This window comes from Azolla caroliniana, unplaced genomic scaffold, assembly GCF_043228905.1.
Source record: "Azolla caroliniana isolate FFs.n. ecotype wild unplaced genomic scaffold, voAzoCaro1.0.p SCAF_18, whole genome shotgun sequence".
In the NCBI taxonomy this organism is placed as follows: Eukaryota; Viridiplantae; Streptophyta; class Polypodiopsida; order Salviniales; family Salviniaceae; genus Azolla; species Azolla caroliniana.
Window position 1 is genome coordinate 4,898,412 of NW_028230453.1, and position 60,948 is coordinate 4,959,359.

A 60,948-nucleotide genomic window follows, 5' to 3' on the forward strand; every position below is an offset into this window, starting at 1 on the left:
CACCTTGACTGTCGCTGTAGACAACTGGAGCCGAGTCATGTTCGACTTGTCGAAACGTGTGCGCCAGCCGACCGAGCCACAAAGCTTCTTTTGCTGCGTCGGACGCAGCTACATATTCTGCTTCGGTCGTTGAGGTCGCTGTGCACTCCTGAAGTTTCGACTTCCACGAGATTGCTCCATTGCCGAATTTGAAGCAGTATCCGGTTGTTGATTTCCGACTGTCTATACAGCCGGCGAAGTCCGAGTCGGTGTAACCGACTACGCCTGAGGTTCGGTTCGGTCCGAAAAGAATGCCATGGTCTTTTGTGCCAGCCAGATATCTGAACACATGCTTGACTGCGTTCCAATGCGATCGGCCAGGATTGTGCATAAATCTGCTAACGACTCCTACGGCATGAGAGATGTCAGGCCGTGTCGCGACCATCAGGTACATAAGGGAGCCGACTGCCGGTGCATACGGTACCGACTTCATATCTTCCCCCTCCGAACCGGATGTCGGGCAGTCTCGCTGAGAGAGCCGAAGATTCATAGGGAGTGGGGTTGAAGCAGATTTGGCTGATTGCATGTTGAAGCGTTCCAAGACACGTCCGATATAGTCGGTCTGAGACAAAAAAAGATGTCGTTTATTGCGATGCCGACTAATCTTCATGCCAAGGATGTGTCGTGCCGGACCGAGGTCCTTCATGGCAAACTTCAACCGCAGTTGCCGAACGAGATCGGCAAGTTCGCCCGCGTGGCGTCCAGAAATTAGCATGTCGTCCACGTAAATGATGAGGAAGATGGGTGATCCATCTCGAGCTGTGTTGGTGAAGAGACAATGGTCCTCATCGCTTTTGGAGAAGCCGATTGATTGGATGAAGTCGTCGAACTTCTTGTACCATTGTCGCGGTGCCTGTTTGAGGCCGTATAGACTCTTCCTGAGTCGGCAGACTAGATGTTCTTGGCCAGTTGCCACGAAGCCTTTTGGCTGCTCCATATAAATTTCCTCCTCGAGATCACCATGGAGGAAGGCTGTTTTGACATCTAGCTGAATCAGCTCCAAGTTGTCGGCTGCCACGACGCCGAGCAGAAGACGAAGGGTTGTCATTTTCACCACTGGTGAAAAAATCTCGTCGAAGTCGACGCCATATTCTTGTCGGAAGCCCTTCGCAACTAATCTGGCCTTGTACTTTGGGGTGGTCGAATCAGACGTCTCTTTTAGTCGATAAACCCACTTGCAAGGAAGAGCACGTCGGTTCCTAGGTAATTCGACCAGATCCCAAGTCTTGTTTGCCCGGATGGAGTGCATTTCCGACTCCATCGCCAGATGCCAGGTGGCCGAATCGACAGATGTCGATGCTTCTTCGTAAGACGTCGGTTCGCCGGCGTCGGTGAAGAAAATTCCAGGAGAATACCTCTCCGGAGGTTGCGACAGTCTCTCGGATCGTCGAGGTATGATTGGACTGGTCGCATCGGGTATCGAGGTCGGATGGTCCGAAACCGAATCATTCGGCTGTGCCGAGTCAGAGTTGTCCGAGTCGGTAGTATAAGGTTCAGCTACCCGTGAAGCTGACCGTGTGTTGAGAGCGGGGCCTTCTTGAAGGGTCGGCACATCGGAGAATGTTACCCTTCGGACTTCGATCGGTTTTTCGACTGATGGATTCATAGCCGACTCGTTGAACACAACGTCCGAACTTCGAACGATTTGTCTGCGTTCGGGGTCCCAGAGTCGGTATCCCATTTCGCCGTCTGATCCATATCCAAGGAAAATGCATTTCCTGGACCGAGGTGCAAGTTTTCGGCGATCATCTTTCGGAATGAGGGCGTACGCCTCGCATCCGAAGATCCTCAGCTTGTCGTAATTCGGCTTACTGCCGATCCATAGTTCCTGAGGAATTTGAAGTCCTAGAGGTCTACTTGGCGACATATTGATTATGTGTACTGCCGTGAGTAGAGCCTCTGCCCAGAAGCCATCCGATAGTCCGGAGTGTTGGAGCATGGAAACTATCCTTTCTTGGATTGTCCGATTCATTCGTTCGGCAATCCCGTTTTGCTCCGGACTGTGTGGTGCCGTAAATTCACGTCGGATGCCGCGTTGTCGGCAGAATTTGACGAATTCATCGGATTTGAACTCTCCCCCATTGTCTGTCCGAAGGCATTTCAGCTTTCGGTCGGTTTGATTTTCTACCATAGCGAGCCAATCGGTGAAGATCGAGAAGACACGATCTTTGGTGCGAATTGGATAAGCCCACACCTTTCGAGTCGAATCGTCAATAAAACTGACGAAGTAAGAGGCACCGCCTAGAGACTGATGCGGCATTGGGCCACAGACGTCCGAATGGACTAAATCGAGAGGTCTCGTTTCTCTTGGTGCTGATATCGGGTGTGATGCGGCTACTTGTTTGCCATACTGGCAATGCTCGCAGAATTGATGGTCCGAGAAGGAGAGTTTGGGGATGTATCCGGCGCTAGATAGGTGCGTGATGCCGGCCTTGCTGAGGTGTCCTAATCTTCGGTGCCATAATGATGACACAGGAATGTCCACCAAAAACAGGTTACCCTCTCTGAGCGTAACATGTAACGGATACAGTGAGTGTATCTTGGGTCCTCTAGCAAGCAGGAGGTTCCCCCTGTGGAGTGTCCACCCTCCCGAAGAAAAACCGGCACGAATGTCGTCTTCATCTAGTTGTCCGACTGAGATCAATGGCCTTGTGAGCTCGGGTACATGTCGGACATTGTGGAGTACAAGTGTAGAGCCCCCTGCAAGGTTGAGCTCTATTGTGCCGATTCCGACGATGTCACAGTGTTGTGAGTTGCCGACTCGAACTGAGTCGGAGTGACGGATCGTATATTGCCGAAATTGGGATCGATGAGGAGTCACGTGAAATGACGCGCCCGAATCCAAGAGCCATGTGCTCGATTCTTCAGTCGTGAGTAGAACTTCTGATCCGACTGGATTTTCTATTGATAGTATATTCGGGTCGTCCGGTAGTACATCAGCTGAGAAGCTGACGTAATTGATCTCCTCATGCCGGCCACTCTTCTTGTTGTTCTTGTTCTTGAGTGCGCGGCAGTCGGCTTTGATGTGTCCGGGTTTCTTGCAATAGTTGCAGATTCGGTTATCCCGTGACTGGCTCCGTCTTCGCTGATTGTTCGGCGGCCGTGAGGAATCTCGTCCTCGTATGTTCGATCGGTCTGTCGAACCTTGTACTATGTAGGCGTCGTCTGTTGAGTCTTTGGCGAAAGACTTTCTCCGAGCTGCTTCGGTCAGGATTGCGCTCGTGACTTCGGAGTATTTAACAGCCGTGGTTGACGCGTTGCACACGGTTGTGACGAAAGTTTCCCATGATGGGGGAAGGTTGCTCATGAGTATCATTGCTCTGAGTTCATCCTCGATTGCCGTCCCCTGTGACGAGATTTGGGAGCTTATGCTTTCGTACTCATTGAGGTGTGCTTGGACCGAGTCGGATTCTTTCATCCGCAAGTTGTAGAGGCGCCGGATCAGAAACATCTTCGTTGCGGCGACCTTCTTTTCGTAAGTGTCCGACAGTGTTTTCCACAGTTCGAATGCTGTCGTACACGATTGCACCGTGAAGTATACCGATTCCGATAGGTGCATCCGAATCGTGGCGCGGACGATTCTGTCCAGCTTCTGCCACTCAATTGGTTTGTATCCTTCTGGAGGTTCTTCATTTTCGATGGGATCGATTTGCCCCTTGACTATGAGATAGTCCTGCATTTGCTCCTTCCAGAAGTTAAAGTTCGATCCATCGAACTTTCGTAGACTCATTTCTGACGAGCCGGATGTTGATGCCATCAAATTTGGTTTCGGTTGACGAAGCTCGGTTCGGAGTTGACTACGAATCTTGTTGGAGTGCAGCCTGTTGGCTCACCCGATATCGTTCTAGTCGGATTTGAACCCGAGTCGGTTCGGCTTCGGATATATGTATTGTTGAACTTGCTCGAATTGACTACGGTAACCTGAGGGACAGAACCGACTGGTCTTCCCGAATGTCGCCGAGTCGGAGTGAGCCCGGTTCGCTTCGGATATATATGCCGAATACCGATTATTGAAACCGATTATCTGGACCGATTCGGCTTCGGGTGACTGCAGCGACGAGAGAGACGGATCCGACTGATCCTCCCGAATGTCGATCAGCCAGATGAAGCACGAATTTGGGTTGTTGTCAAAGTTGCACAAGGGGATTTCACCTCGAGCGGTTACGATCACAAGGGACAGAGTACAACCTGCTGGCTTACTCCAAGCAAGGGGATCTAACGCGATGAGGTGCAAACCTCGTTTTTGTTCTTCTTCTCTCTTTCTTCGAATGACGCAGGAAACCGAATGCAGAGACGACGGCCGACAGCGGATTGAAGGACCGACTACTGTGCAGGCTCTGATACCAGATGTTGGAAGCAATGTCGTCAGTGCGGAAGATCTTGAAGCACTCGATTCCTGTTTATTCCCTGTGTATGACAGAATGTAGGTCGTTGCACAGAGAGAGAGAGAGAGACACACAAAAGACTCTTTATTTCACAAAGCAATAATACAACAACCAACCTCACAAAGAGGTTACAAGGTCACTATATATAGTGACCGACTTAGGGCAACTACCCTTTATGCTAATTACATAAATGGCCAAAACGGGATGGTGTGAATACGTCCATTATACACATGTATTCGACACGGGCGACGTTACAACCCGGAAAGTATGGCAGGCGGGCTTATGGTGGCCAACAACGCAGAAGGACGCATCCGCATATTGTAGAAAGTGTGATTTGTGTCAACGGATGGGACAGCTCGTGGAGGGCGCAAGGATGCCACACCAGCCCATATTACCGCTAGACCCCTTCCAAAAGTGGGGATTGGATTTTGTGGGGCCCTTCACACCGGCGGCAGCCCATACGGGCAATAAATACATATTGGTAGCCACGGATTATTGCACAAAATGGGTAGAAGCAAAGGCACTACGTGAAAATACGGCGTCCGTCACAACTAGATTCCTTTACGAGCACATCTGGTGCCGGTTCGGCTGTCCGATTGAGCTTATCAGTGACCAAGGGAGCCACTTTCTCAATACGGTTGTTCGAGAATTAACACATCATTATGCCATAGTCCATAAGAAGAGTACACCATATTATCCGCAGGCGAATGGATTAGCAGAATCCACCAACAAGACATTGTAGACCATTTTGAAGAAAATCGTCAATGAAAATAGAACGGACTAGGATACCAAACTATAGAGTGTGTTATGGGCGTACAAAACTAGCGACAAAACAAGCATATAGTCAACGTCGTTTCGACTAGCGTTTGGGCTGGAGGTTGTGATGCCGGTTGAATTTCAAGTACCTAGTTTGCGAATTCAGGTACGACACCGACTATCAGAAGCCAAGTCAGAGGAGGTACGGCTCCACCAACTCCTCGAACTAGGGGAAAAACGCATCCTTAGCATGGCTGTGTTCGAACAGGAACAACGACGGCGTAAAGCGTTTGTGGATCGACATCGGAACGCAAGGAAAAAGGAGTTCGCCATGGGTCGAGCAATGTTGGTTTTCCAAACTCACATGGGCCATATGCCGGGGAAGTTACGATTCCGCTGGACCGGCCCATACTGGATAATTGGAGCGGAACAAGGCACGTTCCAACTAGGTACGCTGGCCGGGGAAGTAGTCCGGCAAAACGTGAATGGTTTCGGCTCAAACCTTACATGGGCCCTACGCCACCTAACCCATTCACCGCCGAACAGGACAGAGCCGGAGAACCCGCACCATAAATGAGCGGCCCCACTTGTACCATAATGTAAAAATAGGTTGTAGATAACCGTTATGAAAAAAAAAAAAAAGGGGGAGAAGATAGCGACTATTAAAACGACTAAAGACATGCACAAACTCCTAGTTCAAGAACACGCGGCACCACAATGGCTCACCGCCCAATGAACCCTAAGCCACAAAAAGAAGGAAATAGAAGATTTTCTACACAAAACAAAAACTCATCTTCTAGCTATCAACGCTTCCATCGCTCCTCCCCCTCACCTTCTCCTCCATCCTATCACACAGCTACAGCCCACCGCAACCACCAGTCTCCGTCCCACGAACCTCCTCTGGCGATGACGATCTTCATCTCTACTGCCTTACACCGATGGCTCGTGGAGAAACGCTTGGATGGGTACATCTGGGTCGCAGAAGCACCCCCACACCCGAATGCCATGGACATCGCCAGGAAGCTTAACATCGACACGGTCACCAACTCCCCATCCGGAAGAAGTTGGACCTGTCATCGCTAAGCGAAAGGCATTTCTACATCCCTCCTGTAGAGGCGCTGCAGCGATATTTCGGGCCATATTCCTCCTCCGCCAAGGCCTATAGAACCAAGTAGATTCCGGATCCCTTCTTTCGTGAAGTTGCCAAGTTCCTGCTAGAAGTCGACTGCGTACATGTCAACACATATGGGATGCCTAAGCAGAAGCCAGGCATCATTATCGATACCTTTGAGGGGTACGCGGTCGATTGGGGGGTCATCACAGAGCCGGCGTTAAGGGAAGGCCTGCATGCGTACCAGGCAGGCAAAAAGCTCAGGGAGATCATACAACAGTACCTTACGGTACTATTTCCACCCCAAGGCCTGCCGGCACCACATCCCAGTTGGCCCACGCCCCCGCTCCGATCCGCGAAGCGCAGGTTAGCGGAGTTATCAGCCCCAGAGTCGGAAGAGGAACCCCAACCCGCCCATCCTGACCCAAGGACAACATCACCTACCGACCAGCCAGACACATGGACAACGCAGGAGGAACAACTGGCACGTTCCATGGAAGCAGCCCCAGAGCCAGACACCGAAACACGGCAGGATAGCCCCAGACCGAAACGGCGTAGATTGGACAGGAAAGATGGACGGGGGTTGGTCAAAAATGTTCCCACGGCGATAGAAACACCGACCGAAGGCGATGACTCTGCAGCTACGGAACCCAATACCACCTTCGAAATCATCCGGGAGCCACGGCCGATCATTACAACCCAGTCCCTACGAGGGAAAGCCGTATTGACAACGGAAAACGAGGTTTTGGCATATTCGGATATCCCGGATACGGCCCATGAGTTCAGCGCCCTCTTACAATTCGGCACTTCTTTTGAGCTCATGGAGTTCCTGGCAACACAACAGGTAAAAGTCGCCCAACGAATGGCCGCAAAGCATGCGGAACGCCAGATGATTGAGCGCGCCCTAACACAAACGACGGAGAGCAACGATGAGGACCAGTTAGCCAGGGTCGGCAGATAGAGGAACGTTGGGGTACGCCGAGTGGGGATGGAGATACCCCCATTAAACACAGCCCTAGTTGAAGTCCATTGGGAACTGGCAAAGGTCAACATGGGTGCCAAGGAGATGGCCATAAAAAATAAGAATGTCTGGAAGAAGGTGAAACTAACCCAAGTCGAACTACAAAAAGCCAACGAACGCATCGCGGAGTTGGAAGCTCATGCGGCTACGGCGCAACACGCAACTCTGCCACCAAACCATGCCATCGACGCTTTAAAGGAAGAAATTGATGCTCAGACCGCCATCGCCTCAAAAGCGAAAAGGGTCGTGCAACTAGCGGAATCAAAAATTGACCGCCTTCAAGCGGAACTATGCCAATCCTCAGATAGAGAAAAGGAGATACGGGCTAACGACCGGAAGGCAGTAAAAACCCTTGAAGAGAAACTCGCTAAGGACGTAGCTCAGCACATCTGGACAAAAGACGACAACGCCCAATTACAGGAGGACGCGAAGAAATCGGAGGCGGCAATCACGGGACTCCGGGCCTTATTAGAAAAAAAGAAGGTATGGTTCGACGAGTAGTTGGTGGTCGAACAAGTCAGAAGGCATCAGCTCGAAGTCCACCTAAACAATGAAATGGGGAAATTAGAAGAACAACATGCAAAGGAATCCCAGCTATGGGCGGGCCTGAAGGCCACGTACGAAGAAGCGGCGGCGGTTAAACAACAAGAAATCGCGAACCTCCAGAAGTCGATGGAGGACGCACATAACTATTGCCAAGCCATCACAGATAACGTGTGTATCATTCTCCAAACAAATCGGGAGAGGTTCACAACGAAATTGAAAACGGCGTTGGACAAAGGATGGATGGCGTGGGCAACCCAAGCAGCGGAATTGCACGCGTATCGTGCGAACTGGGAGAACCGGCGAAAAGACGGCCGAGGTTTCTATAAACTAAATGAGGAGAGCATTGCGGCCGTACGAGAGGACCTAGCGCAAGACTATCGTGCACTAGTGGACCAACACTCCGAAGAACTCGTGCAGCTCTTAGATGATTTTGGTGAAAGCCAGGAGGAGCTATTTCACCATATCACACAAGCCGGCAACACGCGCACAAACGAGGAATCCAGCGCGACGCCAATTCCAGGCACGACCGAAGAAGAGGAACCTCAGGCCCGATCACCAGAAATGACAACGATGGAGAACAGCGCGGACTGACGAGCGGAGTCCCCCACAGGACCAGACAGCGAAACCACTGCACAAGAGGAGGTTCATCCGCACAAGCCCACGCTATCATCGGACCACACGGAGAACGGTGCGGGCCAGGCGGAATCTCCGCCCCACTCCCCGGAACGTACAAAAACGGCCGACACCACGGAGGACGTAACAATGGAGGCAGAGCAGCAGCCAACTACAAGCACGACAACGGCGGAGCCCAACCCATTAGCTCAAGGAGAGCGCACCGTACCCTCACCGCCCACACACGGCAACTACGACTCCGGGAGAAACTAGCCCGACCAAACAGGGGAGCCACACCACGATGCACCTACGGGCCCTACGTCACCTCCAGACGCGGACACCGCAGCAGAGCCAAACATCCAGGCCATTTTGGAAGAGGATTAACGGGATGGGTCCAACGTGCCAGGGCACTGTCCCACAGGTGTGCCAGGTGTTGTCCGCCGAAATAGTAACCGACGGACAAGAGTGTAGGAAATAAGAAATAATATAAGATCATAACGCATGTAACGGTTCACGCAGGAAGCGTGAACGGCTAAATAGACCTTGCGTATATAAAGGGCAAAAAACTGTTGATAGAGGAAGCGTGTAATTTTGGGAATGTAAGAAACGTCTCATAATAGAATTCTATCTTCTCTTATTCTCTGTGTATAGCTACGGCTAATCCACTATGTGTGTCTTGAAGACCTAAGCGTTTAAGAACGTAAGTGTAACCTTTGCTAAGGATTTGGATGTAGTCGTCTCCCTTATACGTTGATAGGTTACAGGGAACATTCCCCTACGCATTACGCTTAGGCGCCTATTCGTTGTTCCACACCCACTTGGAGGTCTAGGTCGAAGGACTGACCTCGGACCGTGTTCCTAATCGGCAATAGTTGGTCCCCATACATCTGAATGTATTATATCCAAGATCCCTTTGCTTACGTTCCTCTCCTTTGGGAATGGTTGTCGGTGTTGTTTGCCGAATTGACAAGCTTCGCACACGCCTGCTCTTTCCTTTTCGGTAAAGGTCAGGAGTCCGATGACGACTCCTTTCGATTGCATTCCCTTGAGCTTTTGGAGGTTGATGTGGCCTATCCTCTTGTGCCCCAACTCTATGTCATTGTTGGCTCTTTGGCCCTTAGCATACGTTGCCGAATTCATTTGGTGAGAGTCGAGGATGAACATCCGACCTTCTCTCCGACCGCGAGCGATGAGTCGACTTTCTTTTTCGATGAAGCATCCTCCATGGTTAAAGCGGACTTGCATGCCTTGTTCAACTATGTGGCCAACTGAGACCAAGTTCTTTGTTATTGTAGAACATGCAGAACGTTCTTGATGTAGGTTTGGTTGCCTTCTTCCCCAAATGGGACATTGCCGACATGTTGAATGGGGTGAATTGTGTCATCCCCAATTTCCACATAGTTGGGTCGTTCAGGCTTTCGTAGCTCCTTGAATCTATCCTCGTGGGATGTCATGTGGTTGGATGCACCCGAGTCAACCAACCATACATCTTCTGTTTTGGAGGTGTTGGTCAGGTTGGAGGTTGTCATCGAGTTTGCTCTGTGCCTCATCACAAACATTCCACCACGATTGTCGTACTAGTCGGAGTTGGAGGCGTAGTTTGTGAGTTATCGGCTTGTGGAGGCCGACTCACTCTTCTTTTTCTGACACTCTACCTCATAGTGGCCGGATTTACCACAGTATCTACACTGAGCGGGATTGTTTTGTCGGTTGGGTCCGGCCTGATTGCTCCCCCTTCTTCGAGACGCTCCACCTCAGACGTTCAACACGCATTGTCAGTAATAGAAGTTATGTTCTCGAGGTTGCTCTTGGTTGTGTCAGCCTTGGCCGAATCGGCCTCTTCTTCCCCGACCTTGTCCTCTTCCTTCATCGAAGTTCAAATAGAGCATTTGTCCTTCTTGCACATTGCTTCTTGTTCAAACATGGTTCTCCTCGACCAACAACATCGACTGAATATCAAAGGAGGGAGGATTCTCCCTCGCAAGGACTGCTAACCGAATCACTCCGAACCGAGGTGCTAAGCCTCCGAGGTAGATCTGCACCATTTCATCGTCGTCAATGCTAACATTGATTGACCCAAGGGCATCGCACAACTCCTTGATCTTCAAGGTGTAGCTGCCAATTAGCATGTCCCTCTGTTGTATGTCGTTCAACCCTTGACGAAGTTGAAGCTTTCTTGTAGTCGTGTTGACCACGAAAATCTTCTTCAGGTTCCCCATGCCTCCTTCGGCGTTTTGGTCTCTCGGATGTAGCCGAGCATGTGATCATGAACGCATGATGCAAGGCAATATAACACACGACTCACCGCTTGTCCCAGGCTAGGTAGTCGACATATGTTGGGTTGGGTTGATTTTTGTTTACTCCTTTGACATAACTCCAATAGCCTTGGTTGACAAGGTATTGGTGCATCTTGTACTCCCAATATGCAAAGTTGTTTCTGTCAAGTTTTTCGGTAGGAAGATCGCTTCCCACCTGTGTGTTCATGTCGAGCTTCTTCTTCTTCTTCTTTGATGCGAACTATGTTGATTACTACTACGACAATCTGTCGGTTCTTCCCGAATGCGGAATCAGGCACAACACACGCAGAGGCGATGGGCTTCGATCAAGCAACCACGCACTCTGATACCATGTATAGGAACGGATGGATTATGTGCAGCGGAAGAACTGTGTGTGTGTGTGTGCGGGAGAGAGAGAGAGAGAGAGCTCACGACTATAGAAAATCAGAAAACTATATTTCAAGAAAGCAAGAATAATCAACAACTTTACAAAGAGAAGGAGAAGGTGCTTATGTAATCACCTTCTCTCTAGATCCTCTCACTAGAAGCGCCTCTTAGGAAAGAGGTCAAGTCTTGACTATTGAATGAATATGTATCATAGAACATTAACTTCTATGACACACTAGTTACTATACAAGGAGGTGGGGTGTTCACACACTTGAGTATCTTAAAGTGTGTTCCCACACTCGGGAAGTTGAGTTTGATTCTCGACATGAATCAAGTTGGAAACTTCTTGTACGAGCATTCATGTCACCAAAGACAATAACTTCCCCTTTGGATTTGAAATACGCAATACCATCTTCTAGATTGGCAAAAGGTTGATCTTTATCCAAACAAGCATAAAAGTTAAAATCTTGATGAGGAACGTAACATCCAACTACAAAAGTGGCCAAATCATTAGGTGTTTCTATTTTGAGCCATATGTAGCATTTATGTTCATCATTGTTTACGATTGACATATATTTCTCTATTTCCTTCTTAATCAAACATGCCACCCCTCATTGTCCTCTTCTTTGTCTTCGATTTTTCTCCCATATCAAAGAGTGTACATTATAGTTTCCTAAACCTTGAATCCTTTGAGTATCAGGCTCCAATGTTTCAACAAGAAGTGTGATATATGAGTCATCGGTGAACTCAATGCCAAATCCCGCATTCCATGGGTATCCATTGCAATTCCATGGACCTGAGTACGAGGTTGCTGCCATCCTTGATTCCAAGCTTGTTCGCAACAAGCTCTACTATCTAGTCGACTGGCTAGGATATAGTCCCAGTGAGCGTACTTGGGAACCGATAGAGAATGTCACCAATGCTCGTGCTCTTCTTGAAGACTTCCATCGTCAATATCCAGACAAATCGGGTCCTCAATCCAAAACGACTCGTTACACTCGTCGTTTTAAAGGGGGGATAGTGTCATGATATGGCAAGACTCGAACCCATGACCTTATACTACATGGGTCGAGCTCTTGACCATTAGATTATACATTGTAATACATAGAATATTATTTTCATTTATGTTTTATTATAGAAAATTGATGTATATTCCAGATTTCTCTGGAACATTCTAGAAACTTCAGGAGTATTCCTTAGAACACTATAAAAGGAGGCACAAGGCATTATTTCGAACCAAATCGGTTCAACGCCAGTCTTAAGCCTCCTAGCTACTGTACATTTTCTTCACATAATATATATCTTTTCTTATCATCACTCTCTCTCTCTCTCTCTCTCTCTCGATCTCTCTCTCCCTCCCTCTCACTCACTCTTTCCTTCTCTCGAGAGTTCTTCACCTCTCTTAGTACTAATACTTCTTTTAGTACTAATTCCTTCTCTGTCTTAGTACTGTTCCTGACAGTTTGAACCGATTTTCCTACCTTCTGTCTCTCTCATTTCCTACTAATCTCTTATTCCTCTTTTCTTTTATCTCATGGCCACTGTTAGCGCTGAAGAATATCAATCTGTTTTCTCGGAATTTCAATGCTTGAAAGAGAAGTTTCATGCTTTGGAACAAGAAAACCAACGGTTGTTGGGGGATCTTCAGCAAATCTCCTTAGAAAAGCAGCAAACGCAACAACAGCATGGGGAACTTGCATTACGCGTGCAACAACTCGAAGCAACCATCGTAGCGATGCGACAACAAGGGCCCGGAACACAAGGGATTCATAAAGAACCCAAGATTGGCCTTCCCACGAAGTTTGATGGAACGCGATCGCAGTTTAGAGGGTTCCTTAACCAGGTACGATTAGTTATTCAAATGCATCCTTCCCGGTATCCCACCGATGTATCACGAGTGGGTTTAGTAGGCACTTTGTTAAGTGGCTCAGCGTTGGCATGGTTTGCTCCACTATTAGAAAAGGAATCCCCGTTACTCAACAATTTTGAAGAGTTTCTAGGTGAGTTTAAAGCATGTTTCGGAGATACTGACAGCATAAGGACCGCAATCAACAAAATTCGGCGATTACGCCAAGGTGACCGTCCAGCCTCCGCATATGCTGCAGATTTTCGCCTACTCGCCGCCGATATCCCTTGGGATGATCAAGCGTTGATGGAGCAATTCCGTTATGGTTTACGCAACGACGTCAAGGATTTACTCTTGACCTTCCCCGAAGAGCCAAAGTCCTTAACAGAAGCAATCAGTTACGCGGTGAGATGTGACAACCGCCTCTTTGAGCGACGTTCAGAACGACAACTACAGATGCCAAGGGCAAGATCAGAGCCCACCTACGCCTCAGTGGTAGCAAGACCTTTTCCGAGGGAGTCATATAATGCGCCTCCAGCGAATACTCCGACTCCGATGGAGATTGACACTACACGTCGTCGAGGGCCATTACCTGAAGAAGAAAAGCAGCGACGCCGTACAAATCGACTATGTCTTTACTGCGGTGGACCAGGACATATTGCAATAAATTGCCCCCATAGGCCAAGAAGACAGGTAAACCAAATAGTCGCTAGTTCTAATTATACTAAACCCGAGCCTATTTCAGTAGGGATATCTGATAGTCCTAATAGTACTAATAGCCCAGATCTAACAAACAGATTTGATGTCCTTAGTCAGTTAGAAGAAGAGTTAAACAACTAAGTCCAGCCAAAATAGGAGTCGTTTGGTTGGACAGCCCTAGATCTGTGCAGCCCATTAGTGGTTCCATTCCCTCTAAGCAAGTTAGTGATGTGTTCGTAGCCCAAGTAATAGTTAGTACTAAAAGTACCCCTCCAGTACATGTCCTAGCACTCCTAGATTCCGGAGCTAACTCTTGCTTTATGGATAAGAAATTTGCTCAAGCTCATAAGATATCCCTAAGAAAACTCCAGTGTCCAGCCTCTTCTGTGCAGCCCATTAGTGGTTCCATTCCCTCTAAGCAAGTTAGTGATGTGTTCGTAGCCCAAGTAATAGTTAGTACTAAAAGTACCCCTCCAGTACATGTCCTAGCACTCCTAGATTCCGGAGCTAACTCTTGCTTTATGGATAAGAAATTTGCTCAAGCTCATAAGATATCTCTAAGAAAACTCCAGTGTCCAGCCTCTGTAGTAGTCATTGATGGACATCCCATTGCTTCCGGAAATATCATAGAAGAGTCAGAGCCCATTAATATTGTCCTAGATAACTTAGCATGTGTAGTATCATTTAATATTATTAGTATCCCAGAACATCCCATAGTTTTAGGATTACCGTGGTTCGAGTTACATAACCCTGACATAGATTGGAGAACAAGAGAAATCCGGTGTCGACAAACCCAAGGGTCAACTCAGAAGATGGCAACCATTTCGCTACGTCAGTTGCGTAAAGAAGGGCACAAGGAGGAAATGTTCCTCTTTGCAATATCAGTAAACCCCTCCAACACCACTAAAGAAGGATCCACCGTTCAACTTCCCGAGAAGTATCGTCATTATGCCGATGTGTTCGATAAAGTACAAGCCAACACACTTCCTCATCATCGACCGTACGATTGCCCCATCGATTTACAACCGGGAAAAGAGCCGCCATGGGGACCGATCTACAATTTGTCACCAACCGAGCTAGAAGTCCTTCGGGCCTATATAGAGGAGAATTTGGAAAATGGTTTCATTCGGCTTTCGAAATCTCCAGCCGGCGCGCCCATTTTCTTCGTCAAGAAAAAGGATGGATCGCTTCATCTTGTTGTAGATTACCGTGGCCTGAATAAGGTTACAATCAGGAATAGGTATGCTCTTCCCCTTATCTCAAGTCTTTTAGAACGGATCAATGGTGCCAGGTTCTTCACGAAGATCGACTTACGGGGAGCATATAACCTCGTACGGATCCGACCAGGAGACGAATGGAAGACCGCGTTTCGCACCAGATATGGGCACTTCGAGTATACGGTCATGTCGTTCGGCCTCACTAATGCACCCGCAGTCTTCCAGCACATGGCTAATGATATATTCCGAGATCTATTGGATGATTGTTTGATCATCTATTTGGATGATCTACTGGTTTATTCAAAGACCCAAGAAGAACATGATTCTCATGTACTATTAGTACTAAAACGACTTCGAGAACATGGTCTGTATGCAAAGCTGGAAAAATGTAGTTTCGGGTGCAACCAAGTGGAATTTCTCGGCTACATCATTTCGTCAGAAAGCATCTCCATGGACCCAGCTAAGGTCAAAACGGTGGTAGAATGGCAGACTCCACGTTCGGTGCGGGATGTGCAATGCTTCCTAGGCTTTGCCAATTTTTACCGGAAGTTCATACAAGATTACTCAAAGATCGTTCTACCTCTCACACAACTTACCAGGAAGGGACAACCGTTCATTTGGTCTGAAGAAACGGACGTGGCTTTCGAGAGTCTTAAAAAGGCATTTACATCGGCTCCAATTCTAGCTCATGTCGATCCGGAAAAACCATTTATTATCGAAGCTGACGCATCGGATTTTGCATTGGGGAGCATTTTGTCACAACAGGGGAATGATGAGAAGCTACATCCTGTGGCTTTTCACTCATGCAAGTTTGACGCCGCCGAAATCAACTACGAAATTCATGATAAGGAGCTATTGGCAATAGTGGATTCTTTTATGCAATGGACGCATTTTCTGGAGGGATCCTCTCATCCGGTCACCGTATTTAGTGACCACAAGAACCTTGCCTACTTTCAGGATGCTCGTGTGTTGAATTGACGTCAAGCTCGGTGGGCCCACTTCCTCACGCGTTTCAACTTCAAAATTACATATCGTCCGGGGAAGCACCAAGGGAAGGCAGATGCATTATCACGGCGTTCGTATCTAGCACCCCGTCCCGGCGAGCCAGCTTTTGATAACCAAAAACAAGTCATCTTGGGACCGGCACGACTACAAGCAACAAAGATCTTTGACATGCCCATGGATTCCCGCGTTATCGATACCATACGCGAAGACTTGAAGACAGATGCATTCGCCCAAGCTATACTAGCACAAATTGATCCCTCTCGATCATCGTGTTCACAGTCGCAACCACCAGGTATGGACTATCGGCAATTCAAATATCATGATGGATTACTCTTCTTTAAAGAACTTTTGTATGTTCCTAATGGTTCTTGCCGCCTTCAAGTAGTACAAAACTATCATGACACATATACAGCTAGGCATTTTGGGAGTACTAAAACACTACATTTAGTACAACGATCATTCTGGTGGCCCTGTATGCGACAATTTGTCGAGGATTTTGTTCGGACTTGTGATACATGTTGCAGAGCGAAAATGCCAAGGCATCATCCGTATGGTTTATTAGAACCATTACCAATTCCAAGCAAGCCGTGGCAATCCATTGCTCTAGACTTCATCACAGATCTTCCAGTCTCTAAGGGGTTCAATGCGATTCTAACGGTGGTCGATCGATATACGAAGATGGCTCATTTCTTGCCATGTACTAAGGAGATCTCCAGTGAAAACACTGCCGAAATTGTCATGCGTGAAGTATGTCGGCATCATGGATTTCCCAATAGTATCATCAGCGACCGTGGACCCCAGTTCGTGTCAAAATTCTGGAAGCACCTTTTTAACATGCTCAAGGTCACTTGTAACCTCTCCTCCGGCTACCACCCACAAACCGACGGCCAAGCCGAACGAACCAATCAAACGTTGGAGCAGTATCTGTGGTGCTTTCTCAGCTATCATCAAGATGACTGGGCAGATATTCTCCACTTTGCCGAATTTGCCTATAACAACTCTATCCACGCATCCACGAAAGTTACGCCATTTTATGCTTATACGGGATGTCACCCCCGGTGGTGTGTACTTGAAACCCTAGAGGTGTCCACAAATCCTTGCGCAGAGAATCGTTTGGAGAGGTTACGCAAGATACAAGCGGATTTATCTACTCATCTCCAACAAGCTCAACAAACACACAAGGTTTATGTGGATCGTCATCGACTCCCATCTAGTTTTAACATTGGAGATTGGGTATGGCTACTCCGACGACACATCAAGACTACTCGCCCATGCGAGAAGTTGGATTATCGGCGATTAGGTCCTTTCCGTATTATCGGAAAGATTAATGATGTCGCTTTTCGTCTTGATCTACCTCCACAACTTCGGATACATCCGGTGTTTCATAGTTCTCTCCTCGAACCCTATCAAGAAAGCACCATCCCAGGACGTATTACACAGCCTCCACCCCCGATCGAGCTTGAAGATAGACCTGAGTACGAGGTTGCTGCCATCCTTGATTCCAAGCTTGTTCGCAACAAGCTCTACTATCTAGTCGACTGGCTAGGATATAGTCCCAGTGAGCGTACTTGGGAACCGATAGAGAATGTCACCAATGCTCGTGCTCTTCTTGAAGACTTCCATCGTCAATATCCAGACAAATCGGGTCCTCAATCCAAAACGACTCGTTACACTCGTCGTTTTAAAGGGGGGATAGTGTCATGATATGGCAAGACTCGAACCCATGACCTTATACTACATGGGTCGAGCTCTTGACCATTAGATTATACATTGTAATACATAGAATATTATTTTCATTTATGTTTTATTATAGAAAATTGATGTATATTCCAGATTTCTCTGGAACATTCTAGAAACTTCAGGAGTATTCCTTAGAACACTATAAAAGGAGGCACAAGGCATTATTTCGAACCAAATCGGTTCAACGCCAGTCTTAAGCCTCCTAGCTACTGTACATTTTCTTCACATAATATATATCTTTTCTTATCATCACTCTCTCTCTCTCTCTCTCTCTCTCTCTCTCTCTCTCTCAATCTCTCTCTCTCTCTCTCAATCTCTCTCTCCCTCCCTCTCACTCACTCTTTCCTTCTCTCGAGAGTTCTTCACCTCTCTTAGTACTAATACTTCTTTTAGTACTAATTCCTTCTCTGTCTTAGTACTGTTCCTGACAGAGAGAGAGAGAGAGAGAGAGAGAGAGAGAGAGGGACATGGAGTAAAAGCATATCTACAAAAGTTGAAGGGAGTACTAATGTGGTAATTTTCTTTATTGGAGCAAGTGGAAATTCTTTCCTTGGTGGAGTGTTTGCCTTGCCTATTGGCAATTCAACATGTTCCACTACCCATGTAGTGTAGTTAGTGGGTGATCATACTCCACTGTCACACCCATTGTTAGTAGTGTTTTTTACACACATTTATTAATATAATTGTATGTTTTCACCAAAGAGAGAGAGAGAGAGAGAGAGAAAGAGAGAGAGACCAAATGGATGTAGCTCAGTTGGTAAGGCTGCCCAATGGAGAGCAAGTGGTCATGGGTTCAACCCCTACATTCCACAGTGGCATCTAGTGAATTAAGAGATATATATGAAGTAAAGAAGTGAGAAAATTGGGTTTCAAACCCATGACGCAGTGCTTGTAGTGTTAACAACATACCACTAGGGCAAGCTAATTATGATAAAGATAGACAGAGAGCCCATATAGATGTAGCTCAGTTGGTAAGGTTGTGTAATGGAGGTCATAGGTTCAACCCCTACATTCCATAATGGCATCTAGTGAATTAAAAAATATATATGAAGTAATCGAGAAGTGAGAAATTGGGTTTCAACCCCAAGACATATTGTTAATAGTGTAACAACTTACCAGCAGGGTAAGCTAATTACGATAAAAAGAGAAAAAATCAACTTAATCGAGTTGCTAACTTATTGTTTTTCTCCTCATAAACCCAAACTTTCACGCAACATTCTTAATATATGATCTAGGACCAATCAAATATGGCTTTGTATGCTTTAGAGGTGTTGAGAATCGAACTCAACTTCCCATAGATAGGTTTCACACTAGTTCATGGACATGTTGGGCTAGTTTTGTAAATAGTAGAAAGGGCACTTGCCCTAGCTTAGTTGGTATATAAACCAACGCATTGTAACGTAGTTGTTGTTGGATGTTTTATGTTTTGATGTAATCTTGGGTAATATACAGTTTATCTATCTCTGTCATAAGAGCTCCCTCTCTCTCTCTCTCTCTCTCTCACTCTCACTCTCTCTCTCTCTCTCTCTCTCTCTCTCTCTCTCTCTCTCTCTCTCTCTCTCTCTCTCTCTCTCTCTCTTGAGACTCACACACACACTCATCTTCCGCTACATTACAACCACTCTTGCCTCCTCATTTCTTTACATGGTATCAGAGCGAGTGGTTGCCTGATCAAGCATTTTCGACTATGTTGTGTTGCATGCCGACGATCAATAGAACCGGCCCATCGACAGAGAAGAAATCACCATGAATACTCAAATGGGAAACGCTCTTCCTACCGAGAAGCTCGACAGAACGAACTTTGCATCTTGGGAATACAAAATGCATCAATATCTTGTCGGACAAGGCTACTGGAGCTACATCGAAGGAGCTCACGAATCACACCCCAACCCAACACATGTCGACTATCCCCCTTGGGAGCAGGCCACAAGCCATGTGTTGTATTGCCTTGCATCATGCGTTCATGATCACATGCTTGGTTATATTCAAGAGGCAAAAACGCCGAAGCAGGCGTGGGAAAACCTCAAGAAGATTTTCGCAGCCAATACGGCCGCATGAAAGCTCCAACTTCAACAGGAGCTGAACAATCTTCAACAAAGGGACATGTCAATCAGCAACTACACCTTAAAGATTGAGTTGTGCGATGCCCTTGGATCGATCAATGTCAGCATTGACGACGAAGAAATGGTGCAGATATGCCTCGATGGCTTAGCACCGTGATTTGGCGCCATAAGATCGGTCATTCTCGCGAGAGAGAATCCTCCCTCCTTTTTTGATCTCCAATCTTTATTGCTGGTCAAAGAGAATCACGTGCGTCAAAGGAACAACGCACACGAAGGACATATGTTATATTTGAACTTCGATGGAGGAAGAGGACACGGTCGTGGCAAGAGAGGCCAATACGGGCAAGGTCGACACAATCAAAATTGTAATTCCTAACTATGGCAGGCAGACAGAAATGGCCCCAGAGAGTTCGGTGGAAGGTGGAGTCATCACACCGGACCGAGCAACCGTAGGAACTCAGTTGAGTGCGGGTACTGTGGAAAACCCGGCCACTGCAAAGAGGAGTGTCGGAAGAAGACGCATGAGCAAGGCTAACAACTGACAAATTACGCCACAAACTCCGACTACGGCGATCGTGGCGGAATGTTCATAATGAAGCACGAAGCGCACTCGATGTCCGCACTTGTGTCAACTAGTGCCTCCACTCCGAATAGTGTATGGTTTGTCGACTCAGGAGCATCCAATCACATGACATCCCATGAAGATTGGTTTCGGGAACTAAGGAAGCCCGAATGTCCCGGATATGTCGAAACAAGTGATGACACGACGCATCCAATACAGCACATCGGGAATGTCCCATTCGGAAACGACGGCAAACAAACCTACCTCAAGAACGTGTTGCATCTCCCCACCATCACGAAAAACGTGGTCTCAGTCAGCCAATTTGTCGAACAAGGAATGCAAGTACGCTTCAATAATGACGGATGCTTCATCGAAAAAGGCGATCAAGTCATAGCTCACGGCCGACGAGAAGGTCGTATGTTCATCCTCGAATCAAGCGAGGTAAAGTCGGCCATGTACGCAAAGGGTCAAAAAGTCGAAACCGACTTAAAACTGTGGCACAAGAGAATTAGCCACATTAATCTCCAGAAACTACAAAACATGCAATCGAAAGGAGTCGTAATCGGACTCCTGAACTTTACGTCAAAGGAGATTGCAGGCGTATGCGAAGCATGTCAGTTCGGAAAGCAACGTCGTCACCAATTCCCTAAAGAGCGGAATGTGAGCAAAGGAATCCTGGATGTCGTACATTCAGATGTGTGGGGACCGGCTCAGACAACAACATTCGGCGGATGCCAATACTATGTCACGTTCATCGACAACTTCTCCAGGAACACCTGGATCTATCCGATGAAGCAGAAGAGTGAAGTGTTCAGGCACTTCCAGACATTCAAGGCCGAAGTCGAAAAAACTACGAGTCGGCATGTACGTTGTCTTCGATCATATGGAGGCAGAGAATATTTTTCGGATGAATTTACGGCGTATCTCCGAAAATAAGGAATTCGACGAGAGTTCTCGTGTCGACACACGCCTCAACAAAACGACGTAGCAAAGCGTAAAAATCGCCATGTAGTAGAAGTTGCACGAGCCATGATGAACGAGAAGAACCTGCCGAAATCATATTGGGCAGAAGCAGCAAATACGGTCGTATATCTCATGAACAGGTGCACAACCTCGGGAGTACACGATATAACTCCGCATGAGAAGTTCTTCGAAAAGAAGCCGGATTTGTCACATGTCCGCATCTTCGGTTCTATCGCCTACATACATATTGCCGACGATACGCGGCAAAAGCTTGACCCAAAGTCGGAGAAATGCATCCTCATAGGATACTCACTCGAATAGAAGGGGTACAAATGCTACAACCCATCTACCCGAAAAGTTCGAACAAGTCGAGACGTAGTCTTCGACGAGTACGCATCCTGGTATGCACCAGAGAATACTTCGACTTCAGCCCCGCTCGACGCGGATGACACTGAAATAGAAATAGAAGTTGGGGATCGGCTCTCACATATGTTAAAAGACAGCCCAATTATGACACGGTTGAGTGGGCCATTAGAGCCGCCGATGTCACGGACACACCAAGCGCGGACTAAGATGGAGCATGGATGATGAGGCTATGACGGAGCGATGACGCGAGGAGCTTAAGACGGGGAATGACACAAGAGCATAAAGATAGAGATGAAGATGAAGGAGAGAGGATGGGCGAAATGGGAATACTAGATTGATATGTCCATGACTGGCGTTGTTCACCTTGAATTCCTTCAAGGTGAACTCAACTACTTATACTAAGTAGCATGCATACCTGTTGCACGCATGTGATACAATAGAGCATGTAGGCAGTAGGTATGCATGCATGTGCCAAGTGTAAATAATACAAGGGAGAAATTATGCACATGATGCTAGCTAAAACCTACAATGAGGAAGTATATACATGATTATATGCTAGATGTGTGGTTAACACATAACACTCGATTATAACATGGTCATGTCAAGAGTTCGAATCTTGACATTATCCCCCCTCCAACGATGCCTTCCCAAATCGTTTATCAGCTTTAGGGGATATTGTTGATGAAATTCTTAGATCACCTCCAAAGTATTTTGTAAATCCTAGACAAGGAGTAACCCTTCCTTAAGATGAGGTGTTTAACACCAACGGGCATGAGTACACACACAACCCATGTGATTCCCATCTTATCCACTTCCTCTACAACAAATATCGAAGAGGTTGCAAAATAGAATGCAAACCCTTATTTGTCCATGGAAACAATGGCAAGTAATATAATATCATGGGTTCCATAACACATTATACAACCTTTAGGTGTACATGAAATGGCCAAGATTGTGACTTCCAATACATAAACCTATCCCTTAATTTACTAGACATCCATTCAATCAATTGACCATTTGTAACATTCATTCCCAATGGATACCCCAAGTGTTGAAAAATAGGGTCATTCCTTGTCACGGATCCTTGCCATCCTAAATATTCTAAATCTCTTGCAGTGCATGATATGAGACTAGACTTCCTCTAATTAATATGTGATCCAGAAGCCAATGAAATTTGGTTCCATACAACTTTACAAGCATCCTCTTCTCGGGATTCTTTAGTAAGACTCATAGAAACATGAAAGAATCATCTGCCAAAGCAAGTGCTACTCTCTCTCTCTCTCTCTCTCTCTCTCTCTCTCTCTCTCTCTCTCTCTCTCTCTCTCTCTCTCTCTCTATCTAGAAGCCTCTATCCTCTGGTGGGGATCCAAGGCAAAGAAGATGAGATCACTATCTATCTATCTATCTATCTATCTATCTATATCTATCTATATATATATATATATATATATATTTGAGGTGTTTTCTTGATTAAGAAAAAATTATTTCTGATCTCATCTTCTTTGCCCTGGATCCCCACCAGAGGATAGAGGCTTGGCGCATGTCAGCACACGTACAATAGTGAACACACACTTCACAACAATGCACTTCTTTTGAGAAGCTAATGGTATATTTTTCATTTACATTATGACTAACAACGGTGTGTGCCTCTTTATAATGAACATATATGACCTTTTTTATTTCATCAAGAATGTTCTCTTGGCGAAAAGGTCATACAATTTATATGTGTGTGTAAGATTTCAACCGTCAATCTAGTTGGGTACATAAGGAAACATGCACATGCAAGGAGGAACAAGCCCATGCCAACTTTGTATGCTTTTGCAATGCCCAAAGGTCATATCCAAAGTTATTATATATTAAGCCTTTGGTGAGAGAACTATGATATCGTGGTATAGGCATATTTATAAAGTCAACATTAACACATGCCGAGTTGGTTTTCTTTCACTTCACTAGTGACTCTTTGCAACAAATTTTCAAGAACTTTCATTATTTTACAATCACAAACATCAAGATTCAACATTTTGATAAATAATTGTGTGATTATTGTCGCAACACCGTCTTACTCGTATACTTTCAAAATTATACATCACTTCAAAGAGAATATAGGTTGATCAAATATATGACATCGCCACACTGGATGGAAATGAAAGCAACATAGGTTTTCAAATTGATCATTGTTGCTACTTGATTATAATTTATCCAATGACTAATCATTTGCAAAATCAAGTGTACCAACTCTTTTCATGTATTTCTAACCATCAATATCATGTGAAATTTGCTCACCCGTGATTCATTCCAATACACAAAAGAATAAGGTATCATAAAAAGCATACACTCATTCAATTCAGGTTACTTTTAGATTGTGGTTACCCATCCAATAGGGTAAATGAATCACTTTTGAGAGCATACAAGTCGACAACTCTTTTTGTGTAAAATATAGCCTCTCATGTTTATATGTCTATGGAGATTTAACAATGCATGTGTCATATATGAAAAACATGGAGTATGAATGTCTAGGTTGGTCATATAACACTCTCATATTCATTCCAATGGAAAGTTTACTTTGAGGATCACAAACTAGTTATGCTTCTTTTATTTTTCAAAATTAATTGGACACTCATGGTAAAATATAAATGAGCTCTTTGCATGTTCTTGAACCCACAAGGAGGGTTATAGCAACCTATACATTGAATATGTTTTGATCTTGTCCATTGGAATGACAATATTGCCTTTATTCGACACACAATCATGATATATTGTGATTTCTGTTTGAAGTATAGACTTTATCACTTTATTCCACATGGATTGACGAAGTCCAAATTTACAATGACATGCAATTTCATTAAAGTTGATCATATATCGTGTCCTGGATCAATTTAAATTGTTGATAAGAAAGAGGAAGCTTTTCTTGGTTAGTGTTCAACTAATCATCTTAGAAATATAAAACTCAAATGTAATCTTTCCAAGCATAAAAGGTTCTTTGATTCGAAGTTTTGGGAGGGAGGCTATGCATTCCCTCCTTTATGGAGTGGGTGTCCTCTCGCATGTTTAGACAAAAAAGGTGCAAGGATCATTAAATTTCATGTTGCTCACATGCTTAGTAGTCGTTTGAGGACCATTCAAAGCTAGAAACATTTATCTCAATGTTAGCAATGAAAACTATATATATATATATATACATATATTCCAAAAACAAATCCTTCGATTATTTTACAGATGAGAGTGTTATATACAAACCCCTATAGGGATGCGATAGATCCATCTTATGTGGATGCCCATTGACTCAAGGAAGGGAGAGGACAACCATTGTTGGATGAAGGCTAGTCATTGTCTTTCAACTCCATCAGATCCACCCGTGAGTCCATCGTATTGGCTCTTTAAAGTGCTACAACTTCACTCCATATATCTTGCATTAACATTACTAGATGCACGGTTTGGTTTGAGAAGATCCATCTACACCGTTGTTTCCATATAATCCAAATAGTTATTGGTTTGTGCAATTCCAACACAAATTGAGATTTGACATTAATAAGAGTTGAGTGGATATTGTCAATGGTGGAAAAGAAAACGTATTGTGCTTTTATCACCAAAGTCGTCCCCTCCTCCCAATGTTCGTACCTGTCAATAGGGGCTTGCCATGATAACCAACAAACATTTCCCCACTTGATTGTGCCTTACATATGGCATAATTGCAATAGGCAGCCAAACCCCCACCATATTCAATGGGTCTCTAGGCAGTCCCACAACGCGTGTTGGATTGATTCTATTGCATTACGGCACATTATACAACTAGAAGAGCTAAGGTTCCCACACTACCACGTTCCAACTAGTAGTGACTTATGTATTAATAACCATTGGAACGTTGTGATTCACCTAGTGTGTTGTTGTTTCCGGATTTTCTGCCAAACCTTAGTGATAATTGTATGAGGAACATGATATGTGTGTCATACCTTTGCAGCAGTCGACTCTCGGGCGGTTTGAGCAGCTAGAATGTGGTGACCCAATATAGTCGTGAACTGGAAGAAAGGGATGGTGTTGCTTCCTTGACCCACATAAGGATCACACCACATCCATTGCAAAGGGCCCCAACTGACCTTACGTAGCCATGTGTTTTCATGAGTACATATGTGCCATTTTGGTTATACCTTGATCGGATCAGGATCTACAATCCATTTATGCTAAGTGTATGCGAGTACTCGATTTGCCATACTCAATGTTGGTGTCTCATTGTCTTGCAATTCATGGTTTTCAATCCTATCCAATGTTTCCCTACCTCTTGGGATCAAAGAGCCCTCCTCTTTTTAGCATATCCACTTCTCCATTGTTGTCCTTTGATTAGCAGAATAAATCAATATATTGTATATTAAGATATTATCTCAAGGTACATCTTAATACCCCATGTTCTACATGTACTAATTGATCACGTGAAAAATCCCAAATTTAAATTGTTTGATGAACCACCAACTTGATATGGAAAATAATTGCAATAGAACGAAGGCTTTGATATTTTTGTCAAGTTTGGGGAGGGATTATATTTGCACGGAGTCTTTTGTTTGGCATTGTTGAACTAACACAAAAGTATGAGTTTGAACATCATATTAAAAAAGAGCACCACATTATTCTTATTGAAAACAAGGACGTGATTGCGAAACTTCAAAGGTTCCATCCTACATTGTCCATATTTGCATTAAAGATAAAAAAACAACATGAAGTTTGCCCAATATCATCCTCGTGTATCTTCAAAAGTTTCCACATCAATTAATTCTTATTAGGAACATGACCAACTAATGGAATTGAAGTCATTGATACGCCTAAACATGGACAACGAATAAAGTCGTGGTTCTTCCACTCAAGAAAACTCTGTTTTTGTGAAAGTCAACACATACAATATTGATGCTTAAGTTGAGCTCGTCAAATCACACAATATCAAGCATTATTCATATTATGGTTTTTAAAATACTTTTTATCTGTAAAGTATTCAATCATGGTGTGCACATTTTAAGCTTGTCAGAAAGTGATACGCATTTGTATGATAAACTAAAATGTAAGGTTAAAGATTGAAAACCAAGCATTAAATGTGTTTGTTGGATATAAAAACCCTTTGTGTGTATTTCACAGTGGAACATGTGAAGATGTTTCATAGAAATGGAGAATAATTTCCCAGAAAACTGTCACAAGACTTTGGAAGTTTGCATATTGTACATTATGTAGATACTTACAAACTTAATAATCGTTGCTTTGCAATAGAAATATTAAATTGAGAGGTATGTACTTGAGCGCAATGAGAATAATATCTTCATGTGCAACGCATCCCATTACTAATTGAGCAACACAACAATAAAGTTCTAATCAATCCATAAATCATTGTTAATTTTGCCAATGGCATATTAATATGGCACATTATGTGCTTCACATAGTTAATCATACATTTCCTTAGATCATATGCACGTATTGCATGTGTCACTTCGTTGTGTATATGTAGTGTGGAATAATACCAAGATGCTCTTGTTAAATGGTTTACTTGATAACATCGTCTAATCTATGCCAACCATACAATGAATAATAGGATTGAAAGAGGCATGTTTAGTTATTTTTTATATCCCAAGGATCCTGTTTCGAAACATGGAAGATTGTAACCAAAATTATGTTCGCCATGCCAAGCTTGTTTTTTATTTGTTTGCTTTTACGTGCATCGTGCAACAATATATGCATCAAGCGGTGATAATTATTGAGAATATGACCTATCTACAATTAGCTAGCAACTTGACTTTTGCTTTCGACGTGGGCTTAGCTACACTATCTAAATGTAGCTACACACAACATTTTATTAGCAAACTACAGAAGCTAACTCAACAATTAGATTTATTTTAGACATCCAATCAATAAGAGACTTGAAAATGCTAAGGTTATACAAACCATTTTTGAGAGTCTTTGATATATGACCCCCTACATCTATCTTTCAATTTCAAACTCGAGTATGTGTGATGGTATATCTAGACATATGAGCGACATTTTTTATATTACCCCTACAAACCATTTTTATGGATTCTTAACAAATGGTCTAGTGTTAGGCCATGTATTTGATAAATCAACCAATATTTGACCCGATGTTTTAACAACATAGAGGAAAATATGTGATTGATATTTGAGAGGTGTCAAACATAGATACTACCAAACATACTTTTTTGTTGCATTTTGAGAGGGGAGACTAAAAAAATGGTGACGAACTTCGTTGTCCTATCCATAGGTATTGCCCTGCCCAAGAGCTTATTTCACTTTCTATAGATATTATTGTAAAGTTTGCAGTACATTTGTGCAAGACAATTAGGCATCTTACAAATTAGAATAGAGACGAAAAAAGTATGACATCATTATTATAATTATTTCGAAAATACCAGAAATATGCCTCTCTTTGAGATGATCGTGGATGCGATGTGCATGTGTGTGAGTATGATGAAAACTGAATCATTTATTCAATAATTAAAGTGGTGGTAAAAACTATGCCCTTGACAAAGAAGTCGATTGCTTCATTCTTTATACCCAATCAAACTAATAAGTTAGTCAAATGGTCATTTATTGGTTTTCCATGAATACGCTCAAACCCACACGACAACAACATTAAAAAAAACTCTATATCTAGTCTTCCAACAAATATTAACTAGTGTGTACATATACATGTATTCCACAAGCATTGGTGATTAGTCCATGACTATAATAGTTGTAATTGTAGTTATAACACATTAAGAGTAACCAATTATTAATATATGACGTGTCATTGTGTTTGTGGGATGATTTAAATAGATTGTGTGACGAAATCAATCATATTCATCATTCATTGCCAAAATACTCTACGCATATTCTAATATAACCAAAGCATCATAGCAATGTGCGAAATGTATTTGCCTTGTTTGATGCATTGAAAGGCAATCAGGTAAAGTTTTTCTTTGCTTAGGTTACTTGATGCATTGATGTCCCATGCTCTCAATGTTGACACGACTCTCGGGTTCAACCATGTATCAATTTGTATATGAAAAGTCTCGAGGAAGGCCATTTGCCACTCCACTTAACGTGTTGTTATCGATTATTATTCCCATGATTCTTATTTTGTTCATTGCTATCACAAGCAAATAATCCGTTATGAGCACATGCCTTGAAGTATAAACGAGTATATTCATTTGGCAAGCAAGTGGTTGGTGACCTTAATTTTGGAGACAATTATATTTTGTATGTTGGCGAGCTTCTAATTGTTGGTTGGTTTTCTATCCATGACCAATTCATGACCTATCCATGCATGATAGATTCATGAATCATGACCCATCTATGACCATCCATTACATACCCATGAACATTTATAAGGCATGCATTTCTTACCCCATTGTTAAAGAGTCTCTTGCATGAAGATTCTCATCAAAGACCATGACATATATCATGGACATACCATTACATTAACAAATATGGTCACTTGTACCGATAATAAAGAAACTTGTAACTAGCATGCTATTAAAATAATCCCCCATCCTTGAAACGCTATTAACTTAAACCCACTAAATTAAACATAAATATTCATCAATTTTCAATATCATTAGCATTAACACTCGATCTAGACACAATACTTGTCATTCAAATCAATAAACCAACATATGCAACATAAGTCAACTGGCACAACACATGTACCTTTGGTTTAACCACTTTCCATACATATTCCCTTGATTTGTTTTGATCACATGGTGCTCATAACTGGCTAGACATTCTCAACCATGATATGAAAATGTGGCTTAAAAGAAGCGTAACCTTGCGATCCTCATACACGGGGTGAACTCGTCTTAAGGAGGAAGAGCGGAGAGTAGTATATGCACTCTATTCCAACAACCCTACAACCCTTTTAGCATGTTTGTCAACAATTATGCACTCGTATTTGAACTGACAAAGCACTCTCAATACCTTGAAGACTCAAGCAACTCGTAAACTCGGTAAGCGAAGTAACAAATACTCTAAAAGAAAAAAGGATAATCTTTTTTTTATTTAGTTGTTTTATGTGGAGTATTCTTGACCGAAGATTGGCCCATTATAATGAAAAGAAACAAAAAACAAAAAAGAGTTGGCACACAAACTTAAGCACCCTATAAAACAAATTCATCACCAAAGTAAACAAACTAAACAACTTGATGCTTTTAAACAATGCCTTTATTTGTTGGAGGAACACAACCCTCGGAAGCCATCCTAAAAAGAACTTGAAAATCTTTTTGGAATGGACACAAGCCCCCCTTCCATCTATTATAAAAAATGAGAATTATTATTAGATTGGTTTATTTGTTTCATTTGTTTTTCGCTTTCATTGAATATTTCATGATTTTAAGTATTTCTTTCATGGGTACGTCATGAATGGGTTGGTGGATGATCATGAATGATAATACATCCTCGTGGATGGGTTGTATATGGTCTTGTGTGGGTCATGAAAAGTAAAGAAAAGAACAATGTGAGAGTTCCAACATACATGATAGAAGGAGTTAAGATTGGGTGTGCATTGGGTTGAATGGATTCATAGATACACCCCATGGTGCTAGGGGAGGGGTGCAATCATGCTTATATTTGAAGTATCAGACGATAACTAGATCAATCAACCTCTAAAAAATGTATGTTTGTAGCTCAAATATGTATGTTCCTTTGGGGGAATTGTTGACAAATAGCACAATGTACTCATATTGAAGAACAAATTCATAGTGCTAAGAATCGACTGTGGTTTTGTCAAAGATAGTGATGATCTTGTAACGAAGTTCAAATTTGAAAAATGCAAGGAACACAAGAGTGCAAAGAGAGAGGCAGAGGAGTAAATCGAAGGGGGGAGTCATCCCATAGTCGACATGGTTGTGTCAAACTAGTTGGAGAGCATGAGGCCATCACTTTCAATACATTGGCATTGTGTGTAGGTTAGGAGGCATGAGTGTTATTATTCTATTGTACCAAATATGTGTGATTTGTTAATGTGAAAGTAATATATACATATGTATATCGACATGATTCGTTAATGTGAAAGTAATATATATACATATATTGACAATGAATCCAGGCTTGAGAGGCTAAGTTGTATTTTCATGAAAAAAAGGTAGCAAGAGAGGGTGGGGGGGGTCCCCAAAATGCTTTGAAATAGGCCACAAATCCCATCATGAAACTCCACTATATTGGGATGGGTTGACCTCCAAAAGAAGTCAAGACAATGAGACTCATTTCTCCCCCCTCGAGAATCCTTCTTTCTAAGGAAGTATGTATGTATGTATGTATGTGATGAGGTTGAGGTAGTCCCTAGGCCTAGCCGACAACGTTGGAATGAGGGTATTTCAGGAAATAATAATAGTACGAGGCAAAGCTGGTAATATATATGTACATGCATACATAGGCCTAGGCCCCTACCCTAGCCTACAACGTTGAAAGGGTATTTCAGGAAATAATAATAATACGAGTGCCAAAGATGGCGCATATTACATACCGGGGAAAAAGAAAAAGGAAAAAAGAAAAAAGAAAAAAGAAAAAAGAAAAAAGAAAAAAGAAAAAAGAAAAAAGAAAAAAGAAAAAAGAAAAAAGAAAAAAGAAAAAATAGAGAAAAAAGAAAAAATAGAGAAAAAAGAAAAAAGAAAATAGAAAGAAAAGGGAATCGTTGGAACTTGGAATAATCGAAAAACGGCGACGTGAACGAAGGAGGCGCGGAATAATAAAAAAAACTGTTTTTTTTTAAATTAAATGTTTTGGGAAAAACTCTTTATTTATTGCATTTTAGCTTTCTGGATTAGTTTCCAACAGATATTTTCAATTATTACATTTTAAAGTTTTCTACATTAGTTTTTTCCGTTTCCGTTCAAAAAAAAAACAAAAAAACATTTAAAAAATTGTCCTTTTTTTTAATAAAGAGTCCAGATGTTTTTTCAAAATCCAGACAATTATATATAATAAACGCAGTAACCAAATTTAGAAACTAAATTAAAAATTGGCATTTCTTTCATAAAAGTCTATTTAAAAAAAGGAAGAAGAAGAAGAAAAATCAGGCATTATATTATTATTGCTTTTTTATATTTATTATTATTATTATTTCCTGTAAATTGTTTTGAGTTGGAGGCGGCTCACACGCGTCCCCACTTCCGCCACGTGGCACCATCCCCTCTCTCTCTGTCTGTGCGTCTGTCTGTCTGTCTGTCCGTGTGCCTCGTTCCGAAAAACCCTAACCCTAACCCTAACCCTAACCCTAACCCTAACTCCCTACCTCTCTCTGCACGTCGTCTCCCTGTGTATCTCCCTCTCTCACAGACAGACAGAGAAAAAGAAAGAGAGAGAGAGAGAGAGAGAGAGAGAGAGAGAGAGAGACAGAAAGGAGATTCATTTGCTTGATGATCTTCTCCTCCTCCTCCTCCTCTTCTTCCTCCTCATCTGTTGGAACCACAGCTGGCCATGGCGTACTGATCTCTCCTTTCCTCTTCAACTTCTCACTGATCTTCTTCTTCTTCTTCTTCTTCTTCTTCTTCTTTTACAGAGCTAGAGCTTCTTGTCATCTGGATCGTTGCTATCCACAGACACACTTCCCTCCCCCCTCCCTCTTTCTATTTATTTCTTCTGCCTCTTCATCGCTGCTGTTTTCTTTGTCTCTCTCTCTCTCTCTCTCTCTCTCTGTCTGTGTTTCTATGCGCAGAGAGAAACGATCTGAATACAAAGGTAGTGTGCTTGCTTATCCATGCTATCTCTTTTGTCTATGAAAAGCTCGATACTTTTATATATATAAATATATATTTTCCGTGGCAACTATCACCATCACCCTGGTCTTTTAAGTTCTACGCTTTGCGAATATTTTTCTGAAGAACTTCCTCTCCCTTTTTATTTTTGGCAGCTCAAGAATCGAAGAAAAAGAAGCCATAGATGATCATCTATGCTCTCTTAATGTAGAGGTATAATCAGCTATATCTGTTATAATCATAAGTCTTGTATCTGTTTGTATTTTGCTTGATTTTTTTTTTCTCTCTCTCTCTCTCCTTTTCCTTTGCTAGCATTATACATTTTGAGGTACTCTGCTGCATCTCTTTTTCGCAGAAAGAAACGATTGTATTAATAGAATATTAACACGGAAAGAAAGCCTGTCCACAGTCATCTTCTGTTCAAGCAAGGTACATATTGAGGCCTGATAACTTATTAAGTTTCCATAGGATTTGATCATGGAAGAAATCTCTTTTATATTACAAGAACGTGTTTCTACTGATTATCATGAAAGGGTGAATGTTAACTTATCCGACCTTACTCTTACAGAAGTTTCCTTTTTATTTTTTTTGCAACACAGGCATCAAAGAAAATCAGAGATTAATCAAAGAAAGGTATATTACAATGACGTCTTGTCAAGTTTCTAATCGTTTGATCATGAAAGCCAGGTCTGCCAGATATCAGATCTCACCTTAAAGAAGGCATATCTGGTTTGGTACTTCACTTGTACCAAGTTTATATGGGCATGGAAAATCTCGAGGAAGAAAATGCCTCTTCCTCGACATCATCTTCCTCAACTGCTGGCAATTGGCCATCTACGGAAGCCCACACAGCATGCTCGATCGAGAGGATTAGATGCAGTGATACCTTGATGGGTGGAAAAGGGAAACATGCAGGAAGAAACCTCGGATCTGAAACTAATCTAGACCTGTTCTCTGAAAGAGAAGGGATAGGTGAGGGCAATCTAGGAGGAATTCCAACAGTGAATCACGTTGTTGCTTCCGAATTTCAAGAAACCAATCGACAAAATGATTTACACAGGTATCCAGTCAGAGACTCCGCTACCATGCCACGTGAGAACATAAACTATAGCAACAAATATGATAACGAGCCAGTAGTAGAATGCACCTTATCTATTTCTCCGGCTGGGCAGACCAGTCTGGGTAACGAAATGTTGTCTTCTCCTGTTTCCTCGAGTGTAGCAAATGTCACTGATTCGATGCAGTCAAGCTGTGCAACTGTTTCATCTGGTAGTTCCCTTTATCATTCTCCAGAGAGAGAGAGAGAGAGAGAGAGAGAGAGAGAGAGAGAATAAATAAGCACATCCAAACAAGTGCTACTCATGAAATCCACCATAGCAACACCGGGAAATCTCAGCAGTGAATGTGAATTAAGTTGTTCATTATTGGTGAATGCATGCACATTCAGTTACTAATTGTTTTCTGTGAATGCATGCCACTTAACTTTAATTAAATTATTCATTGTTGTTTTCTAAATGTATGATCACTGAATTCTCTGTCATTGTTTGTGCATTTACATTCAAAAACTGTGATGTGAATGCTTTAACAGTGTCTATATGCCTTCTAGATTGCATTCGTTTAAAATAAATTCATGCAATTAAGTTGTAGTTTGGTTTGCACTTTCTATATGTCTGCAAATGAATTTAATGATGTGAATGAATAGCTTGAAAGAAATGCTCTATCAGAATGCATGCTTGCTATGTCAACTTGATTAACTAAGAAATGGTAGTTGTAAAACTTCATTCATGCAAAGGAATATGGATATTGAGCATAACTGAGCAGCATGGCAAAACCAACAGTTTCAGTGAGAATTCGCCTTGACTCATGTAAATAAGTATTTAACGTGGCACAAACTCTTGTTTTTGCGCCTTCATGCATGTAAAGAACTTTGGACCTGAAATCCCTTGCATAAGAGAAAGGTTTCAACTTTTAATGAGACACAACTGTTCTTTTAATGAGATTCAACCAGATCAACAAGGAAAAAAGTGCGTTTTTGGTGTGGGAATGACTGATCCAATAAGACAACAAGGGCTTTTCCTTTTTTGAAAAAAGATTAAATTAAGAAATAAAAATGATTTTATTGAATTTTTTTATTTTTGAAATTGAGTGTGATCTTTACACTAGATAGCTAATAGAAGGAATTTAGCTTAACATAACTAATCATTCTAGTGAGCTTTGGGAGTTTTAATGTGTTTATGCGTGCAATGCAATTTAGTCTTATTTTCTGGAGAAGAATTTAACATAGCATGGAATTATGAATGTACTTGTCACTTTTAAAACTTGGAATGCTGGCAAACGTGGACTTTAGACTCTCCATCTGGATTTCATATCTATGCAGTCGATGAAAAAAAAGCTCAAACCTTGTATTGATTATTGGTCCCTTCTTCCTGGTAGAGATTCTGTCTTGTCAATTATCTATTTAGTAGTTTCTTGCTCTTTCTATACTCACACCACTGTAACTAGCTTAATTCTGCTGTATGTATTATATACACTAGCTTAAATATGATTGTGATGCTATCTTATTATTGTATTTGACAATTTGAGACATTATTATGTTGCCAATCACATTGTTTTGCCTAGTGTGAAAATATGCAAGATTTCAGAATGAGAATGCTGAGAAATTGTTTTGCTTAATGTGAAACTGTACAAAAGTTCAGAATGAGAAGATGTATCACAATCTCTTGCATTATGAAGGTTTGCATCGTTCTCAAACTCTCCCAAGATGTTGCATAAACGACGGAGATGGCACTGGCAAGAATGATGGACTCATGAGGTCAAACAGTGGTCAAGAGAGAGAAAATGTGCGTACTCCACGAGGAAAACTATCAAAGAAGAAGCAGGTATACTTCTCAACAGATCCTTCCTAGTATTATGAGTTTTACTTGAAACCTTAACCTATGTTCAAGTCAGAAATGCTTAATTCATTTTATTTCAACCTTAGTTTTTCCATATTTCTGATGAAGTTCATGGTCTTTCGCTTCACTTCTATTGGTTCTAAAAACTAGAAACAGTACACATAGAGAATGCCAACTGAACAATTAATTTTAGAAATCATCTTTCAAAATGTTTTGATGGAATACTTTAGGTTTGAAGGGAATAAGTAGTCCCTGATCATATCATTTTATGTTGCTACTTTTGTTTGGGACAGAAAAAGCTCATGAAGAGGTTAGCAACTGTGAACCCAAATGGCACAGTAGTGTTTGATGTGCATGGGAGTGCCCGAGTTGGGCGTGACTTGTTTGGTCCAGAAGTTGATTCTCCAGAGGTCGAAGAGGTCGCATCTGTTGTGGATGAAGGTGATGAGGAGAGAACCATTCCACCGTTGCAAATTGCAATGCTTATTGTGGGAACTAGAGGAGATGTTCAACCATTTGTAGCAATTGGGAAACATTTGCAGGTTTGTGATTCTTCTGTGTAAAGCTACTGTTTTGAACTAGCACTATATAATACGTATCTTTATGGTATTGTCCTGTGTATGCAATATAGTATGCTATCTTTTTTGTTGAATTTTACTTTCTGATGTCACAGGAATATGGACACCGGGTGAGGTTAGCGACTCATTCCAATTTTGAAGATTTTGTGCTGAGGGCAGGCCTAGAATTTTACCCCTTGGGCGGAGATCCCAAAGTACTTGCAGGATGTAAGTGCTGCATAGAAATTAGGGAAAAATAGAATACCTATAACTTATTGGGTATGATGAGAATACTTCTAAATCTCTATAATGTAACAAGAATACCCCCTTTATAACACATAATGTGCAAATTCAAAATTATCTAGTGAGTTTCTGGAAACTCAACGGCCTTATCTTTTCCATAGAAATTGTCACTACCTTGGATTCTACTGTTAACGGAAAATCTCAGGCTAGGTATCTGCAGGCCTGATTGTTTGGTGTTAAGTCAGGTTACCTTGGATTATTGCATGAATTGGATTCTACTTTCTTCATACAGATATGGTAAAAAATAAAGGAGTTCTGCCGTCAGGTCCATCAGAGATTCGAACCCAGCGGAAAGAGCTGAAAGCGATTATCAATTCTCTACTGGCTGCATGTATAGAGCCACATAAGAATGGTGTCCCTTTCAGAGCTCAGGCTATAATTGCTAATCCTCCAACCTATGGTAAAGTCTCTAACTGCTGCAATTTGTTACTGATTGATTATGCTATTATACGATATAGAGCTATATCCCTCAGTACTTCGGCATTGTAGTCACCACACTATTTGTTTGTAATGCATTATTATGTAACTGATGTAATCTAGAATTTAAGATTGTCTTAGGAGAGTTTTCCTTCAATCCTTTCGCAGTCTTACCCCGCTCCTGGCTTTGATACCTTACCAATCAATGTGTTTGCTCAGGAGTTTCTTTAGATGTATCTGCAAGATTGTTTTAATTTGAGATTATGAGTGGATTGTCATCATCCCAATTTGTCTTTGCAACCTAGCTCTGGACTATGGATAGATGTATCTGTAGGGGTACATCTGTCTGCTTTCTAAAAATACGTCTCTGCCATCTGCTGGATGATGTTATCTATCTGTCCTTACATTCAGTATTTGTACACAATTGCATATTAGTCCCTAAAGTACTAGGTCACCTTCATCAATAAGATACCGCACTTATCTTTTCTAATGCTTGAAATATGAACGAGATTTGCTTAGTAAATGTTTTTATTACTTTAGACGACATGAAATGTTTTCCCTGTATACTAAGTGTCTTGTATTGTATATAATTAGCAGTCCTCTTATCTCTCCACTTATGACTTAGATTTCATGCTTCCTGTGTTGTAGGCTTGTTTCATTTATTACTGAGGTTTGATCATTACTAGAAATAAAGTGACAATGCAAGTTGATTTTAAGTAGATACGATTGCTAAATTACTGCCACTAGTTTAGAATCTGGGCTTGATATGTATATATATATACAGGACACGTACATGTTGCAGAAGCTTTGAGAGTCCCTGTGCATATCTTCTTCACCATGCCATGGACGTAAGCTTACATTCAATGTGTGTTTTCTGAGATTTTTCTCTATTTATGCAGTTGTTACAGTTTTTGAATAATTTTTGGTGTTTCTTTTCACTGTTCAGGCCAACAAGTGAGTTTCCCCATCCTCTGGCCCTTGTACACCACGCAGCTGCGAACAGAGTTAGGATAATTTTCATCCATTTACAAATGAGAGGGAATTGTTATTCTATTTAGAATCACCCCAGATGCATTTTCTGCTGCAGCTTTCCTATCAAGTCGTGGATGCATTCATATGGTGGGGAATAAGAGATATGATTAATGAATTCCGGAAGAAGAAATTGAAACTTCGGCCGATCACATATCTAAGTGGATCTCAAATATCCATCTCAAAGCTACCCACTGGGTATATTTGGAGCCCTCACTTAGTACCAAAACCGAAAGGTCAAACATTTTTAATCATGAAAAGCATTTGCTATGATTATTTATGCATACTTTTATTGATATTCACGTACTTTTGTTGCAAAAATCAGACTGGGGACCCCAAATTGATGTGGTGGGATTCTGTTTCTTGAACCTTTCCCAAGATTATAAACCGCCAGAATCACTTGTGACCTTTTTAGCTGCTGGACCTCCCCCAATTTATGTTGGATTTGGAAGTTTGGTATTGTTTTAACTCCCAGTTTGGAATGTTTACCTATTATTTGTATGGTTTGGTGCATTCTTTGTACAAAACCCTATAAAGCTCTCATTTGGCAATCCTTTTCTTGTACAGCCTGTCGAAAATCCTGAAGGCATGACAGAGATTATTGTTCAAGCTTTATCAGAAACCTCTCAGAGGGGAATTATTGACAAAGGTTGGGGTGGAATTGGAAGATGTAAGTCTCATAACATTACAGGCTTTGGAAGATCATATGTTTACTTGCCGCTTGAGCTACTTAATAAATATTCTCAATCCTAAGTCTGGAAGATTCAGTCCCCAGTTTGTTTTCAGAGTAAAAAGGCTAATTTGCAAGGGCAAAACATCAATGCTGATTCTATAAGATTTCCTTTTCTATGTTACAATAGAACTGAAAATAAAATATCATTAATGCAACAGAGATATTAATGGTTATTAAGACGCGAAAGTTATGAAAAGGTGCATTAAAAAGCAATTCAGGTAAACTGACCTATCAGTGTTGAGATTCAAGAACGTCAGGACCTCAGTTTTTATGCGGACCTTTTCTATGTGCAATTATAATTTGTAACATGCTCGGGCAATGAAGAAACTGACAGTCAGTGTTTTAGGCTGCTGGATGGATAATGGCCAGCTAGAAAAGTTGAAATTTGGAATATTTCATCATGGATTACCACAGAGTTCACTGTCAGGACCTCAGTTTTTATGTGGACCTTTTCTATGTGCAAGTATAATATGTAACATGCTTGGGCAGTGAAGAAACTGACAGTCCAAGTGTTTTAGGCCTCTGGATGGATAATGGCCACCTAGAAAAGTTGAAATATTTCATCATGGATCACGACAGAATTCCCTATCCACTCATATGTGAGGCTGAATATTCATATTCTTAATTAATTAATGTTTCTGGTTATCTGATAAATGGAGGCCACTGGTATTATGTGTATATAGTAAACCAAAGGTTAGAAATTTGAAATTATAGCTTACCTGGTCAAATTCTCATAATCTTTTTGCTCTTAATATTCATCCATTGTTTACTTCAGTGAAAACCCCGTGCGACTCTATATATCTTTTGGAGAATTGTCCTCATGACTGGTTGTTTCCTCAATGTGCTGCAGTGGTAAGAAATCCCTCCATTTACTCAATATTGTTTCTAGATAAATAAGATATGTAATAAAAGAACTAGGAGGGATTTCCTCTATATACTGCCAAAATTTAGGTTCTTGATCTGTTGAAGATTGAGACACTGAGCCAGAGTTTCAATTGTAAATATGTTTCAAAAAGGTTTCTGTTGAGTTTTATAAGCATTTGGAAAACATTTTGTAGGTTTATGTTTGTAGGCTAAGATTAAGTTTCAATTGAATTTTATAAACATTTGGCAAATTAAGAGTTGTGTTATGTTGTTACAAGGTAAATTCTGTATTGATTAGGCATGGCGGTAACTGCACAATTTGCAGTGTAATGGAAACTACATGGAAAGAAACCGATCATAATCTTGCAATGATAATAATCATCCTTGAAAGAAAAAGAATTTAAATTTTTTGTAGATAACAATATTATTTAGCAGACATAGATGCTTTTTGTAGGGCAGAATATTTTCAAAATTTTAGCATGTTACCAATAAAAAGTTGAAGCGTGCTGCTGATCATTTAACATGATTTCGAACAACTATTCTAATTAGAAAATCTGTACTAGTACCATCCCTATTTAATTATAAATCTCTCTTGATTGCACCTATTTATAATTCATTTTCTCATTTCATAAACTAACTTGCCATTTTATCCATTAATTCGTGGGATGAATAGTATGTGGAAATATTCCGGGGCGTGTTACCCAACAGTTTTACATTTGTGACAGATTGAGTCACCTATAATGCTTGTTTACATTGGTGAAAGTGCAGTACATGCTAACTGATTTAGTCTGGCAATTGTACTGTGATTCAAAATGGCCTGTGTATTGATTGATGCCAGGTTCATCATGGAGGAGCAGGTACTACAGCAGCTGGATTGAAAGCAGCGGTATGTATCTATGATATGACTAATTCCACGGAATACTTAGATGATGAAAATATGTTCCGGAGTTTCTTGTGGTTTCCTTTTCCAAATATCTGAGCCAGTTTTCTATGTTTGATAATTTCCAGTGCCCAACTACCATTGTTCCTTTCTTTGGAGATCAGCCATTTTGGGGTGATAGAGTACATGCCAAGGGTTTAGGGCCAACCCCTATCCCTGTGGGGCAGTTCACTCTCGATAAGCTTATTGATGCCATAAATTACATGAAGAATCCAGATGTATGCTCTCTGTACACGAGAATTCAAATTAAAATTGATATCTTATGCTTACAGAAAAAGTTCCTACGCCACATTGGTAAAAGCAAAACTTAATGGGTTAATGGGTTTGTAATAAAGAGTATAGAACTAAAACAGTTTGAGGAATCTTGATACATGGCAAGACTTGAGATTAGTGAATGGATATCTAGCAGAACTAAAATTATACAAGGAAGCTTGATTCATTACAAGATTCCAGAAGTGTTAAATGGATTTCTAGTTGCAGAATATTCGAACTAAAATGACATAGAAATTTGAAAAGAATTAAAGATTATCCTGTGGTAGAATATCGAACTAAAATGTGAACCATGTGGATGTGTTGGCCAGGTGAAACAAAGGGCAGTTGAGTTGGCGAAGGCAATGGAGCATGAAGATGGGGTATCTGGTGCTGTAAATGCATTCCATAGGCATTTACCGCGAGAGATGCCACAGAAATATGATCCTGTCACTTCAAAAACACTTATAGAACGTGTAACAGAGCTTCGAATCTTCTCATGCTTTGGTACACAACTAGCATAAGTCAAAGCCGTGTATGGTTGGCACTTTGCCATTCTTTATGCAATTATATGTGATTTATCTGATGGTGGCAAGCATTTGTTATGTCAGAGTGGGGATTTAATACTTGTGTCTCTGCCATTGGTGTTGATTAAATTTTCTCAAGAGTTTGTTGTGTATACGGAGTTTAAGAGATTGTTCTTCAATTTCTTTAATATGGTGCCAGATGCAGATAATATGGTGCTGTTTATGTAAGGAAAATGGATACAGTTCATTCGAACATATTTTTATTTAATATTTTTATTATAGCTTATGTATTAGAAAGCACTTTAACTCTTGATTAAGTAGCTAACTGCCAAAGAGACTTGTTAACAAGAAGTTAGAACAATCTAAATAAGTATCCTACTTACCAGGGTAATGAATGAAAACAAAATTCTATATTAGTTAGTCACCGGTGAGACTTATTATTAATGATAGCAAAATAAATAACTCTATCCTATTCACAAGGCAAATGAATGAAAACAAACTTGTTTGTTTAAAATTCACATATACTTGGTGCTCTTGATTAAATAGCTAGCAAACTAATAAGGCTTATTAATGAGAACAATCTAAATAAGTATCCTACTTACAAGGCTAATGAATGAAAACATACTTGTTTATTATTACTAATGAGACTTGTTAATGGAAGCAAACTAAATGACTATTCTACTGACAAGCCTAATGAATGGAAACAAACTTGATTACTAGTCAGTCCAACTAGAATTCTTCCCAACTTATGTATGAAAGATTCTGGTGTTGTATTCTAGTATACCACTAGTGAAGAGTGGCTATAGTAGAGGAGTATAAAACTCAACGTTTTTCCTTTTGCTGTGAACAATTAGCTCGAGCACATTGTTAGTGATTGTATGATGTCATTCATGTTTGTATTGACATTGAAGGAGGCCATCCATCCCATTATCTCTATGTTTGAATGCTTAACATCATTATTGCATTAGTGTTACTATCTTTCAGGTTTAGGAATTGCCAAATTGTGCCAATCTTGTAGTAATTCCAGAATGAAGATCTATTTTCTTAGGTACTAACCCAATTGTTCCCTAAATGAGGGTAAAATTTCACTTCTTGCACATGGTCACCATCTATAATGTGATGGAATGTGCCAACATAATGCTTTGAACGATTGGAAGTGTCTAGCGCTCTATTTCTTTTTCACGTTTCACTTTGCTTCCTCACTCGCATAATCATTCATTACATCAAATTTACAACCTCATGGAGAGGTCAATGTAAAAGCATTCAACATTAGATCAACTCCGAAGGCTAGTATTAAGTCATTGGTTGATCTCAATGTGCTTCATATAATAGAAGATGAAGTAATTTTGCATCCTTGAAATAATCACTATTTCATTCATTACCAAATGTAATATTAAATTGCGCTATCAAAGTTGGTTTCTTCAGGCATAACATTTTTAAATTGCATGGGGAAATATCCATTAGCAAATTCAATATTGTTATAGAATAGACTATTAAGCAAGTTCAAAAAGTGATTAGATATTAATCAAGATCACTAATCACATATCAAGATAATCTCTCAATAGAGCTCATAGGCTATGCTCTTCTATATATAATCCAAAATGATTGAGATACATAAGTTTATGACCCACAAAATGATGGGATGCATGCATACATTTACATAATGAAGTCTTGTTAACTAAAGCTTAAGACTAAATAGATATAGCATGACTCATTTCATGCATGAGTTCATAACACGCCCCCTCATCGCATCATCATTGTTTTAGCTAATTAGCTCTGATAATCTTCTGAGTCCAAGAGAAGGAATGTTCAACCAATGTTTTGATGTAGGTAAGCTTTTGGTAAAAATATCCGCCAAGTTCTTGCTTGATGTAATAGGTTGAATGTTGATATAATTATCATTGAGCTCATGAGTAAAGAAAAACTTGGGAGAAATATGTTTGATTCGATCACCTTTAATGAAGCCCTTCTTGAATTGAGTAATGCAAGCATTATTATCTTCATAGATAACTGTTGGTAATGAGGGGCCGATAAAACTGCAAGAACTTTCAATATGCTTGATTAAGCATTGTAACCATAGGCATTCTCGACTTGCTTCATGTAATGCCAATATCTCAACATGATTTGAAGATGTTGCGGTCAATGTTTGCTTTGTCGATCGCCAAGATATTGATGTACCACCAACAAGGAAAACATGTCTTGTTTGTGATCTACCAACATGAGGGTCAGATAAGAACCCAACGTTAGAATAACCAGTCAATTGACAGTGCATAGAATCGTCGGTAAAGAAAAGACCCATATCTTTAGTGCCTCATAAATATCGAAAAATCTACACAATTCCAGTCCAGTGTCTCCTGGTAGGATCGTGACTATATCGAGCCAGCAAATTGATAGCGAACGAAATGTTCGGACGCGTACAATTGGCCAAGTATATAAGTGCACCAACAACAACCATGTTGGCCAAGTACATATGTGCACCAACAACAACCATGTTGGCCAAGTACATAAGTGCACCAACATCAGCCATGTAAGGATACTGTGATCCCAATGCTGACTTGTTAGAAGATCTTGGCCGAAATGGGTCACGAGAAGGATCTAGAGATTACACTACCATAGGAGTTCTAATAGAATGAGCTTGATCCATAGAAAACTGTTTTAATATTTTATGGATATAAGAGCTCTGATGAAGAAGAATTCCATTAGATAGGTGGTCGATCTGAAGACCCAAGAAGAATGTAGTTAAACCGAGGTCTTTCATTTCAAATTGGTGGCCAAGCATAACAACAACATCTTCAATAGCATTGGATGTTCCAATAATATTGAGATCATCAACATAAATAGCGATGATGACAAATTCTTTGAGATAATGCTTGATAAATATGCAAGGACAAATATCATCATTCTTAAATCCATGAGAAAGAAGATATTGAGAAAGATGTTGATACCACATACGACTGGCTTGTTTAAGCCCATAAAGTGACTTACATAACTTGATCGATGAATTGCAAAATTTTCCACGCTGCATAGATTTGCAAAGTTCTTCAGGTATTGTCATGTATATATCTTTATCCAAATCACCATAAAGATAAGTTGTAACCACATCCATGAGACGCATATGAAGACTTCGTTGAACAGTAAAATGAATCAACAAACGAAAACTCGTTGCAACCATAACCGGAGAATATGTATCAATATAATCAATACCAAATTGTTGCGTGAAACCTTGAGCACCAAACCTTGCCTTATAACAAATAACTTCTCCTTTATCATTATGCTTCCGCACAAAAACCCAACGATAGCGAACAGGTGTATGATCAATAGGTGTCTCTTGAATTTTACCAAAAACTCCTCTTTTGAGAAGACTATTTAACTCAATCTAAATAGCTTCTTTCCACTTATCCCAAAAAGGAGATGCTTTTGCTTCTTGAATAGTTTGAGGAATCCGATTCGTTCACGAAAGTTGTTGTGACATAGAAAATGAAGATATCATTAACCTCTTGTCGTGTTATTAACTTCGAATTAGCATAATTAGAAATTGGAGATTCTTCACTAATTATCCTATTTGATACTATAGGAACTTCAACTTTAGCCTCGGTTGTTGGTTTTCGCTTTCGTAATTGTTTATCTTTTGCTCCAATAGGCCGTCCACGCTTCCTTTGAGATTCTACAACATGTGCCAGTGATTCACCAATCAAAATTCGAGCAAGCACGTTCATAGCAGGATTAATGTCAGAGACCTTCATATTGAAAGTGTCAACAAAAGCATCCGGAGCATTGTTGGCAATACTTTGTAGATGTAATATTCGTTGAATTTCTTTCTCCCCCTCTCTAGTATAAGGATCTAGTGGTATTGGTTTATCTTTGGGCTAATTGAATATTACAATTTGATCAATCTTTCATGATGTTTCTCTTTTCCATTTATCTTCCCCTAAAATCCGGAAAGTTGATTCATCAAATTGGCAATCGGCAAAGCGAGTTGTAAATAAATCACTAGTTGTAGGTTCGAGATAGCGGATGATTGAAGGAGAGTTGAAACCCACATAAATTCCGAGACGACGTTGAGGACCAAGTTTCCTATGGTAAGGTAGAGAAATAGGAATATAAACTGCACAACGAAATACTCGTAAATGAGAAACAGAGGGTGGAAAACCTGTGATGAGTTGATGGGGAGAGGAAACATGTTATGATGACAGCTGTAATCGGAGAAGTTGCGCGGCATGAAGTACTGCATGTCCCCATGTTGAACTAGGCAAATTCGATTTGAGAAGAATCGGCCACACAATTACTTTGATTTGTTTAATCAAAGATTCGGCCATACCATTTTGAGTGTGAACATGAGGACTTGAATCTTCAAAATTAATACCGATAGATTCACAATAGCGAATAAAGGTTGTTGACGTAAACTCGGTAGTGTTGTCCATCCGAATCGACTTAATTGGAAAATCTGGGAATTGAGCACGCAACTTGATGATAAGGATGAGGAGTCGAGGCAATGCCATGTTGCGAGTAGAAATAAGTGTGACATGAGAAAAACGCGATCAAGCATCTTTGACTCCCATGAAGTAATAAAATGGTCTAGAAGAAGGGTGTACTGGTCTATGGATATCACCAGGTATACGCTCCAAAAATTTTGGTGACTCATACGGTTCCTTGTGCAAGGAAGGACGAATCACCAACTTTCCTTGTGCGCATGGAACACAAAAAAAAGTTTTAACTTGATTCAAGTATTGTAACTTTAAAGGTTACAGATCTTGAACATTATTCATCATTCTCCTAGCAATCATTGTATGGCCATGATGACCTAGTCTATCATGCCAAAGATCCATTATGTCGGTATTGACCTTCGAGGAAATATTGGAGTAGTGGGCATATGAAGTCATGCGGATCTTCGAGGCTTTAAGATTGAAACAATACAATTGGTTTGATAAGACTTCTAACTCATCAATAACTTGGGTAGTATTTGACAGGACCTGGTGCTTGACAACTCGCATTGTCTCTCTCCCATCTTGTTCCCATGTCATGAGATGGTATCCATTGCGTCGCACATTTACAAATGCAAGAAGATTTCTTAGTGAGGTAGGTGCATAGATAGGATCATGTATTTCCAAGAAAACACCACTTGGAAGTTGGATAGTGGCGGGGCATCTTCCTTGTCCAATATAAGAACTAGCTATAGTCTTGATGTCGAAAGGGTCAGAATGATCTTTAATATGATGAAAGAATTGTTTATGACATAGGATAGTGTGTGTTGAGGCGCAATCAATAAGACAAAGAAAACAGCTTGTATGCAAATCAATCATATGGGCTTCAATCATGTTGGCTTCGGGCTCGAATTCCAAAGGTTGATCCATAAAACTATATTCCAAGGTTGAAATTGATGGTGAGATCGTTGATGTTTCTGCTACCATATTAGCCTCTGGTTTCCTATCTTGACCTTGCTTGCCATATTTCTGGTAGAGATCAATATGAAACTTAGAAGTTCAACAAGTATTTTCCTAGTGCCCTCGTAAACCACATCGAACACATAAATTCAATGAAGGCTTACCTTGACTTGATTTTGATTGATAATGCATTGGCTTGACTTGATTATTTGTGGGATATTGATTCCTTTGTTGATTTCTTCTTCCTCTTCCTCTTCCTCAACTCTGTGCATATGGATGTTGATGACGATGTTGTCGTTTAGAATAATTACTCTCGACATGCGTCAAATCCTTGAATTGTAGAGGAGCCGCAAGTTGACTAACTAGATGAAATTTGTCGTTTTGGAGGAGAACTTGGTGGCGTTGCTCAACGACAAGAAGTGTAGATAAAAGTTCAGCATATGTTTTAAAATCACGATTATGATATTGTTCGGAAAGATTAAAATTTGAGGGATGAAAAGTAGTTAACGTTTTGTTGATTAGATTCGTGCCTCTTGAACAAGGTTGTCATGACCACCAAATTTAAGTTTAGAAACGATACCAAACAATGAGGAATTATATTCAGCAATTGTCTTGAAATCTTGAAAATGAAGTTGATTCCATTCATGCAAAGTGTTGGGGCCAAGAACAGTTCGTTGATGATCAAAGCGGGTTTTGAGTTGCTTCCAAAGAGTTGATGGATTGTTGATGGAGAAGTATTGATTTTGAAGGCTTACATAAAGGTGATGAAGGATGAAGATGAAGGTTTCCACTCCCTTCTTCCTAGCATTTGAGTTCTCAACATCATTAAAATTATCACTTATCGTATGAAGGAGATCTTTCGCCGTGAGATGGCCTTCGACATGAACCATCCAAGTCATATAATTGAACCCATCCAACATAAGTGGTGGGAATAAACATTTCTCTATTTGTAGAGCTTGAGAAGCCATACTAATGGTAACAATAAGGTTTGTATAAGAGAAGAATTAATTGCTATGGTAGAGGCTAATCGTGCTAATAACGTGTTGTAGATTAGACTAATCACATATCAAGGTAATCTCTCGATAGAGCTCATAGGCTATGCTCTTCTATATATACTCCAAAATGATTGAGATACATAAGTTTATCACCCACAAGATGATGGGATGCATGCATACTATTTACATCATTAAGTCTTGTTAACTAAAGCTTAAAACTAAAATAGATATAGCACGACTCCTTTCATGCATGAGTTCATAAGAAATATATATATATATATATATCATGAAAAAATATCCTCCATTGGTATCAAAAAGTGGCCAAAGACATTATACAAAATAGGACCTAGTATTACATATGACCGTGATCAATCTTTGTAGGTAAAGATAAATAAGAAACACACCTAGCCAATCTTTAGACTCGGTAAAGAAATACATTGAAGCCATAACCATCTCCAAATCAACAAGATGAATAGTCCAACCTCTAGAAAAAACCAGCAAAGGAGTCTCAATATATGTGAAGGCTTAAGCGTTGAACCACATCAAGGTCATTGCCTTTTCTTATTTCCCCCCTTCAACATCCTCAATGCATCCTTTACATCACCTTGTAGTTCTTATTTCACCTAGTACACCTTCATGAAGCATTTGGTGAAATAACATGCAAACATCTATGATCGCCATACTGTTGAATACACTCTAATTCAATAGATATATTATAAATTTAGTGGTTAGATAATGACCTCATTGGAACTAGATGGATACCTATTGTTAACAAATTGATGATTGTCATGAGCTAAACATAATAAAAGTGAAAAGTTTTCAATGTAATTTATATTTCTAAACAATATTTGACACCAACAGGAAGGATGATATGCGTAAAACCTTATGTTTGTGCAAATGTAAATATAAGGTGAAAAGGTGTGATTGGTCGTGCTAATTTTTTACTCATGTTCGTGGGATGATATTTAGATCAATGTATGAAAGATACATTGTGTGACTTGGGTCAATCCTATGAATACCATAACGAATATAGGGTCGTATGGTTTACATAGAATGAGGGCACAAAGAGACTTGAACAACCGAGATATCGCATGATGATGCATTATGGTGTTCAAGAGGCCACTATAACCCTTGGGACTCAAACAAACATTGCAACTAGTCTTCTCAAATGACTACTAACCAAACTAAAAGTTCTTTAAACACTTTCTTGCATTTGTTAAGTAGTTCATCCCATTTTCTAAAACAAAGTTAGATTCTAAACAGTAGGCCATCTTTACTGTCATTAGATTCATCCCAATGCAAAAAACCATTATGTGTACCATCTCAATGTCAGTCCAAGTAAACGAATTACCAAGTTGAGATAGTAAATGAATTCCCTTTCTCTTGCTTTGTTTTCGATTATTTATATTTATATTTACCGTTAGTTTTGAAATTTTTACTAAGTTCTAGGTGTGAATTTATAGTTTTAAATTTATATTTAAGAAGGGATAAGGAATTTTTTGATTCCTTAATACTCTCAAGAGGAGCACAATGTGTAGACCAAACATGTGAACAAAATACACAATGTGTAGACCAAACATGTGATTGGAGCATCCAAAAGGATCTCATAACCAAGGCCAAACACATGAAGGGAGCTCCCAAAGACAACAGATGAAGAGAGTTCCCAAAGAGATCCCTTGAAGCCCAATGCATGAAGGCTTCACATGAAGCCCAACACACGAAGGCCGAAACACACCCACCCACTATATATATCTTTATAACACATACCTACCTAAAGATATTATGTAGAGAGGCGCCTTGGAGTGACCCACCCCTAACATAGAAAATGAGACAAACAAAGCACAACTTGACGAATGGTTAAGAGATCGAAACAAAAGATATGGAGGTAACATGATAGTATATGATGACATGGTCGTAGACCACATCACCTTAGGGCTTACTTGCTTAGATGTCCTTGAGGAACTGAAATATATAGAAAAATAAATCAAAATGTAGTTCACCCAACTAGCACATGTGATCAACTATAGATCAAGATGGAACCCAACAGATCAACTATTCTCCCTCAAGTAAGAAGTTAAGGAAATTATGCATGTCTACATTTGACATACCAAAAGCTTGCACAATCGGTGTGAGCACATTCCCTTAACAAAGTGATATTGGACAAGATTATTCGCCAAAGAGATAGGTCCTATTTGGTTGAATTCGGTACTAAACGTCCAAATGTGCCAACTAGTCCACTGAGCCATAGTGCTTTCTCACATGCATTTGAAACCCTATACTTGGGATTGGCTGAATTGGATGTTAGCTTGGCACCCTCACTTGGATGTTTGCAAAAAAGTGCTCATTGATTATTCATTAGTGGAACTAGGTCCCAATTTTTGTTTTCTCAAATGGAGTTTGTCTCTGACTCTATAGTTAGTTCCTAGCTAGCTTAGTTTGTTGTTATTGCAACTTCTTTATATGTTGAGGATTCACCGACATTTGTGTACAAAATGTTTAGTGAATACCTTCTATGTGGATGAGGCCATCTCAAATATTGGCATGGTAGAACCAGACTCATCAAATCGCCATGGATGATCTCTTTTGTAATGGCGAGGCTGTCACTTGTTGTCAATACAATCTATAGCATACCATCACTGGCTAGTTGGGTAGCTAATCAAGTGTGTTGGGCAGGGCCATCGAGAGAAAGTCACATGTCAAAGTTCGATAAGTTGTTCAACTACATTGTGAATTTTTGACTCATTAAAGACAATGTCCTAAGTTCGAACAATTTGTCTTGTCTCGGAATCCCTTAGTCAATAAGAAATGTTGCCATCGGAATCATAGATAAGAAAGATGTGTTGGAAGCAATGTCGTCAATGCGGAAGATCTAGAAGCATTCGATTGCTGTTCAGTACCTGCGTATGACAGAATGTAGGTCGTTGCACAGAGAGAGAGAGAGAGAGAGAGACACAAAAGACTTTCTCTTACACAAAGCAACAATACAACAGCCAACCTCACAAAGAGGTTACAAGGTCACTATATATAGTGACCGACTTAGGGCAACTACCCTTTATGCTAATTACAAGAATGGCCAAATACGAGATAGTGTGAATACGTCCATTATATACATGCATTCGACACTCCCCCGTAATGGGCGTATACATGGGTTATCTAAGATTACAGGTATAGACTTATGTTCTCGGACATATCAGCTTTGTTCGAGTCGGCAGGATCCGAAGACAGAAGACCGAAACTGGTCGGGTCGGAACAGTTGAAGCCGATCATTAAGGAACTGATGTCGGTTGTCGGGAACCATCCTGCTCTGTGTCCGGCTCTAACCGGACTGGTTTGTCGTTACGCCCATCTGATGCCGAAGAGACCGAAAACGGTCTGCCGAGAGACATTTGGTCATTCCATCTGCGACATTATCGGTTGTGGATATTTTCTCTAGACCGATTTTCCCTGAAATGACGCAGTCCCGAACGAAGTGATATCGAACGTCGATATGTTTGGAGGCGTTGTGGTGAACCGGATTTTTCGACAAGGCAACAGCACCTTGACTGTCGCTGTAGACAACTGGAGCCGAGTCATGTTCGACTTGTCGAAACGTGTGCGCCAGCCGACCGAGCCACAAAGCTTCTTTTGATGCGTCGGACGCGGCTACATATTCTGCTTCGGTCGTTGAGGTCGCTGTGCACTCCTGAAGTTTCGACTTCCACGAGATTGCTCCATTGCCGAATTTGAAGCAGTATCCGGTTGTTGATTTCCGACTGTCTATACAGCCGGCGAAGTCCGAGTCGGTGTAACCGACTACGCCTGAGGTTCGGTTCGGACCGAAAAGAATGCCATGGTCTTTTGTGCCAACCAGATATCTGAACACATGCTTGACTGCGTTCCAATGCGATCGGCCAGGGTTGTGCATAAATCTGCTAACGACTCCTACGGCGTGAGAAATATCAGGCCGTGTCGCGACCATCAGGTACATAAGGGAGCCGACTGCCGGTGCATACGGTACCGACTTCATATCTTCCCCCTCCGGGCCGGATGTCGGGCAGTCTCGCTGAGAGAGCCGAAGATTCATTGGGAGCGGGGTTGAAGCAGATTTGGCTGATTGCATGTTGAAGCGTTCCAAGACACGTCCGATATAGTCGGTCTGAGACAAAAAAAGATGTCGTTTATCGCGATGCCGACTGATCTTCATGCCAAGGATGTGTCGTGCCGGACCGAGGTCCTTCATGGCAAACTTCAACCGCAGTTGCCGAACGAGATCGGCAAGTTCGCCCGCGTGGCGTCCAGAAATTAGCATGTCGTCCACGTAAATGATGAGGAAGATGGGTGAACCATCTTGAGCTGTGTTGGTGAAGAGACAATGGTCCTCATCGCTTTTGGAGAAGCCGATCGATTGGATGAAGTCGTCGAACTTCTTGTACCATTGTCGCGGTGCCTGTTTGAGGCCGTATAGACTCTTCCTGAGTCGGCAGACTAGATGTTCTTGGCCGGTGGCCACGAAGCCTTTGGGCTGCTCCATATAAATTTCCTCCTCGAGATCACCATGGAGGAAGGCTGTTTTGACATCTAGCTGAATCAGCTCCAAGTTATCGGCTGCCACTACGCCGAGTAGGAAACGAAGGGTTGTCATTTTCACCACTGGTGAAAAAATCTCGTCGAAGTCGACGCCATATTCTTGTCGGAAGCCCTTCGCAACTAATCTGGCCTTGTACTTTGGGGTGGTCGAATCTGACGTCTCTTTTAGTCGATAAACCCACTTGCAAGGAAGAGCACGTCGGTTCCTAGGTAATTCGACCAGATCCCAAGTCTTGTTTGCCCGAATGGAGTGCATTTCCGACTCCATCGCCAGATGCCAGGTGGCTGAATCGACAGATGTCGATGCCTCTTCGTAAGACGTCGGTTCGCCGGCGTCGGTGAAGAAAATTCCAGGAGAATACCTCTCCGGAGGTTGCGACAGTCTCTCGGATCGTCGAGGCATGATTGGACTGGTCGCATCGGGTATCGTGGTCGGATGGTCCGAAAGCGGATTGTTCTGCTGTGCCGAGTCGGGGTTGTCCGAGTCGGTAGTGTAAGGTTCAGCTACCCGTGAAGCTGACCGTGTGTTGAGAGCAGGGCCTTCTTGAAGGGTCGGCACATCGGAAAATGTTACCCTTCGGACTTCGATTGGTTTTTCGATTGATGGATTCATAGCCGACTCGTTGAACACAACGTCCGAACTTCGAACGATTTGTCTGCGTTCGGGGTCCCAGAGTCGGTATCCCATTTCGCCGTCGGATCCATATCCAAGGAAAATGCATTTCCTGGACCGAGGTGCAAGTTTTCGGCGATCATCTTTCGGAATAAGGGCGTACGCCTCGCATCCGAAGATCCTCAGCTTGTCGTAATTCGGCTTACTGCCGATCCATAGTTCTTGAGGAATTTGAAGTCCTAGAGGTCTACTTGGCGACATATTGATTATGTGTGCTGCCGTGAGTAGAGCCTCTGCCCAGAAGCCATCCGATAGTCCGGAGTGTTGGAGCATGGAAACTATCCGTTCTTGGATTGTCCGATTCATGCGTTCGGCAATCCCGTTTTGCTCCGGACTGTGTGGTGCCGTAAATTCACGTCGAATGCCGCGTTGTCGGCAGAATTTGACGAATTCTTCGGATTTGAACTCTCCCCCATTGTCTGTCCGAAAGCATTTCAGCTTTCGGTCGGTTTGATTTTCCACCATAGCGAGCCAATCTGAAAAGATCGAGAAGACACGATCTTTGGTGCGAATTGGATACGCCCACACCTTTCGAGTCGAGTCGTCAATGAAAGTGACGAAGTAAGATGCACCGCCTAGAGATTGATGCGGCATTGGGCCGCAGACGTCCGAGTGGACCAAGTCGAGAGGTCTCGTTTCTCTTGGTGCTGATGTCGGGTGTGATGCGGCGGCTTGTTTGCCATACTGGCAATGCTCGCAGAATTGATGGTCGGAGAAGGAGAGTTTGGGGATGTATCCGGCTCTAGATAGATGCGTGATGCCGGCCTTGCTGAGGTGTCCCAATCGTCGGTGCCATAGTGATGACACAGGAATATCCACCAAAAACAGGTTACCCTCTCTGAGCGTAACATGTAACGGATACAGTGAGTGTATCTTGGGTCCTCTAGCAAGCAGGAGGTTCCCCCTGTGGAGTGTCCACCCTCCCGAAGAAAAACCGGCACGAATGCCGTCTTCATCTAGTTGTCCGACTGAGATCAATGGCCTTGAGAGCTCGGGTACATGTCGGACATTGTGGAGTACAAGTGTAGAGCCACCTGCAAGGTTGAGCTCTACTGTGCCGATTCCGATGATGTCACAGTGTTGCGAGTTACCGACCCGAACTGAGTCGGAGTGACGGATCGTGTATTGCCGAAATTGGGATCGATGAGGAGTCACGTGAAATGACGCGCCCGAATCTAAGAGCCATGTGCTCGATTCTTCAGTCGTGAGTAGAACTTCTGATCCGACTGGATTTTCGATTGATAGTATATTCGGGTCGTCCGGTAGTACATCAGCTGAGAAGCTGACGTAATTGATCTCCTCATGCCGGCCACTCTTCTTGTTGTTCTTGTTCTTGAGTGCGCGGCAGTCGGCTTTGATGTGTCCGGGTTTCTTGCAATAGTTGCAGATTCGGTTGTCCCGTGACTGGCTCCGTCTTCGCTGATTGTTCGGCGGTCGTGAGGAATCTCTTCCTCGTATGTTCGATCGGTCTGTCGAACCTTGTACTACGTAAGCGTCGTCTGTTGAGTCTTTGGCGAAAGACTTTCTCCGAGCTGCTTCGGTCAGGATTGCGCTCGTGACTTCGGAGTATTTAACAGCCGTGGTTGACGCGTTGCACACGGTTGTGACGAAAGTTTCCCATGATGGGGGAAGGCTGCTCATGAGTATCATTGCTCTGAGTTCATCCTCGATTGCCGTCCCCTGTGACGAGATTTGGGAGCTTATGCTTTCGTACTCATTGAGGTGTGCTTGGACCGAGTCGGATTCTTTCATCCGCAAGTTGTAGAGGCGCCGGATCAGAAACATCTTCGTTGCGGCGACCTTCTTTTCGTAAGTGTCCGACAGTGTTTTCCACAGTTCGAATGCTGTCGTACACGATTGCACCGTGAAGTATACCGATTCCGATAGGTGCATCCGAATCGTGGCGCGGACGATTCTGTCCAGCTTCTGCCACTCAATTGGTTTGTATCCTTCTGGAGGTTCTTCATGTTCGATGGGGTCGATTTGCCCCTTGACTATGAGATAGTCCTGCATTTGTTCCTTCCAGAAGTTGAAGTTCGATCCATCGAACTTTCGTAGACTCATTTCTGACGAGCCTGATGTTGATGCCATCAAATTCGGTTTCGGTTGACGAAGCTCGGTTCAGAGTTGACTGCGAACCTTGTTGGAGTGCAGCCGGTTGGCTCACCCGATATCGTTCTAGTCGGATTTGAACCCGAGTCGGTTCGGCTTCGGAACTTGCTCGAATTGACTTCGGTAGCTTGAGGGACAGAACCGACTGGTCTTCCCGAATGTTGCCGAGTCGGAGCCTGGTTCGTTTCGGATATATATGCCGAATACCGATTATTAAAACCGATTATCTGAACCGATTTTGCTTCGGTTGACTGCAGCGACGAGAGAGACGGATCCGACTGATCCTCCCGAATGTCGATCAGCCAGATGAAGCACGAATTTGGGTTGTTGTCAAAGTTGCACAAGGGGATTTCACCTCGAGCGGTTACGATCACAAGGGACAGAGTACGACCTGCTGGCTTACTCCAAGCAAGAGGATCTAACGCAATGAGATGCAAACCTGGTTTTTTTTTTTCTTCTTCTCTCTTCTTCGAATGACGCAGGAAACCGAATGCAGAGACGACGGCCGACAGCGGATTGAAGGACCGACTACTGTGCAGGCTCTGATACCAGATGTTGGAAGCAATGTCGTCAATGCGGAAGATCTAGAAGCATTCGATTGCTGTTCAGTACCTGCGTATGACAGAATGTAGGTCGTTGCACAGAGAGAGAGAGAGAGAGAGAGACACAAAAGACTTTCTCTTACACAAAGCAACAATACAACAGCCAACCTCACAAAGAGGTTACAAGGTCACTATATATAGTGACCGACTTAGGGCAACTACCCTTTATGCTAATTACAAGAATGGCCAAATACGAGATAGTGTGAATACGTCCATTATATACATGCATTCGACAAGATGCTCTTGCCTGAGCAAGACTCCAACTTTCTTCTCTCTGTTGGGATTTCGGTCCCTCCGGATGGGATGTCCGGAGATGAATGACGGCAAGCCCGGAGGCTGTTACGGAACCGTATGATGAAGAGTACCCGGCATGAAGCCGGATGAAGAGTACCCGGTTACGGAGCCGGATGCTGAAGACCCCGGTTACGGAGCCGGATGACGTATGTACCCGGAGAGAGATCCGGATGCGGGGACATATCTGTGAATATGTTTGCCAAGGGCCCTTGAGGCTATATTTGTAAATAGCCCGAAAGTCATATGTGTATAAATATGACTTAGGGCAAACAGTTTTGGTTGTTGTTGCTCATTTTCTGTTTTCCACTAAGAGGGAGCGAAGTGAGAGCAGCCGAGAGAGAGTGAGAGAACGAAGAGGAAGGAAGAGGTCGACGCCTCTGTGTAATACCGCCGCCTGTGGCGAGGACAGCGAGCTCAAGGTCGTCGCCTTGCAGCTCGCCATTGTACATTCCCGCGCATAGTGATAGTTGGAGTCTTGCACTCCCGTGGTTTTTCCCATTTAGGGTTTTCCACGTAAAACATCCAGTGTACCCTTCTCTCTATTGTTTTTCGTGCATTCTTGTACTTCCCGTTTTCTGTGAATCGATCCTGTTCCTCGGTGGTGGCCGAGCACGGAATTACGACAAAGTGGTATCAGAGCGACGGTAACACAGAAAATGGAAGGCGGCAGCAGCGGGCAGCCGGGGATGATGGTGCTGAATGCGTAGAACTACGCCGACTGGAAGATAAAGATGGAGGATCTGCTCATTGTTCGGGACCTGTATGAACCGATCGACAGGTCGGAAATACCCAAGGGGGTACTTGAGACGGAGTGGAGGCTTCTGAACCGGAAAGCCGTTGCAACCATTCGGCAATACGTCGACGTGAGCGTTCTACAACACGTGGCGAACGACACCAACGCATATGAGATGTGGCGGAAGCTGTCGGGCCTCTACGAGAGGAAGAATGCGTTGAACCGGACCTCCCTGATGAGAAAGATAGTGAACCTCAAGTACCGGGACGGCGAGAGTATGGTGGAACACGTAAGCACGTTCATGGGATTCGTGAACCAACTTGCGGCGATCAAGTTCCCGTTGGAGGATGCAATGCAAGCCATCATCATGATGTGTACATTGCCGGACAGCTGGGAGAACTTGGTGGTGACTCTCAGCACCTCCTGCACCGAAGATAACTTGTCCCTACAAACGGTAAAGACAAGTATCTTGAACGAAGAAGCGCGTCGGAGAGATAAAGAACCGGCCTCCGACTCGAAGGCGTTGCTTACCAAATCAGAACGGGGAAGACAATGGAACCGGAGTCCGCAAAGACGGGAGAAGTCGGGGACCCGGTCGCAGTCAAGAGGAAGACCCACATGCTTCCACTGTGGGAAACCGGGGCACTTCCGGAAGAATTGTCGGCATTACCGAAAAGACAACGGAGCCGACGACACCGATTCGAAGAAGTCACCGGAGAGAAACGGTGCATACCGGGGAGCCACGGACCGGAGAGGTCCGGATCGGCGAGGGCAGGACCGGAAAGGAACGACGGCACTCGCGGCAAGTGAGGAAGAAATCATGCTCATTACCGAAGAGAGGGAGCTGAACCTTGCCGGTGTAGAGACGACCTGGGTGGTTGATTCCGGAGCGTCGTTCCACCTGACCCCGGAGAAGAAATACTTCTCATCCTACACAGCCGGTGAGCACGGCTGTGTCCGGATGGGAAATGAAGGCACATGCCGGATTGCCGGCATAGGAGACGTGTGGCTGATGACATCAACCGGATGCAAGATGCTGCTGAAGGATGTGCGACACGTTCCGGAGGTCCGATTGAACCTGATCTCGGCCGGGAGGCTAGATGATGAAGGCTACACGGGTAGCATCCGGAACGGTGTCATGAAGTTCAGCAAGGGGAGCCTGATAGTAGCTCGGGCCCGGAAGGTCAACACCCTGTACCTGATGAATTCCCGGCTATGTCCGGAGGAGCTGAACGTGGCAGCCGACACTGCCGGTGAGCTGTGGCACAAGAGACTGTGCCACATGAGCGAGAAGGGGATGAAGAGGCTTGCAGAAGACAACCTCATTCCAGTGAAGCATGTGCATCTGGAGAAGTGCACCGATTGCCTGGCCGGTAAGCAGAACCGAACCTCCTTCCACTCAAGGCCACCGACGAGACGTAGCGCACCATTGGAGTTGGTGCACACTGATGTGTGTCAGGTAGAAACGAAGTCACATGGCGGAGCCCAGTACTTCGTGACTTTCATTGATGATCACAGCCGGAAGCTGTGGACGGCGCCGTTGAAGACAAAGGACCAAGTGTTGTCCGTCTTCAAAGAACTCCACGCGAGAGTGGAAAGAGAATCCGGCAAGAAGCTGAAAGCGATACGAGCGGATAACGGAGGGGAATACCGGGGGCAGTTCCAGGAGTACTGTCGCTCGAAGGGAATCAGGCTCGAGTTTACTGTGCCGAAGACGCCGGAACTAAACGGGCTGGCCGAGAGGATGAACCGGACCATAATGGAGAGGGTCCGGAGTATGCTGGCGCATGCGAAATTACCCAAGGGGTTTTGGGCTGAGGCAATGTCGACGGCGACATACGTGATAAACAGATCACCCTCAGTACCTTTGGACGGAGACACGCCGCAGAAAGTGTGGACCGGTAAGGAAGTGTCCTACCGGCATCTGAAGGTGTTCGGGTGTCTCGCATACGTGCATGTGGCAAAGGACCGGAGAGGAAAGCTAGATCCAAAGACCCGGCCATGCATATTCCTCGGTTACGGCGACGACGAGTTCGGCTACCGAGTATGGGACCCGGTCGACAAGAAGATATTCAGGAGTCGAGACATCATCTTCATGGAGGACAAGACACTCGCCGACTGGGAGTCGGAGAAGAAGATGAAGAGCTCCAAGTCGACCGGTGAGGATCAACTCTACGAGGAGCAGTCCCGACCGACAAGGGACCGATTAACACTCGAGGATCCGGCCGAAGACTATGAAGAAACAGAACCGGCCGAAGAAGATGAAAATGATACCGGAACCGGCCCCAATCCCGAAATGGATTCGGATGAAGAAGAATCGGAAGAACCGGTTACCGAAGCTCCGGAACGGAGATATCCTCTAAGAGAGAGAAGGGCCCCCCGGAGATTTCCGGAACCAGAGCACGTGCTGCTAACCGACGAAGGGGAGCCGGAGAGCTTTGAAGAAGCAAAGCATGACACCCAGAGCCGCAGGTGGTTGAGTGCCATGCAGGACGAGATGGATTCCCTGCATGAGAACCACACATATGAACTTGTGGAGTTGCCGAAAGGAAAGCGGGCACTTCGAAACAAGTGGGTGTTCAAGCTGAAACCGGGAGATGCCGGAAACCCCCCGAGATACAAAGCCAGGATCGTGGTGAAGGGGTTTCAGCAGAAGAAGGGCGTCGACTTCGACGAGATATTCGCCCCGGTAGTGAAGATGACCTCCATCCGAACGGTGCTGAGCATAGCGGCAAGCATGGACCTCGAGGTAGAACAGATGGACGTGAAGACGGCATTCCTTCACGGTGACCTCGAAGAAGAGATCTACATGCAGCAACCGGAAGGATTCGAGAAGAAAGGGAAGGAGCACCTGGTATGCCGGTTGAAGAAGAGCCTTTACGGACTGAAGCAAGCTCCCCGGCAATGGTACCGGAAGTTCGACTCCTTCATGACCGACGAAGGGTACCACAAAACGCAGTCTGATCACTGCGTGTTTGTGAAGAAGTTCGAAGGAGGAGATCTCTAATACTCCTCCTGTACGTGGACGACATGTTGATCGTCGGACGGGACCAGGTCAAGATACGGACGCTGAAGAAAGCGCTTCACCGAACCTTCTCAATGAAGGACCTGGGTCCGGCGAGGCAAATACTAGGGATGCACATCATCCGGGACCGGAAGAAGAAGCAGTTGTGGCTGTCACAGGAGAAGTACGTGACAAAGGTGCTTCACCGGTTCAACATGTCGGAAGCAAGACCGGTCGGGTCCACCCTCCCGGGAAACTGCAAGTTGTCCAGCAAGCAAAGCCCCAAGACAAAGGCTGAGAAGGAGGACATGATGAAAGTACCATATGCCTCTACCGTCGGAAGCTTGATGTACGCAATGGTGTGTACAAGACCGGACATAGGATATGCAGTTGGAGTGGTGAGCCGGTACATGAGCAATCCCGGCAAAGAGCACTGGAACGCAGTCAAGTGGATACTCCGATACCTGAAGGGCACGGCAAACGTGTGCCTCCGATTCGGCTCCGGTAAGCCCGAACTCGACGGCTTTACCGATTCGGATATGTCGGCTGATGCAGATACCAGCCGGTCCACATCAGGGTATGTGATGACGTATGCAGGGGGAGCTGTTTCGTGGCAGTCGAGGCTGCAGAAGACGGTTGCGTTGTCAACTACGGAGGCGGAGTACATGGCGGCTGTTGAAGCCGGCAAGGAAATAATATGGATGAAGGACTTCATTAGAGAGCTCAGTATCCGGCAGGAGGAGTACCGACTCTACTGCGACAGTCAGAGTGCCATCCACCTTGCGAAGAATGCGGCCTATCACTCCCGGACGAAGCACATCCAGCGTAGATACCATTGGATCCGGGAAAGAATAGAAGACAAGGAGTTCGTGCTGACGAAGATCCACACGGACGAGTACGGGTCGGATATGCTGACCAAGGTGCTCACACCCGACAAGCTGGAAGCATGCCGGAAGAGGATCGGGTTGGAGAGACATCCCATGCCGAAGTGAAGGGGGAGTTTGTTGGGATTTCGGTCCCTCCGGATGGGATGTCCGGAGATGAATGACGGCAAGCCCGGAGGTTGTTACGGAACCGTATGATGAAGAGTACCCGGCATGAAGCCGGATGAAGAGTACCCGGTTACGGAGCCGGATGCTGAAGACCCCGGTTACGGAGCCGGATGACGTATGTACCCGGAGAGAGATCCGGATGCGGGGACATATCTGTGAATATGTTTGCCAAGGGCCCTTGAGGCTATATTTGTAAATAGCCCGAAAGTCATATGTGTATAAATATGACTTAGGGCAAACAGTTTTGGTTGTTGTTGCTCATTTTTTGTTTTCCACTAAGAGGGAGCGAAGTGAGAGCAGCCGAGAGAGAGTGAGAGAACGAAGAGGAAGGAAGAGGTCGACGCCTCTGTGTAATACCGCCGCCTGTGGCGAGGACAACGAGCTCAAGGTCGTCGCCTTGCAGCTCGCCATTGTACATTCCCGCGCATAGTGATAGTTGGAGTCTTGCACTCCCGTGGTTTTTCCCATTTAGGGTTTTCCACGTAAAACATCCAGTGTACCCTTCTCTCTATTGTTTTTCGTGCATTCTTGTACTTCCCGTTTTCTGTGAATCGATCCTGTTCCTCGGTGGTGGCCGAGCACGGAATTACGACACTCTCATCCTTGGGCATGAGGGCAAACAATTCACATACGAAGACCCACAAGTTGTTGTGGTCATGACATTTTATAGTCTAGAGCTCTTGTGGAATCTTGACCTTGAGAGATCTACTTGGC

At 43.0% G+C, this 60,948-nt stretch overlaps 2 protein-coding genes across 2 annotated transcripts; one reads left to right on the top strand and one right to left on the bottom strand.

The window, feature by feature from the left end:
- The first annotated feature begins 32,908 nt into the window (after positions 1-32,908).
- On the top strand, positions 32,909-40,881 carry LOC147852190 (sterol 3-beta-glucosyltransferase UGT80A2-like). Its single transcript, XM_087333940.1, has 14 exons — positions 32,909-33,578; positions 35,001-35,188; positions 35,497-35,745; positions 35,877-35,988; positions 36,296-36,463; positions 37,265-37,328; positions 37,427-37,484; positions 37,568-37,745; positions 37,835-37,965; positions 38,077-38,179; positions 39,018-39,094; positions 39,945-39,992; positions 40,115-40,264; positions 40,628-40,881. The coding sequence occupies exons 1-14, from the start codon at positions 33,068-33,070 to the stop codon at positions 40,817-40,819; spliced, it is 2,229 nt and encodes a 742-aa protein (XP_087190066.1). The 5' UTR covers positions 32,909-33,067; the 3' UTR covers positions 40,820-40,881.
- Positions 40,882-46,721: 5,840 nt separating this feature from the next.
- Positions 46,722-47,171, bottom strand: LOC147852191 (uncharacterized). Its single transcript, XM_087334424.1, has one exon. It carries the CDS (start codon positions 47,169-47,171, stop codon positions 46,722-46,724), a length of 450 nt encoding a protein of 149 aa, XP_087190550.1.
- Positions 47,172-60,948: the final 13,777 nt, after the last annotated feature.

Coding starts and splice junctions, on each gene's coding strand:
- LOC147852190 (XM_087333940.1), top strand. CDS start 33,068: ATGGGCATGGAAAATCTCGAGGAAGAAAATGCCTCTTCCTCGACATCA. Junction 39,095..39,944: donor TTCCTCAATGTGCTGCAGTG/GTAAGAAATCCC, acceptor GATTGATGCCAG/GTTCATCATGGAGGAGCAGG. Junction 39,993..40,114: donor CAGCTGGATTGAAAGCAGCG/GTATGTATCTAT, acceptor GATAATTTCCAG/TGCCCAACTACCATTGTTCC.
- LOC147852191 (XM_087334424.1), bottom strand. CDS start 47,171: ATGGCTTCTCAAGCTCTACAAATAGAGAAATGTTTATTCCCACCACTT.